Source organism: Liolophura sinensis, chromosome 1, assembly GCF_032854445.1.
Source record: "Liolophura sinensis isolate JHLJ2023 chromosome 1, CUHK_Ljap_v2, whole genome shotgun sequence".
NCBI classification, from domain to species: domain Eukaryota; kingdom Metazoa; phylum Mollusca; class Polyplacophora; order Chitonida; family Chitonidae; genus Liolophura; species Liolophura sinensis.
The window spans coordinates 76,563,073-76,624,020 of record NC_088295.1 but is presented as its reverse complement, the minus strand read 5'-3'; the positions used below and the strand labels follow the sequence as shown (position 1 = coordinate 76,624,020).

The following is a 60,948-nucleotide window of genomic DNA, read 5'->3' as shown; positions in this document are numbered from 1 at the left end:
GGAACTGTCTGTTTTGACGCATAGGTTCAGATCGTATAACAGTGAGTGAGTGCTTGGGATTTAACGTCGTACTCAGTCATATGACGACGAAGGAATCCTTAGGGTGCATGTACGTGTAATGTGCCTCCTTGTTGCAGGACGGATTTCCACCGCGCTTTTGTTTAGTGCTGCTTCACTGAGACGACTTACCGAAGGCAAGTAAGCCGCCCCGCCCGAGCCATTATACTGATACGGGTCAACCAGTTGTTGCACTATCCCCTTCATGCTGAACGCCACGCGAGGATGTTACAACACCCTCTTATAAAGTCTTAGGTGTGACTCGATCAAGGATTGACCCTGGATCTACCGGCCCCGAAGCGGACGCTCTACCAAATTTCTCCGTTGCGCTTTGATTACAACTGTTCATATACCCAAAGGGTTGATCTAATTCAACATGATGACGGGCCGAGATTTGTATATTCATCGTGTTGAATTAGATCACCACTTTGGGTATATCAACAGCGCAACGGAAAAAATTTGGCCCGTCATCATGTCACCCATAGTCCCTAGACATTTGGTGAGTTAGGTGAACATTAGTCTTTGGTTTGTCTTAAGTCACGTGGGTCATTCCTGAAATAAAAAAACTATTGTTGTACACACTTTATCTAAACTTTACATCTTATATCAGTTACCGCGTCTGTTAGGCCATGTATAAATAGATAGTGATAACACAGTGAATTGGAAACACACGATGTCAATATGACCAAACGAGAATGAAACTACATATGTGAGTGATATGGTATGTCTTACGTGTACTGACCTCACATTCATGATAGAGACACCCAAAACTTTCTGACTTGCAGGAACAGCTATCAATATTCCAAATATGTTGCCTAAAGTAAGCATGGTTACCCAGTAATAGAACATAAACGTTACGAAGGCTGATCTAGTCCAGCTCAGTGGTGTCGCTCCCCAATTTACACATTAACAGCCGATGTTGTGTAGACATTTGACTGGCAATTCCGAACGTAATCGCTCAGTCGGCATTTTGAACAAAACTTTAATCAGCAAAACTTGAATGTGGGTAACTAAAATACACTGCCTTATGTCTGATTAACGGAAATCACACAAGTTTACACTTTCATACTGCATTTTCAGATCGTTCATTTCCTCAAAATTATTTTGTTTTTTTTTTGCATTTTACTTACTAATGTCACTAATTTCAGGGTTTGTCTCTTTGGTGAGTGAGTCACGTGGTAAAATATTCACCAGTCTCACCTTGACGTATGTTATCGAGAGAAATAACGCAGACGAAATAATGGCTGCCAGCTTTATATACCTGTATACAGCAGTGAAGCTAATGCGATGATGGGGTGTATTAACTTTGGGACACTGTTCACGGATAAACTCGGTTGTGCGCTTGTATTGGCGTATAAGCTATTTTGAATAATATTTCGCAGAGGAAAGAAATGTATGTAGGCCAGCTACAAAACGGTTGAGACAGCCAGCTAGGAGTGTAGAGTATCCGGCCGTCGAGTTTTCCAGGCCAATGGCAGTGATGTATGCGGCTAGGTGCCCCTATACGTGATCGTCAACAATTGTACAAGTGTATACACCACACGTGATGTTAACAACAGGCGCGGTGTTCTTGTATGTCGAAATACCTGTAAAGATCTAAAGCGTGAGCAAGAGATGCTTCGGAGTAGTACATGGACAGCTCAAGATCTATATCATCTTAAAGTTTAAACCTGCCAGGAGATGACTCTATCTCTTTCGTGTGAGGATATAGCAAGTGATTGTAATATTATTTAATTAAGAAAAAAAATTAAGAAATTTGTCATATTCAAATCATCAAGATAATGCACAGCAGGCGGGTGTTGTCTACTGTTTAAGAACGAGGGGTCGCAAGCCTCCCCAGTTATCAAACAGTGGACTACTCCCGTCTACTGTGCATTATCTAGGTGATTCAAACATGGCATTTCTATTCTAACATACCATTATGAAATAATGGGGCCATTATGAGGAAAAAATAACACCGAAAACAACCGCTCTCCCCTTTTTGTTAATATGTAACGGTCTAGGTTGCGTTTTTATGATTTTTGGCAAATCCGTGCCAATGGCATGGGTGGGAAATAAAACATCCAATCAGAGCAAGTCATGTGACATTGACCAATAAATGCACATTTTCCGCCAGCATCACTCCATGTCAGTTCGCGTTGTAAATTCGAACATATCAGTTTGGTGACGACAGAGGAATAATGCTTTTAAGTAACTGAAGTAAAACTAATAAAAAATCTGTCCGAAGACACTCTGTGTCTGGGTGACGGTAGCTATGGAGTCATACGCGCTGACACAAGCCACAGAGACATCCGACGACTGGGAGAAAACAACGGTAGAGTGTAAAACACTGCTCAAAGATCGGGTTGTTATCAGGTTGGCCAGTTACGAACATTATCGCATGTTTTCCGACACAAGCGTGGCTCAGAACTGTGGCTGCAGTGGCGCGGAGAGTGTTGTGGCGCGGAGAGTGTTGTGTACCGCCCGCTGAGCCCTGCATCACGGGAGATGTCTGCCATAGTCGAACACAAGCTGTCCACTCCCATCGTGTGTTTGCAATACCAGCAATTCGCCGATTTGGATCGGTTACTGGTTAAATGACGTTGAAAGAAGAAAAAAACGCATCGTTGCCCATGTTGCGTTTATCCAGACATATATTTAGTACATAGGTGATGCTTGTTATTTGACGCCACCTCTTTATATCTCAAGTGCCTATTGGCCTATGTCCGTAATGGTAAATAAACTGACGGCCATAAGAAACTTTACGACTCTGTGAGTTAAATTAACCAGTCTTTTCAGCAAATTAATATCAAATTATTGTAGGAAAACATGGTACCAAGCGTATTCCCATGTGCGACAAGTGTCATATACGCCCACACGAATTTGTTTTGGGACAACGAGGAAAGTTGAAAAATCGCTTGACCCATGGATGGCCGCACCTGCACATGTAATAAGTGTATAAAAACTTTACACACAGTGTGCTGGACTTGCACACTGACTAAAAACCGCTAAAGCAATGCCTCGATTGACTCCAGGACAACGCGGGGGAGGGGGGGGGGGCCCTAGGTATGGTATCCATGGGAGCCACCCATGCCCACATTGCAAGGACTTTCGGGTGCTCTCGTGTAACTGTGTCAAACTTGATGCAACGTTACAGGCAGACAGGGCAGACATCGGACAGGCCAAGAACATGGGTCGTCGAGTAAGACAATGGCTACACCTCGCAGCCAACCGACAAGAACTGCGATTCGCTCTCCAAGATGAATGACAACGAATCCTATGTCATCTCATCAGACTATTTCTATGCGTTGGAGAGTTTTTTTATGCATTGAAGCAAGGGGTGGCCACACGCGATATTGATTGTTGTTGATATTGACTGATTTTAAAAATAATCAACTTTTTGTATACTCTGCCCATTGCTAACCAAGATGGAATGGCTATTTTCCTACCCCTGCTCTATTTGTTCACTTGTAAAATGATTTGAGGGTTACTTTGTCCGTTCTTACTCAAGACTTTCAGTATCTGAAGTCATTGGTTTTTTTCAATATATTAAACTTCAGTCATCCTGTTTTTCCTTTGGCAAAATAAATTGATTTGAGCTCTTTGTAATGTTTCTTTTGGCCGTCAGTTTATTTCGGAAGATAACGTCACAGAACACCAGTCGATTTGACTCTAATATGTTTTCATCCCCGTATAACATTTGCCAACCAAATTATAAAATGTGAACAATAGGCTCGAATTTAATGATGTGCTGTAGGTAACGCTGCTTCAACTATAGGGTAATTAGTTTTCTGTCCGCTATACCTATGCCATTTGCATGACTGCGTAAAACGCCACACCCACATTGCGGGCCTTCTTTCGTCTTATACTAAGTCATCTATTGCTTGTTTTTGTATGAAAACGCCCGAATGTGCGAAGTATGGGTGTGTGCCCGAAAATTGAAGTCGTTAAAACAGGCAGTGTGGGGGGTATGAACATGTGGTCAAAAATTGCAGTTATTGAATCCCGCATAAAAAACAAAAGAAGACCGAAAACAAATATAAATCTGATACAGAGTGGGCGGGAATAGTGTCCACATCCACTGAAATGTGACCGCGGGTGGTAAAAATCCACAGATTTTCACATGTGTTATGTTCAGGCAATACTTTGTCATGATCATTGGGAATGACTATAGATGTAGCTGTTCATTTTGTATCAATGTTCTCCCCTTTCCAACCACGTCCCGAAACCTAGCCGCCCCACCCCCAGTTACCCACATCCTTAATTTGTTCAGTTGCTTTCGTTAGGTTTACGATCAGCGTTTTTCTCTGTACAGATCAGATTTCACCTTACAACGTTCGCCTTCCCTTGAATACAACTGTGCTCGGGTCATTGCAGATTTCACTGTAAAGATTGCACACGCTCCAACTTGTTTGTATATTTATTTATTTATTTATTTGATTGGTGTTTTAGGGCGTACTGAAGAACAGTTCACTTATGCGACGGCGGCCCGCATTATGATGGGAAAAACAGGGCAGAGAGCGGGGAGAAACCCACGACCATCAGCAGGTTGCTGGCAGATCTTCCCACGTACAGCCAGAAAGAAGGCCAGCATGAGCTTGGACTTGAACTAAGAGCGACCGCATTGGCGAGAGGCTCCTCTGTCACTGTGCCACGATGGTACGCTAACCATGGGGGAAGTAGAACCTGTTTTCCGCAACACCCCAAGAGAGCCATATTTCAGCTTTCATGCAGGGAAGGGATTTTGAGGAGAAATGACATTGTATAACGCCACCAAGATGTTGGGGGTCCATGTTATTAGTGACGGTCACTTAAGTGTTAGGGTCTGTAGTCCTATACGTGAGTATCTCGGTGAGTATTAGAAATGAGTATTAGAAATTGTGCAGAGATGTGCAAGTAAAATGGCTGAAGGAAACTGCTCTTAATCTATGTATTTTATCAGCAAGACAAAGCCGATGTTACTCAAATGACAAATTCATCCATCAAGTTCCTTTATGATACTGAGTAATAAACAAAAGTGCGATAAAAGAGGTGATCTTCCACAGTATGTTTTCCTTCTGTGCAGTATTCCATTTTGCATAACCAATGTTCCGCACACATGTGATATCTACAGTTGCATCGTCTTGAGTATGTTGCTACAGCGTTCGCCGCAGTCAGTCGAAACATTAAAAACTTGATTTTTTAAGCCAGCATGAAGCTCTTTGTCTTAAAAAAGTAGACAATTCCCGTCTGCTTCATATATATGATTTGAACAGAGAAAGCTATGTTTTATTTCTACGCGAACATGCCATTAGCAAAGGATGGGATCTTTTGATTTCGAAATTTAAAGCAAATGCTGGACTGAAACCATGTGCTCTCCCTTTATTGCTGATACGCAGCTGTCTGGGAGTAGTGTTGTCATACTATTGGGTAGGTCCATGCAATTTGAGTGGCAGTGAAATAAATCTCTTGATGAGAAGATACTTTAACTAAAGTATCTCATCTGTAATTCAAAAACGTCAACATTTAAACTTCAGACCGTTCAGACCGTTCAATTCATATATACACTCTATCTGTCACTGCGGAAAATGTCAGATCTGTCCGATTCAGAAACAAGGAGAGGTTTAAATAGAACGATCGATACTCCGTATTTTATGACAGAAATAACACCACTCAATCAGTAATAACGCAGAAGAAACCAGGTGTGCATGTGTTTCCACTCTGAATATACTATCCGCACAGTCGGTTTGCAAGTGTCTTAGAATTTGACTTTGATAATTGGAGTTTACTTATTTCCACTGTTTGAATCATTTGTAATTATAGCTATAGTACGTTGGATACAATGATGGTTTATCTCCACTTAATTTCTAAATCAAAGACCTTGAATTAACCCATACGACTGATGAGCCCAAGTTTGTATGTTGTATGTCCCTCCAGTAACATGATAAAATAGGTAGTCGCAAAGCAGTGCTAATTATACTTGCGTATTAAGGTTATTAAGGGGCAGTTCTACCAGTGTGATATAAACGTTTCTTGATCTGAACTACCTGGTCTGACACGGTGGGAAACAGACAAAGTGAGATCTTGACAAACTGAAGACATTGTATAAACATCTTACCTTGCTGGGCGGCAACCATACGTGCCGTGAGTAAGACCAACACAGCCCAAGCAGACCCCATGAAGTAGGAGACGCCAGCCATGTCTGTCCTGTTCATTTACTCGTCGTCTAAGAGAGAGATCCGCTAAAGCACAGGCTATTTATTACAGTACATAACCTATATTCCGTCATTTCTCATAAGTCAAATTTTGCAGAACCTGGGCTTCAGTTTAACACACCCCAAGGTTTGTATTGAAGTGCAGAGCTCAATACAAAGAAAAGCTTCTCCAGGTAAAGTCTTTTGTAAACACTATACCAAGTTTATGACTCAGTGCGCTCCAGCAGGGGTTTGAGGCGTCAGCCCCGCCCTTCCCCACATGCCCCTGGTCTTACTTGACGTTCCCACAAAGAGAATAGGGTCAAAGCACGCAGATATTTGTTTGCTTGCAGTCTTCCTCGATAGAGCGGAGCACAATAGTACTTTTCCCATATATGGTGTTAGTGGTGGTCTGGTAGCCTTTTACATATTAAACCTATAGATAAACAATATAATATCACTATACTCGTAAAGTATGGATAATACCCATTTAACTCATATATCAGCGAGAACTTAAAGCTTTTAGATTGTACATGTCGGGTCGATATGACTTGCGGGTATATCCAAAGTGAGAATTTCATGAGACTGTATAAACTAAATAAACTCACTACGAAAATGTGACTTGTTCAAAAACCTGTCAGTTTATTGCAGGGCACAGACCGTTGCTATCCCACCGCTGTGTCTTCTTGTGTGCATATTACCGTTCCACAAGTGATGAGAACCAAGCATTTAATACGTAAACAAAAGCCCTCTTTTACCGCTAGTAGATATACAGATAGTCGTACAGCAAATAAGCAAAGAGTCAGTGTGGGGGACGCAAGTTTGAGTTCCGAGTAGAACTCTCTAATCTGCAGTCTTTGATGTTGTATTTCTGCATAAATCAGGATATCCTGATTCTAGACTAAGCCTCCATGTGACCAAGTCCCGTGGCATTGTTTGCAGGTTATTCTTCATTAAGTGTGATGTCAACTCACCATTTTGAGTATGTCCAGACAAGTAACATCACTGCCTGTTTTACCTAATTCTTCTTAACCCATGTTGCAAACGGGCTGTAGGTAGCTGCTATTGTTCATTTACTTGAACAGTTGGAACAAAACCATATAAGCTCAGTTAAATTGATAATAGACCGGACTTCATCGGTTACGTGTGACCATTTGCCAAATATCACTCCATATCACACTGTCGTCTCTGCTCTGGTTTTACTCTCCATTCTGTAGCTCAAGTTGTCATACAGTAGAGTCAATTATTTTTAAATAGACACTAGAAAACACCAGTATACCAAATCATGTTTGCTATCACCAAACACTAGTCCATAACGATGTCTCAAATAAAGAAACGCCGGATTATGTTACTTAGATCCTAATCAGTACCGCATCTGCTTTTAATTTAAATGGTTTTTGGGATATACGAATCTACCGATTACAAATTGACTGTTGGTTAAGATGTGCTTACGACAGCTGAGCACAAAAAATATATTACCCTATTTACAGTAGGATGAAATATTTTGTTGTCATGCCATAATGGAGGACTAGGACAGTTTGTATGGACACAGACCCCCATTACAACTTCCGTTTTTCGGTCGGGACGAATGTAATTCTCTGAATTTTAGGGTATCAAGTGTTTTCTTGCTCCCAGGCGGCCATTTTTGGTGTGTAGGTGCATGCTTGGTATTAAAATGCTGGAAACTGTCTAAACCTTGAGGAGGTATGAGCTTTATTGATGAAAGTTTGAAATTCTAGGCGAGAGTACACAAGGTGTGAGGTAGTGATGAGGCTGCGAGTGACGTCCGCTTGGCGTTGCTAGGCACGCCTCCCAGCTGCCGGCATGGAAAGGTCCAGATTTTGACGGTTAACCTATGTCAAGAATTTTATGGATAGTTTCTCACAGACAGGGCCAGGTATGCACCAAAGCTTATTGACCACAGAATGTTTGGGACTGAACTACAGCGCTAGAAGTTAACATTGTCGCTTATGGAAAAGTAATGGGGGGGTCTGAGGCCGTAGCGGCTTGCAAAATTGTGTTGAACTGGGCCATTGTTAAATAGAACTTTAAAGGCGATGCAGTGTATGTTTTTTCAACCACACAATATGGTGTATTTGATTACTCCAACTTCACAAAAGATCTCCAAGCCGGGAGATCAAAGACTTTAAAACTGTTACTTCTTGCTGCCTCGCTTGGCGCTCAGCATTGAGAGCAAAGAAACAGGACTGGTTTTTATGAAAATTGCATTCGAGTAGATGCATGGGATGGAAACAATGGCGAAATTGAATTTAACCTGAAACACAGCTCAGTCAGCAATCATAATACGTCCATTGATAGGACCAGGGGGAGCACTACTCGGCTCCACGGTGATAAACATCGGCGTCGTTAATAACGCACATAACGTATGGAACATTGTAAATAACACATTCACGGGAAACTATTGGAACAGCTACCTTTCAGCGTGAACAACAAATACCTGCCAGGAAAAGCGTTCAACTTGACGATGACGTCCAACAGATTTGTGGAAAACTTCTCCCCCTATCTTGCAGGCGATATTAGGATCAGGTTTCAAAAACACCATCAAGTTCGAAGATAACCATGTGTCCATGTCAAGAGCTGCCGTGTCTACTGTCTATTTTTGATGGACCCAGTCCTAAAGACCTTAAAGTGAGAGTGAGCAGTAACATATTTTGACGATATTGCGGGGTATTGTGTAGTAGAGTACAGAGGAAGCAATGCTGTGTTCGATGTTGAGCTTTCCGGCAATTCCTTTACTAACAGCCAGGTTTCCAACACTATTTGTGTTCAGGCGTATGGCATTGTCATGGACGACAACACGTTTGTGAACCCAATTGCCCAGTGCGAGATCTCTGGACCTGCATTTACAGAAGACAATGTTTTCAGTGCGAAACGGTGCTACTGGGGTTCTTCCAATCTGAATAACATAACGGAAAGAATGTGTGCATTTGAAAAGGACATGAGATTGGCAAGAGTAGAATACTTCCCATACCGTTTGTCAGACACGTCAAAAGACCTGCTGTCCCCTTCTACTGCCCAGTTCGACACTGACGGTGCCTACGGAGGAAAGATAGATGGAGTAGTCGCTGTCTCACAGTCTGTTGTCATTCGAAGATCCATATACATTGAGTGAGTGTTTTAAGGGTTTATGGATATTTTTTGCAAGTGTATGTCGTTTGACTAGGTTGGGATAATGGAATACGTTTTTATACGAACCGGGGATGGGCATTATTTGCCGCTGTCGGTAAAGGTCATATTGACAATTCCATTGAAGTAATTTTAATACTTGATTTCAAAGTGGTACAAATATATAGATATGAAGCCACTTAACACCTCATGTCACGATTTCTTTTTAAGTGAATAAAATATGTACACATGTCTATCGATGATTCGGAAGCTGCCATGAGGTTTGCTGTATATTTTTGAGACAAAGTCATTTTTACGTCCATTCAGGGAAGGCGGGTCTTTAACAATTCAACCTGGTGTGACCCTTCAGTTTCCACTCAACACAGGAATCTACGCCAAAGGTAAATAACTCACCATTACCACAACAGTAATATTGGCGACTTGCACTATTTCGCACTTTTTTGCGCAAAACAAACTTTATGAAGTTGTTGTTTGGTAGTAATAATACGTGTGAGATGCACGTGTATCTCGTATCGGATGTAATGCTACTTTACATGTTGGTTCAATCTCTTACATGTTGACTGACATTCCCAGAGAGAGTTCCTTCCCAGTAAAGTCAATGACTGCTTAGAAATGGCACATAAATTTAGTGAGTCAACGATTGTTGTCAGTGTCCATTAAATAATAGAAATTTACACAAGACCTAGTATTACTAACTTAGCAACATCTCTGTTTCTCCATCGTTTACAGGAATTCTCAGCGTCGGCAGCCTTGATGGAGAAAAGGCAAGACTTGTTCCCGAATCTACGACTTGGCGCGGAGTTTACATCAAACGCTGTAAGTATGGGAATCTTATTCTGTGGTCAGTGAAGAATTATGAATGTGGAGTGTTTACAAATTGTTGTTTAAAAATGCTAAAAGGATGTAAAAATGCGTCCGTTGGGGAAACGGACGCGTAGAGATTCTCCGTCAAGGACAATATGGGACTATATGCTCCAAGGACTTTGATGCACTTGATGCGATAGTCGCGTGTAGATCGTTTGGATACAGGTGAGTTTTTAATACACGTCAGTATGATATAGGCCTACTCTTCTCACGAAAGGCCTGTTCCTCGCAGGGAATGCGCGGTATCCTTGGTAAAACTAAAGTGACACTGTGAGGTTTAATTAATGTTTTTTCTAATAAGTTATAAGAGTTCCTTTTTGAGGTCAAAGTAAAACTAGCAAATGATGTTTAAGAAAAAATCGAATAAATAAACAAACGGGCATTGCAAAAATATATGATTGGACAAACATGAATTTGATTTTGAGATCCACTGGGTTTCACCATATGAGTTTTTAAGCTATTAATTTGTGTGGACAATCCTTTTTTTCTGCAGTCAACTGGATGATGTGGAATTTGTTTCTTCGAACAAGCCGGGCTCTGGACCGATCTGGCTCTCCGGCCTGCAGTGCCTAGGAACCGAGAACTCTTTACTTGAATGTCCGCACGACGATGTTGTTAACACGACGTTGTGTACCCACGCTGAAGATGTGATTGTTTCGTGTTATGGGGGTGTTGACAGAGCATCCAGTGAACTTAACGATTGTAAGTCATATGACTTCATAATATTGATGTTTTTCTTCCACGTAAGATTAGTAGTACGTTAATCGCCGGGCATGAGAAGATATAAGACGTGACCTGTGCTGAGAAAATTAAAAATACATGTTTTCGGTGAGAAATTATTAGACATTTACCCCAGTACAACTTTCCATTTACATGTACAAGTAGTCGCAAGAGTGTGTTACAGAATGTGTAACACATTTTCTCTAAAATCTCTCTAGTGTTGTTTAATCACAGTGAAAAAAAGAAATCTTTCACTAACTAAAACTCATACTCTACTATTTCCAGTTTCTCGGCTGCAGAATGTGATGATAAACGACACTGAACAAGGACTAAGAATAGATTCCCTGAAAGTCCACATGTCCGAAGTTGAACTTTTCAATACCAAAAGTACAGGAGTCGTAATCACCGCTCCCTACGCCCAGTTTGACTTTGGAGGGTCAGTCATCAGGGACTCGTTATACGATGGAGTTCAAATCCAATCTTTGGGAAGCAGAGGTGTTGCGAACGTATCTGTGCTTAATAGTGGAAACAACGGAATTCATATTCAGTCAAAGTTCGGACTTGTGAAGGTAGTTCATGTCAATATCTCCAGCAGTTCGTCTGCGGGAATAAATATTAAGTATAGTTATGATCACCTGGTTTCTCAAAGTGTCATTGTTGAAAATTCGATTGTGGAAAATCATCACAACGACGATGGACTAAAAATTAAAACCCAGAGTAACCTGGGTCCATCATTCGTAAACGTACGGGGAAATACCATGAAGAATAACACCGTTGGCTCATTGTCGGTTGAGGTAATCGCTCCTCAACGTTTACAAAGGCCTTTAAACGAAAACAGATCTGTGTCGATTGTCGACAACGTTTTTGAGCACGGTGGACCTGTAGCCGTTTGGGCTGTGAACAACGTGAGTGTGGAGGTAGAAAACAATGAGTTCAAGGCTGGCGGAGACCAGTCAGATTGCCTGCTGCTCGTCAGAGCGGAACTATCAGAGACACAGGCGTCAACTGACAAATGGAGAAAAGTTCATGTAGATGGTAACATATTTAACTCTGTGTCTGGGGAATGTGTGGTGGAACTTCGATCATCGCCGTCTGAAATCTTCTCTGGCGAATTTACCCACAACAACATAACACAAAGTTACTCTAGTTTGGCCACCGTTCGAATTAAATCTGGTAAATACAGGCTGAATGATAACAATTTCGATAACCCCAGATCCAGGTTGGAGGCGTATGTGGAAGTGGAGCACCCCGGTGGCTCTTTAGTTGGATCAATAAATGCTGAGAATAATTGGTGGGGTACAACGGTTTTATCGGAAATTTACGCGCGCGTGTACGACCGAGAAGAAGACCCGGATGTTTACAGCCTCGATGTGCAACCTTTCCAAGGTCACATGATCTTCGACTGCTCAAAGGTTAACAGCTGCAGTGGGAGAGGGGACTGCATTGGACAGAACACATGCGGGTGTCACTCAGGTTGGGCAGGACCGAAGTGTGGAGAGTATGATTGTGCCGATGTCAGCATGTGCCAAGGGCACGGTGATTGCTCCGGTCCTAACAAATGTGACTGTTTTTCTGGATGGTTTGGTACGACGTGTGAGACTCCAATTTGTTCATCGGTAAATAACTGCTCGTCTCAAGGAACGTGTATAAGCCCTAACTCCTGTAGATGTGACAGTGGGTTTCAAGGAGCAAACTGTACCGATGTGGTACCTCCCACTACAATAAGTGATCAATCTGTACCATCTCAAAATCCAACCACAGGAGACTCGATTTCAAAGTGCGAGAGGGCAGTTTTTAACCCTGTGCTGATCTTGGCATCATGTTTGCTTTTAATATTCCTGAAATGATTTGATTAAAACGACAGGTCTCTTCAGACAGACAATTATTTCTGAAAATCATCTGTCTTATGATTCTGGTGCTGTTGTTTTTTTGTAATATTTTGTATCAGATATGTTTCAACTAAGGGTACACGTTGTCACACAAAAATATTTGCAATGTACTTGCCACTGACTACAATTTACCGGAACCATATTTTTTTAACGCTTATTGTTTCCTTTTGTTACCGCCTATTGACTTGGCGGCAATCATGTAGATAGTTCACTGTCAAGCTAATTTTGATGTCCGTGATGTTGATGTAGTCAAAGTTATCTAAAAAGTTTATGCCTCATGTGGTCTGAACGTAGGAACCATTACATATTTCCGTCTTGGGAGAATAGACCCATTTGTGGATTTCTGTAATGTGCTTTTCATGAAGCTGTGATGGATTTCAACTTTATATCTTTAAGCTAAAATTATCATATATGTTGAATTTACGTATTTTTTCAGCAACTGTGATGGATTTGGATTTTTTTTTGTTTAAATTCGTACAGGTATGTTCGACATCTCTGACCACCCAAACCATTCTATTATAATCACGGTGCTTGGTGAAATCTACCATTTTAACACATTACATGTATGTTTGTTGTATTTAGTCGGTATTACGTTCCTGTAAATGATCGGATTCTAGCTATGATTCCTCGAGGCCTGACCTCCGCCTGACGTGGATAGTTTATCAGTTTTCGGCTGTTCATTTACAATTTATCACAAAGTTGTCAGTGCTTTAGTTTCGGTTTTTATTCCCTTTTTTTGATCTTGTACAATGAACATTTGCTGGAGTGTGTGTTCTGCTGATGTAACAGTCAGGTAAGTCACTGAGACCTGTTTTCTATAATAGGAAGGCAGGATGTGGATCAGTTGTAAGATGTACAATTCCATATTCTCACGCTAAGTGAAGGTTCCTTCCCATGTCATTATAGGACCCTTTGTGGAGTATTAAGCTCGGTTAAGGCCATTTGATACTGTGTGCCAATTTGTACGTCAATCGGGGGAAAGTTTGTCCGTGCCTTGCCAATGCCGGTGGTTATCCGGGAACTCAGGTTCATCCCACATTACCTGAACACCATTATATAAGTAAAATTATTGTACATATATTAAGTCATCGACAGCAAGTAAATATATAAATACATAAATAAATAAACTAATAAATAAATAAACAAATGTTGCTTTGAGCATCAGCTAATTTGATATGACCCTGCTCAGATGATTTCTCACTGACATTACACTTACTAACCTTATAACATGGTCCAATAGGCTTTATTCATTTTTATATTACTTAGAATAAGAATGAGCTACATGTTTCGTATGGGCACAATCATAATCCGATTTGATTGACTACTATATATTCACATTTTACATTTTCGTGTAACATGATTGACAACACATGAACAGTTACAAAGACTGCTGATAATACTCTTTATTATTTCAGCTCTACTCTGTTATTAATATAATTCATTTATTTATATCTGACTGATATTGTTTGATAGTTATATGGACAGATCATGAACTGATACAAAACATGGTAAGCGAATGAGCATTTTGTTTACCTTTGGTGTGTGAAATGGCCAGCTTCAGGTGTTTTGCACAAATGTTTCTTTCGGAATGGTTGGTTTTATAAATAAAAATAATATAGTCCTTATGTAAATACAAATATTGTCCAGGTAGAACTCGGCTAGATACATATGATTGTTAGCTGATAATATTTTCTAAAGTTATATGTTTTATGTATTTGAATATTTTGGCATTATCTTTCACCGATTTATTGTCATTTAAATAAACGTCATGAAAATAGAATTTCTGACTCCGGCATTGAAGACTTATCAGCTAAGCACTCAGGTTAGTTTTAGTTTGGTTAGTTTTAGTTTGGTTAATAGCGGCTGATTACCGTATGTGGCTTGGGCCAAAATAAAAATGCGGTCCGACATTCGTATACCATACGTATACCACGATCGCACCTCCCAAATCGATGATTGCAAGACCCATTTTAATAATCAACCTAAAAAACTACAACCAGACTATGTAAGAAGCTATTATATAAATTGTAAATACAATCAGAAAGATGTAAGGGAGAATCAGGCAGAAGTTTTCGGTGATGAAGGGAAGACAGTCGGTATTTTATGCATGATATTCAATGTAAGTTTTAAAGTTGAAATAATGTTCAAATTGAATACAAATATAAGTATTTCAGGTACGATATAATCATAAAGGCACCAGGCTGATGTGCAGTCATAAACATGGATGCTTACACATCTCTCACTTAGAGAGGTCACTGTGAGTTCAAGTCCAGCTCATGTTGGCTTCCTCTCCGGCCGTACGTGGGAAAGTCTGGCGACAACTTGCGGATGGTCGTGGGTTTCCTCCGGGCTCTGCCCGGTTTCCTCCCACCATAATGTTGGCCGCCGTCGTATAAGTGAAATACTCATGAGTAAAACACCAATCAAATAAATAAATAAATAAATAAATAAATAAATAAATAAATAGAATGAAGGCGTTCGATGGAGAATGTTTGATCCATTAGTGTGGGTTTAAAAATAACCTATTTGCATACATTGAAACAACTGGATTTTCCACGTGATTCAACACATGCCTCATTTTGTAACACCATTTATATGTATACACAATGTGTAGGACCCTTTCCCATGTAACGGGAAAATTTCAAAATTGAACATGTCATAAGTGGGTCATAAAGACGGCTTTGGAAGAGACCTTCGCTACCCTTGTACAGACATAAGTGTTACATTTAATAGGCGTGCTCTTGTACAGACATAAGTGATACATGTAATAGGCGTGTCCTTGCACAGACATAAGTGATACATGTAATAGGCGTGTCCTTGCACAGACATAAGTGGTACATGTAATAGGCGTGTCCTTGCACAGACATAAGTGATACATGTAATAGGCGTGTCCTTGCACAGACATAAGTGGTACATGTAATAGGCGTGTCCTTGCACAGACATAAGTGATACATGTAATAGGCGTGTCCTTGCACAGACATAAGTGATACATGTAATAGGCGTGTCCTTGTACAGACATAAGTGGTACATGTAATAGGCGTGTCCTTGCACAGACATAAGTGATACATGTAATAGGCGTGTCCTTGCACAGACATAAGTGGTACATGTAATAGGCGTGTCCTTGCACAGACATAAGTGATACATGTAATAGGCGTGTCCTTGCACAGACATAAGTGATACATGTAATAGGCGTGTCCTTGTACAGACATAAGTGGTACATGTAATAGGCGTGTCCTTGCACAGACATAAGTGATACATGTAATAGGCGTGTCCTTGTACAGACATAAGTGATACATGTAATAGGCGTGTCCTGGAAGTACTGTGAGTTTTTTTTCTGGAGATTATGTCGTAGTTAGCCCATTTATATAATGGCAGGCATCCATCCTTCTATGTAGAGAAGAGTTATTTATACATAATAAATATATGTTGTGTGTATTATAGAAAATTCTCGAGAGCGGGGGCGGTGACGTTATGAATGGAGTGAGGGCGGGGGCGATGACGTTATGAAGGGCATTGTGAGGCCGGGTGGGGTCTATTAGGCATAGAAACCACACAACCCGTTTAAATCATTGTACGTAGCAGGCAAGAAAATTCCGAAATGGAATAAATAGAATCTCCAATTCGTGACCAAAAGTCCAAAATTTCGTTTAATAAATTTTATATTACAGGGTCACGAGCTGGTGATCTTTAATTAAGACAGTGCCTATGCTCCAGACGGTACATCTTACCTGTATTTGCACTGAATCGTGTGTGTTCTGTTACCAATTTAATCAACGTTGCAATTATATACCACAAAGTGTAATGTGCAAAGATTCCATTCAATGCCTTTTGTAAGCATCTTAAAATTTACAATGAATGCGGTTCTCTTCTAACTAAATATGTCCTCGGTATCCAGGATATCTGGCTTTCAATTTCAATGAAGCTGTGCCTAGGGGTGGTATATTCATCGTGTTGTATAAGGTCGTCACAACCATTATGTGAATGGTTGCTATCAAAGTGCAACTGAGGTATGTATTTTGATGAATATCGACAATTTATAAACTTGCATGGTCCACGATTTGGAAATTGATTTGATTTCTTAACTGAAAACACACAGAATGTTTAGAAAAATGATCTTACAAGTACTGACTCTCTGTTTTGGCGCCCAGATTCACTTTGATCTGGGATCTGGTTCATCCTTAACTGAAAATACAGAGAAAATTTGAAGTTCCTGTAACTCCTGCGAGCAGACTGATATTATGCCGATGGGATAAAGAAAATTTGAAGTTCCTGTAACTCCTGCGAGCAGACTGATATGCCGATGGGATTAAAACAAATTTCTATAACTAACTATTGCCTGTTATTATAATATGTTTTTTTCAACTATTTGAACTGATATTTTAATGACTGTTTCAGAAAAAAAAGATATTCCATTTGGTAGCGCGTACATTTATACAATGTCTTGAAAATACTTCATAATTGACCATTAGTGTAATAATGCGTATGGCTCATAAAGCCTATGTTAGAATGGAAACATTTAATGGAGATTTCTTGCTAGAAATTCATATTTGCCAATCAAAATGGCTATTTTGACTAAGAATGACTTAAATTGTTGCCTATGAGTAAATATCACTCTCGTACATGTACTATTTACGGTATTTACGGTTACGTTAGGTATGTTTGCTTTCCATTAGCCTTGACAATACTCCAGTCGGTATATCAGCTATGGTATGTATGTTGATTAAATTTGCCCGATTTCAGCGTCTACCTGCCAGGCGATTATGCTAAGCTTTTGTAATATTCTGCTATTCAGGTGTTTTACAGCCTTGTAACATCAATCGACTCCATGTAACATGTTAAGGATTTGTCCAATTAACGAAATCTAAGCTCCGTTTGATATTTGTACACCACTAGTAAACCATAAAAGGTCAATAATCGGAACGCATATTTCTATAACAATGTAAAACGCCCAATTCCCAAAGGAAAATGTACGAAATAATAAATGAGTAGTACATAATGCTGGTAAGTTTGTAAGAAAGAAGCAGTTAACGATTTTCAGATGAAATAGTCCATATTTTAAGCATGACATTCAATTCAAACTTGTTGTCCCTGACTAATTTCCTAGCTCGAATACAAATATAGGTATTTCAATCGCGCTTTCTTCACAACTGATCTGTAATAAAATACAGGTATTGTCAAGATGACCTCTTCTTTTCTCGGTATTTTGCAGAAAACAGACTCCACAGACAAAACTTATACTACTCATTCGTGGCACATATCTTGAATTTAACATCGTCACTACGTCTCTAATCTTATATAATAATGTGCACTGTCTTACTGATTCGGTAAAATTCAGATATACGAGTTATTTCTAGTGTGTCCTGAAATGAAGACCGTGTCATACCAGTTATTTTTTGTGTATAATTTTGCAGAAATGTTAACAATTATACAGGCTTGTGACATTTAATTCTTTGAAAAAGCTGAAAGATCATATGGCTATCAATGTGTTTTATTTAAAGTATAGAAATATATATTATTAATTGTCATTTTAAACGCACTGTGGAAGCGTTGTACCTGTCTTCACTTGAAGTCAGTGGAATTATCCAGGAAAGTCACTTCCCGGATATAGACAACATATATTGTGTACTCAACCTGTTTAGGCCTCGCCCAGGACAACACCATGTGATCCTGAATCTCTGATGGAATAATACTCAACAAAAATATAAACGCACGAAGCAATTTTATATTGTTTTCTCTCAGGATTAAATAATTTGTTACCTCAACAATTAGGGTCAGTATTAATTATCAATTGTGGTTTCAATTTCCATCACATTTTCACATTTTAGGGTAATAACTGTGCCAGCTATGCCAGCGTGAAAACAGGGTGGTCAATAGTCACAGTTCACAGCATTCAGTACCGAGTGTGTCCACCGTTAGTGTCACGAAGAGACTGTGTTTCCGTTTTCTGAGCGCCAGTATTAAAACCCCGTCCCACCATTTCATTTCTTCTCATCTATCAAGTAAGTGTTTAACGCTGTGCTCAAGAATTTTGGACGTAAACCACAGCTGTCAGTATAGGAAATCGTCAGCAGTTCTCCATCAAAGCTTCTGAATGAAACTGCAGTCAAATCAACAAGAGTAGGATTAGAGCTCACAGCCCAATTGTTCAAAGCCCATCGGCTACAGAGAAAGCAGCTGGCTTACTTGCCTTCCGTAAGGCGTCTCAATGAAGAAACACCAGATAAAAGAACGGTGAAAATCCGTCCTGCAACAAGGAGGTCCATTACATGCACTCTAAAGATTCCTTCATTTTCATATGACTGAAAAATTGTTAAGTACGACGTTAAACCGCAAACACTCACTCACTCACTCATTTCTCAACCATTTGCTTCCATTATGGGTTTTAGCCTTAATCAGATTTATGATGATTCCTTTGATGATAAACGTGAAATCATATGTACTGGTCAAACGTGTAAATACTCCCAGTGCATATTCCACTGAGAGAGGCTAGTTTTCAGATTAGTGAGAATTAGTTAAAATATACAGTTAAAATAAAAGCCGAAAGTAAGAGGCCGGATAGCAATGGTTACGTGTGACATTTTAATACCACAATTACACTGTCATCGCTGCTCTGATTTTACTGTCCATGAGATATTCTTTTATATTCTAGTATGACATGATTCTCTTGTGAGCGAATAATTTTCCGTCTTAGTTGAAGGCTGTGTAGTAGCAAGGAACAATTCCTGTGCCAATTAACTGTGTCTGTGAGTTATGGTTTGGACTGACTAGGCTGTGGTAGTACAGATGATAAATCGGTTAGAATTTTTTTATATCTTCTGTCGCTTATCACAAAGGTAAAGTTCACGCCCAGCACTATACCATTTGCATAAACAGATTTTGAATTGAGCCAAAAAAAGCCTGATAGGGCTAATCCTTTTGGGATGTACGTCCGTCGGTTTGAATAGTGTATTTAGTAATTGGTCTAACTGTCTTAACGGCCCTAGAATGAATGATTATGGCTTTATTATACCTATACTGTAGTCTTATATGCTATAGTGTTTTGTTCAACTGGCCATCAGTCCTGTGGCTTGCAATAGAAAGGTTGTGGCACTGTACAAGGCAATCCTTCATGCATGGTGTTTTACATATCCGGACTTGGCTGTAACATCATTCATATTGTTCGTGGTGTTACGGACTAGTCCTGAGACAAAGAGGTGCATAAGATGACGTTTTTTTAAAAAGAGATGAAATTTATTATTATTTAAAGCAAATAAACAAATGCTGTCAGTTCAAAAAACCGAAGAAAGTGCACATGAAACGCTAAAATCTATTGGCATAAGAAAACAATTTTCATGTGTCCCCTGTCTTGCACTGATCGCCTTATACAAAGGGTGGACTGCGTCTACACACCGCCAATATAATAATCAACAATTTATAAAACAGAACAAGAATGAAAGCCAACTTTGTACATGAATGTATTAGCGTTTGTGGTGACGAAATAATGGATAACATGCGATTTAACACCCAGCGTATACAAAATAAGCGTGCTGCATGTGCTTCACATTAAACACATTGTGCTTCATAAAACCCTCACACTTAAAGGTAAATAAAACAAAATGCGAACACCAATTAAGGTACCCATCAAACACAACTCCACAACTTTTTTCAGTAGTAATGTGTCCTATGTCTTAAACTGATCGCCTTATACAAAGGGTGGACTGCGTCTACATACCGCCAATATAATAATCAACAATTCTTAAAATAGAACAAGAATGAAAACTAGCTTTGTACATGAATGTACTGGCGTTTGTGGTGGCGTAATCATGGATAACATGCGATTAAAGACACAGTGTATACAAAATAAGCGTGCTACATGTACTTCACATCAAACACATTGTGCTTCATCAAACCCTCATACTTAGAAGCAAATAAAACACAATGTGAACACCAATTAATGTACCCATCAAACACAACTCCACAACTGGAGACTGTAGTTCCTGCGACTTTCTGGACTTACCAACGCAATGAATATCACATTTATACCCTTTATATGAGCGTCACATAAGTTGCGGATTTTAGTAATCGATTAAGTAGCGATATCATGATTCATGTCGGAAGCCAACAAAATCTACCACTTCTCTTCAAAAATATAACTGTGTCTTCCCGTAAAGAATTAAAAATTTTCTTAACCCTCTAGCAAGTAAATAAGTAATTATAATACATGAATATGACACCCTGTTTGATACAGCACAGAAGTCTGAATTTCATACTACGAGATTAACAAAATGAATTGAACGTAGACGTATTAATCGGTAGTTCCATGTTTTAGCTCGCATTAACATATGCGGCTATAATAATGATACTGGCTGGTACAAAGAAAAATACCAGTGTTGCTTCTTTCCGGATAGCCGTGGACACAGTTTGGTTTACACCGGTGGCGTTGCCGAACAAGTCCATTGTTGTATTCGCCAATGTCGCGGGTGAAGTGTGGGTTGGTTTGATGGAAGACTTGGTTGTCTCTGTGGTGCTTTTGGTGCTTGATATCTTCGTGGTTTGTTTGATGGTTTTGGTGGATGATATCGTCGTCATCAGCGTTGTGGTTTTGGCAGATGATATACTCGTCGTTTTTGTAGAACGTGTGGTTGATGAAGTGGTAGGCTGACTGCCGTCATCAGGCGTGATCGTCACTTTGACTGACGCGATTCTGCTCGGCACACCGCTGTCGGTGGCAATGACAATCAGCATCAGGCTTTGCGGTTCCGAGATCGCTACTAATGATAGAATATCTCCGGTCTGGTTGTTAATGGAAAACTGTCCTGTTGGCATTTGCAGTGAATAAGTAACAGGATGGCCGTCCGCGTCACTCGCATGTACTCTGGTTACAATATCGTTTGCAGAAATCGGAAACTTAACTTTGACATTGTAATTGTCTTTGTCAAAATCTGGCTCAAAATTGTTCTCCGGGCCAAATATGACAGTGTAATGGAAAGTAGTGAAATTATCGTCACTGTAATCAAAAAGATGGAAAAAGGAAGCGTCCTTGTAGTGATCAGTTGTCCACGCATTTTTCCCCAGTGAAATCTCTCTACCGTCCTCTCGGGTGACCGCTAATAGTTCCCCTCGATTGTCATCCGAAGAAGCCAGGTCGGTTTCGACTCTGAGATAAAACCAGCCAACATCAAACACGTTGCATATCAGGCTCACAGAGATGTATTGTCCATCTGATCCAACGCGTTCTTGGAACTGCGTCACCTCGGAGTCAACGATGCGATCTTTAAGGCCGGTTGAGCTGTCAAAAACATGATCAGCCATATCATCAGCATCCAGCTCATCATTAACAAGGAAATCATCTAATTTGTCATCAGCTGGGACATCCTTACGCACAGTGTGTATGAGTTCGTGACTCCTCAACACGTCGAGTACAGACAGCTGAGGGTCACCAAGAGGATTTATGTTTTCAAATGTGGCTGAGTAATTATAAAAGAATCCCTTTAGAGAAGAGGTTAGGTACCATCTTGCCACCTTTGTCTGGAAAGGATCGATGTCTCCAAAGTCAACTGACAAAGAAAACGGTACAGGTTTTCCGTTTAGAGCTGTTCCAACGATTTGGAAATTCACCAACAATCCCTTCTCATTTTCTATAATCTCCGGCTGAGCTGATGTTATTTTTAAACTCTTGGCCACCCCGTAGCCCGTGTTAGTAATCATGACTGCCAGGACAAACGGCACGCTAGGTTCTACGGCATCGGTGAAGGGATCGTCACCCTGAACGTATTTATCGTGGAAATAGTGAACCTCCAGGTTGGGGTTGGGTTTTACGGTGATAGTATCTGGTACGAGAGACACTGTCAGAGAAGACGCACCTACACTGTAGGAGAAGCTCCCTCCGACATCGTACTCGGTGTCTTCGCGAATAGCGGCTGTGGAGTAAGGGATAATCAGCCAGTCTGCTGTGCCCGATTTGGCTTGCGCCAGGGATCCTGTCCCATCTACAGCTGTAATGCCTACCAATTCGGCGTAGCCTGTAAAGATAAACATCATAGAAAATAACGTTTTTACGTGCCCCTTGAATACCGTTTTATTCCAGATGTTTTGCCACATGTGGTATTAGATAGTAAATTTAAAAACTAACAGAAACAAAAGTACTAAAGTCAAGGCTTCAAGCAATGTCTTATGTGGAAATGAAATAACTGACAGAACAATCCTAATCAAGGACAGCGTAGATTTATTCTCCAAAAAAAGAGAAATTCTTCACAAGTTTTCTTAATGCCAAAAAGCTAAGTTAACGGTAAGCATCAAAAGACAAACCATCTACCTATGGCAAACTTGTCTGTTGCATTTTTGGTTGGATCAATGGCCGGGGTAATCTTTAGGACGACTTTTATGTTAGACAAAGCCGACTGTTCTCCATTTTCGATCTCCAGTCGAGCATTAAATGCATCGCGTGTCAGCACGAGATCCTGGACTATCTGCACTCTAACCTTGGCGCACACACCGTTATCCTGTCCAGACTGGGGAAAATAACAGAAACTTAACTATAACAGTGTATAGCATATCTCCAATGTTTTTGGGACACACAAGTGAGACTGGGAGACCTCCGTGGCCTGGTTGTTAGTGTGCTAGCGCAGACAATGACCCGGAAGCCTCTCACTAATGCAATCCCTTTCAGTTCAAGTCCAGCTCATGTTAGTTTCTTCCCCACCATATGTGGGAAAGTCTGCCAGCTAAGTCTGCAACCGCCAGATGGTCGTGGTTTTCCCACGAGCTCTGTCCAGTTTTCTCCCACCATTATTATGGCAAAGACAACAAATTTTAGCAATAAATTTTAACGATTTATTTGGCATAAAGAGTGTTCCACAAATACCCGTCACCCAGCCAATAGTTATAGCTGGAATGTATGTACAGCACATTTAATGTATAGTAAATACAATAGTGTGCTCAGGTACGTTACAGGACAGACAAGTGTTCCGGTGGAAAACGGGACTCTGCTAAGCTGACATAAAGAGTTTAGAAGAACACGGGGCTCTGGTAGAGCAGACATAAAGCAGGCAAACTGACAAACAAGAGGCCTAAACATATAAATGCTAAGATTTGAAGTTATAGAATAGAACAATTATTTTCACAACTGGAATTTAAGTTAATAAAGAGAAGTTGTATACTAACTTCATAATAAGTATAGCACTGAGGTAGTGTTAGGGAGCTAGTGATGGGAAAGTGGAATACATTTTCAGCACGGTTAGCTAGTCACAGGTTAAGTTCCAACTCAATCAATCTCGTGGCCAACAAATCCAGTTATATTTAGCTTCCTGTTGATTGGTAGAATTTGGCGGGAAACCGTTAACACGCACTATGACGTGTACAGTGCGCGTGAAGATGCCGTGTACTTTGAATTGTAGCCTACAAACTGCACTCAATCAACCGATTGGGTTTCTAACATTCAACAAATTAATAAGAACTTCACATACCTCCTTGTTCTTCGCATCAATATAAACCCCAATCGCACTGTCAAATTCATCAAAAATTGTGTCAAATCCAGACTGAAAAATAAAAAAGCAATGCTTAAAAAGATTCTGCTGAAAGGAATGGTGTTCAAAGTCTGATGTTGTATTGCATTATATGGTAAAGTTGCTAATAAAAGCTCTATAACAAGCGGTACAAGCGTCGAAGAAACGAGACACAAGCTCCGTTAAAGTTTTACATTAATTTCTGTACGACGGCTAACATGGAAAATCATGTGGAGAGCATCCAAATAAAATCACAAATAGTTGTACCTCTTTAGCATTGACAGTATCTTTGAGGTATTGCTTATACTTCTCCTGTGAGCTGCGGAAAGGTATGATATTCTCTGTGTCAGGTCGTGATGCCAGAGTGCCGTCGTTGAAGGCCGACACGGTGTTGTTCCATCTCCTTAGGAAGGTACGAACAGCTTCCTGCGACTTTGTATCGTTCAGCCCTGTCCACACTGTGTTGTATTCAGCAGTTGTGAGATAGTTTCCACTGGGACTGTCGTCACCAATGGCCGATTTGAACTTGGAATACCAACCATTATCAGGCAGTTCCAACCTACAACAATAAAAGAGAGCGGGATTTTACACAGAGCAACACAGGACGGTAATGAGGGAGTGTAAACAGAAAACCTCGGATGCACAGGTATAAAGGCTTATGTGGTACTTGTTGTAGAACTTACATGTCTCTGCTTCCAAGGATTCCCACGCTGAGGTCTAGGAAGTTATCCATGGGCGGAGATTTCATCACTAAATTTTCCACGATAGCTGAACTGACATCTCGTCTCCTTCGACCGAGCCCACCGAAAGAACATGTAGCTATTACCTTCACAAGACATCTAAAAATTAACCGTAAAAGCCATGACACTTTCACCCATATTAAGATTCAGTGAACTGAAATTTAAAATCGTACTACAAAGTCTTAAAGAATAATGTGAGTTGACATAACACGAAATTTGGCCATGACAATCCGTCAGTGAATAATGGTTAAAGCAAGCTTGTCAAAGAGTAACATTCCGTGAGTATTATGTATTTCGGGTATACTTTATATGATACAAAAGGAAGGCAAAGTTTTTGTTAATGCTAGAAGGCATTATAGCTTATATCATTCTCAGTACAATACAAAACGTACTTGATGAGGGTCCAGATGGGTCCACAGATAGGACATATAGCCGACACTACACAGGACATGGCGATATCAATGACGCTGATGATAAGGTCGAGGAAACTGCTCTGAGGAAAGGCTGCCCCAATTGTGGCTTTCGCACACCCAGAGATCGGTAGAATCGGTAATACACAATCCTTCAAAATTCCAGCCAAGGATCCTTCCAACGTGCTCACTGCACAGCTCCCAAATGGAATACAGTTCTGGACATAAGACTTCAAACAATCGCAGGAGATTGGCGTGACAGGCCTGTATACAACAAGTCCTCCGCTTCCATATACACTGCCTAAAATAAAGGAGGCACAAACTATACATAATCCTTGGTGGACTTTATCATACTGTAAGCTGGGCTCCGGGCGGCGGCCATTTCATCGGTACATCGGTCATCTACGTTGTTTAAATCGCTATCACAGTAAGCAATTCATAGGGACGAATCTTAAAGCTACGCCAGGCTTTGGAAGTAATCTCAGAAAATTAATATTACTGAAGTCTCGGCCTAATGGTTTTCACCTGAAACGATGTTTTTCATTTAAAAAAACAATACATATCATGCTTACAAAGTAAACCTAAACCTTCTTACATATTGATGCATTTGATTGATCTTTACCTCCTTACTTGAATATTTTAACTATACAATGGCAAGCATACAAGCATCGCCGACCGGTTATTATCACTTGTTACTGATGTATATCATCACTTGTTACTGATGTTTATTATCACTTGTTACTGACGTTAATTATAACTTGTTACTGATGTTTATTATCACTTGTTACTGACGTTAATTATAACTTGTTACTAATGTTTATTATCACTTGTTACTGATGTCTATCATCACTTGTTACTGATGTTTATTATCACTTGTTACTGACGTTAATTATAACTTGTTACTGATGTTTATTATCACTTGTTACTGATGTCTATCATCACTTGTTACTGATGTTTATTATCACTTGTTACTGACGTTAATTATAACTTGTTACTGGTGTTTATTATCACTTGTTACTGATGTTTATCATCACTTGTTATTGATGTTTATTATCACTTGTTACTGGTGTTTATTATCATTTGTTACTGATGTTTATTCATAATAGATCCACCAAAGCATTTGTTGATATGCAGCCGTTGTGTAACTCTAAATCATATAGTTTGCTTCGTATTCAGTCGATTTTTTCTCAATTTGACGACTGTGATGAGGAAAGCACAATCCCCAAAATAAACCTGATTTAAGGACCCAGTCGAACCAGAGACAGTTGGATTCAAGCCTCCTGGCGGATTCGAAACCAATCGGATGCTGCGTGTGCGGGTATTATCCTTCACAGGTTAGTTCACTTTGAGAATGGCTTGAAACAATCTGCATCAAAAACACTCAGGCAGTATGAACTTTTCTCACTCACCTCCTCCTCCTCCTCCTACACCGACTGTTCCTGTTCTGATGGACGGCAGAGTGGCTACAGCTGTGGAAGTCACACACGGTATAGGTGGTCTGCCTGGATACACCCTAGGAAGAGATACCGTAATCTGCCGGCTGATACGGACCCCGCACACATAATCGTACACTATGATTATCCCACAATAACCTGACGATCCACTGCTGCTTGACGACCCTCCATCGGAACCACCGGAAGATGGTGGGTTGGGCCGGTCCGTAGGAGTCCGAGTGGATGGTGCTCTCGTTGCCGGCGCATTGGTTGGTGATGGCCGGCCTGTTGTAGCACCGGGATTTAGAGTCCGTGGTGAAATGGTTTTCACAGAGACTGTAGTGGGAGATGGCGTAGTTTCCGTTACCTTTCTCTCCACTCGAACAGGAACGATGATGCTGCTATTCGCTTCTAAATGACCAATCTCATCAATAGTCTGTGTACAGATAATGACGTAATGACGGTTAAGAGAGTACTAATGATTAATACATACAGGAAAATCAAAATATGATTGGACAAACCATTTGCAATATTATACATATTAAAAATTTCTCCTTAATGTTAAATGGAGAAATATATTATTTATATGAGTTAGGAGCACCTCGTCCCACCACGGGTAGTAAATGCAAATTTAACGAAAAGAAAATGAAAAAGCATAATTCTTACCATAAAAAATAGGAGTCGAGGATGGCTGGGGAGAGCGAAACGCACATTATCAGCACGGATTAGCCCATGATTTGTAAGGCGGAATTCCATGATGTTTTTGCGACCTTCTTCATACGGAATGGTATTAACCTGCGCGGGTTCCACAGTAACGACTGGCATTGGTACCTTTTGATAAGACAAAATGATCCAAAATGGAGATGAAGCACATGGAAAAGTAAAATCAGCTAAAGAAGCGACAAGATTACACTTGGTATGTGGAAGGACATACATAAAACTGGTGAAGCAAAGCGGTCAACTTTTGATTTTGATTCCTCATATAAACGATAAAACTTTAACTGTAGCACTCAACATCCTTGTTAAAGCATGGTAAGCAAAAGGGCTGAATAAATGCATCTGAAGTTAGGCAAATAGCGAAAAGATCCGTTTACGCGTAGAATAGCGTACATTGAATACACAATATCTCTTCTGTGTCTTCAGTGCAAACAGATTCATTTGTCTGAATGAATCTACAGTCTGCGTTTGTAAGTCGGTTTTAGTAGAATCCATAAACGAGCAAGACTAATTAAAATGTGTTTAGTTGTGTAGTTTACACAAACTGTACCCAGGCTCCAGGAAAATCATCTTCTCTATATAAACAAAAATATACATTTACAACATTTAATATATTAACTGTCGTCATAAGTAAACAGGACATCAGCGTGGCGTAAATTGCATTTATCATGTAAACAGGTTTAATTACGACTAAAGCATATGCATGGATTACCTGAGTCTCAAACGTAGTCTCAAGGGTAATTACGTATTTGTCTTCAAACGTGGTTGGCGTTACACTAAATGTGTAAGTGACAGCGGTTCGCTGCAGAAAAACGCTCATATTTGGAGATGTGCTGTCAGCAACAATGACGGCAACGTACGAGCCATGACCAGGTGCCTGAACACGTAAGTCGTACTTATCCTCCTGTAAATTTTCGAAGGTCACCCAACCTACCAAAAGGAAATAATATAAAATAATATGCCATTCGAGAAATCGTCATCTTCATGAAAATGTTGTTCAACCCAGTCTACCCTTAGTTTAATGAAGCGTACGTAGTGTTGCGTGGCCCTTACTTAAGCCAACTTCACATCTCCACAGCATACGTTGTCATGGCAGTGAAAGGCTTTCTTAGCTAACTGTGCTTCATGAAACAGATCCCTGGGCAAGATATTCATAGCTTCCATTACTACCAGTGTATCAGTCTCGAGTGCAATCCTAGCCTGGCTGAAGTCGGAATGTTTCTCAGGAACTGACAAAATGGCGATGGATTACCATAGGCGCTCCGGTTTCCTCCATTTGTGGAACTATTCTCAAAGTGAATAATTCTTGTTTAGGAAATTCAATAATAATCTATGAAATAAAATCAAAAATACGAGGACAATTTACTAAGCTAACACATTTCATTATTTTATATTTGTCAGTCTGTTGTTTAAAGCCATACTCAAGCTAGGCTAACGTAATAAGGGATAATGTTACACGCTGAACTGAAGGGTCATGGACTATCATGGAGAAGATGGAGACTGTTTAACCCAAAGAGGATGTTAGTACTACAGTGTACATCAGAATGACTTGCCTTTCTCTCTTGTTGTCATTAAAGAGGTCCGAAATTTTCGGCGTCCGTTGACGAGAGTAACTGTGGCATTGCTAACAAGAGGATGACTTTCATCAAAGTAAGTAAACTCATCCTCAACACGAATCGTAAGGTTCAGGCGGGTGTCCGACACGAGAATGATGTGGTATGGAATGGCAACAGAGATCTGATCCGATTTTACAGCAATCTGGCCTCGGACTTCTCCCAAAGTGTCCGATCTTGCAGACAGTAAACCAATACTTAAAATAGCAGATTCATCTTTACTCAGGGACAAAACATCTTGGGGAACGTCATTCGGTGTTGATGCGGACAAACGTTTGTTAAAAGATACTAGTGAGAACCTATCGTCACTGGGTAGGTCGACTCGTACATTAGCGGCCTCTGCCTCTCCGTCATTTGTGACTTCAATCTCATACGTTGCTCGGCTGCCAATTAGAAGGTTAGCACGTAGTGACCCAGGCGAAATAGTAAAATGAGGTTTCCGAATGCTTAGGTTAATGCTCATCCTACACGTTGTTGTTGTACCCACGTCAGCGGTGAAAACCACAGCAATAGTCCCTCGCAGCGGTCCGGAAGCGTTCAAGATTACGTCAAAGGCTATACCGGCATTTGATTCCAGAGACGTCGTGAAGTATGTTGCACCAGAGTCAGTTGTGCCTGTAGGTATCACGGTAACAGCCTGAAGAGGCGATCCAACGCCCAAAACCTGAAATGGACAAAATGTACATTTACAAACATAAAACACGCTTTGCAATTTAGAGTGCGAGTCCTTCCAAGCATTACCGATAGTGTGAGCCAAAAGCCCTTTGGTTCAATGGAAGAAAAGTAAAGCTGGCGGAAAGTACATTAAACGGGTCTAAAGTTAAAGACAATGACTAGGAAAATCTGCAGGTAAAAACCCATTAAAATCTGTGTGTTAAAACTTTTTTCTTCAATTTTACATTAAGTTGCTTAGGCTGCAAGGTCTCACTTTATCGACCTTGTTGATACAATACAACCAAAGCTATACAACTTTTTCTAAACCTTAAATGTCAAATCAGAATAAAAATATTGTCAATTTTACTCAGGCAATATATGCCTCTGCACGAAGAAGCGAAAGTCAAGTTAAAAACCTACTGGGTTTAACATTAATGGAGTACGAGTTTGATATCTGAATTATATGTAGATGACATAACCAGCATATCGGCTGTCTTCACCTTTATTTTCTGTGTACAGATGCTTAGACATGACTGCAGCATAGCGATTAAAAAAAGGAGCGATGGTATAGTATTTTGTAAAAACCAGGCCTCTTATGTCAGTTCATGTCAGTTCATTTTTGCAAACTTTTACCCTCCCTAGCCGTAGAAACAGAATTACGCTTACAAATGCAACTCTATGAATAGCAATGTTTTTCGCGTCACGGGATTAGAATTACTAAATACGTTGTGTTGTCATATGTAAAAACAATACAATGAAATCAAGGCTAAGAAGTCAACAGTTAACTCAGGTTCTGTGCAGGTAAAGAGCCCAGAAAACAAGAGTTCAGCGAATAATACCAGAGCAGCGACGACAATGTCATAGTTTACAAATAATCACGCGCTGGTGAAACTCGGACTCCTATGAGTTCTTTTCTGTTAGGTTTCTAATCTAGTTGTTAAAGCGAATCCTTGAATACGCATACATCTCCTGAAACCATGACCGAAATACAACACCCAACTTATACTATAAGAATACGCGTATCTTACGTGACGAGGAACCATGTGTCATTAATGCGAGATTTATGAATTATCTCCTTAGAGGATCCGTTAATCAGATGAAACAATGTAAGATACCAATTCTGTTTGATGGGCTTATTAAAAACGAATAACTATTCTGAACAGACGAAATCCGGTATATTTACCTCTGACCGAATGTTACGAACATTCTCCAGTCCAGTATTAATAAGCTCGGCGACACTAGGAAACGTAACTTGCTCCTCATCCAGGTAGCTAACTAGTCTCAAAGATGAGTCAGAACACCTAAGACCTTGTACCTTCCAACTTGCTTGTGGCCTAAAAACTGGATCCGATGGATGGTTTCCGGACTGTCAGAAATAAAGTGAATAATATATTTGAAAACGTACAGTACAGAGAGTAAAATAAGAATAGCGACGACAGTGTGATACATGTCAAATGGGCACACGTAACCGGTGAAATACTTCCTGTCAATTTACCTCAGTCAGGGTTTTATTCTAACTGTTCATGTAAATGCATAAATACCACCAATTTACAAGCCTCCTAGCACAACGGCGTTAGCAGAAGTAGGTAAAAAAAAATAATGTTAATTGTAGTTTGTTATACACTGCTGATCTAGAATTACTCAAAATGCTGTGTTGTCATCACACTGAACATACAATTACATTAAAACAAGTTCTTTCATTCTTCCGCACACTCCTAGTCATGACAATCACGTCAACTTTCTGTTTTAAGATTATGCTGAGAGAAGCTAAAGAAAACGGTGTAATTACTAACTGAGCGGTGCATGTAAGCCAATCAGTCTACATCAGAAGTTCAAAATAAAGTGATTCTTTTTATTGGTGAAGATATACCGTGTGCTCGATGAAAAAAAGATTGTTTACTGACATTTAAAATTACCTATTAGATAGTATGAAGTAAGTGGTTATCCACTATAAAACAATTTAGCCACATTGTTGCATTTAAAATATCTTATATGTGGTAGAAAGGCTACCAAACATGAGGCCCATCAATGTAAAACTCAGCTCAATAAATGAAGAACTGAAATCTTTACTATGGATTGTAATACACAAAATTTGGCAACATCTGGTTATAAACACACATGCAGAGCACCTACGATTAAAAATCTCCCTCGTGGTAGTGTTCTTCACATGTGTGCATAGTATGAGCTCAATACCTGCAGTACGTCTTGAGGTACCGTCACCATTATTTACCCAACTATGATTTTTACACGCAACATACCCACTCTTATTATTGTGCTTTACATGTAGGTAAAACCTGAGCCCAGTGGACCCAGTTTTTCTTGAGATACGACCGACCCTTAAATACGGATAATAGGCCCATTCCTATATTTTGCACGACATCCATGATGAAACTTCACTTTGTGTTACCTGAGCCCAATACATATAACACTTTTAAAGATACCACACAAGCAACATTTACTGTATATGTACATTGCTTCCACTGTGATTAGATGACGAAGCACGACATTAACTACGCCGCTACTAAATGTTTGATAGTTATAACATTTATTCCAATTAAGATGGCTTTCGATTCTTGGTGGTTCATTGGTAGAAATACACAGATGTTGGCGAGAGAAGTTGGTGTTACCTTCAAACTAACCACTGGAATGTTGGAGTACATGAAGGGGTAAACATGATATATCTTACCACAAAAAATTCTCCACTGTCCTGGGACTGGTGATAAAATATAGCTTCAAAATATCCGTTTCTCCCGGGATCAGAAAAGGTGGTAAGTGGTCTAGTTTTGTCATTTTGACGAATCCTAAAAAAAATAAGGACATTATTTGTTTGCCTAACTTGGAATATCAGTGTACGTAGACATGCACACAGCAGCTGGGTGAAATTGGTATCGGTGTTCTTAAATCAAATCCAGATCAAATTTCGGAACATCCATTAATCACGAATGAATTACTTGATAGCCTTCGTATTTGATAATGCCTTATATTCTGAGGTAAAACCAGAGCTCTTTATACGCCTGATTTGTGCAACTTTTATTTTAATTTTACCGACAAAAATTACAGGATATGTTCGGCTATAACGTATAAATCATAACCGGAGACTACAAATCAGATTTCAGAGGCGTAAAAAAAGTAGTGAATGAGCATTATAATAGAAAATAAAAAGAAACAGGTGCATACAGCAAATCCACCAGAGCAACCCGTGAACCGTCGGTATTCCAGAAGTTCACATGACCACGGATTGTAACAGGTTCCGGGGTGGACAGGGTTCCAGACGGTGTCGTGGTCTCTATAGTGACGTTATATGACAAGGGAACTCGAATTTCTAAGGTTTTTGTGTCCGTCCCCACGATGTTTGTGGCACCAATCACCACACGATAAGGTGTCCCGGATCCTATCGTTCTGTCCCACGTGACCGTAGCTGAGCGCACATCCAGAACCATACCCTGAGGCTGACGTTGGATAAACCACGCTACTGGCGATGTTCCCTTAGAATGAGAGGAAAGTTAAATACCATTAAAAAATAATAATTGCAAAGAAGAATATAAGCTTGCCCACTAAGCACACACTCACACACATTTGAAAATTTTACCAAGAAACCCTATGACACTGAAATCCTTGCATTTACCGAGCTAATTAAACCAGAAGCCGTGTTAGGTAATCCGCATACATTATCACTGCTCTGCGTTGTTCTGGCAGTGCGAGTGCTCGTCGTCTGATCGCTATCGATGGAAACAGAGAACTTATGTAAACTGGCGAAACAAAACAACATGGTACTAATGTATACAACCCGATTCATCTTCTATATCAATAGATAAGCAAAATGCGCTAAAATCTACTTGGTACTGTTTGTACTATATATGCATCAATTGCTTGTGTTGTGACAGAACATTTATGAATGACCACAAAAAAGTCCTTCGCGTAATTTACAAATGTGCTCCATAAAACCTGGTTTATGGAGGAGTATGGAGGAGTACTCCATAAACCAGAAGATCATCAGTATTCTCACCCCTGCACATGTCATCTGTCGCTGTTGTCGTTGGTAGAACACATTACCAAACAAATTCTTTCGATTTTTCTTTTAATTTAATTCTAGTTATTGTCAGGACCTTTTTATAGTCTTTGAGGTATTTTCGGGAGGCCAGGGTCACACTTAAAAGTAGACCGGTAAGCGATTACGTTCATGGTATCTGTTTATACAACAAACACAGTTACAGCGGTGCTAAACCCTTAAGCATTCCTACCTGTGTTAGGTTTAGTTTCAGGGAAAAGCTGTCCCCCTCGCTGATGGCGATAGGAGAGTCGACATCAGCTATTCGCGGAACTCTAATCTCAGTGAGACAATCTTGTCCAGACCAAGGTAACTCACACACACATCCCCCGAAGGCACAGTAACCGTGCGCTGGACTAAAGTTCTTCCCACATGCATTTGGAGGACATTGCGCATAGACATTGAAAGGTACCTGAAAAATTGTTAAAATCGTGTGGTGTCAATTACATACTTACCCATGACCCTATTAAACATCAGACACAAAAGCTGTCTTTCAAAGTACTATATAGCCTTTACAGAAATTGTTACTATAATATATTCAAATTGATGCTGTTGTGAGTTTTTTGTGTTAAAACTATCTATATACTGTCTGAGTTTTGTGGAGATACTTTTAGTATTTAATTATTCATTTTGTTAGTCAGCAAGGATCTCAAATATGGGGAGTTATGTTTATTTTTGTATTGTTCTATTATACCGTATTATGACATTTCCATATATAGATAAAAAAAACTGATCAGTGGTTGTAAAAAAATGACATCCAACACTGAACTGAGATTACAAAATTCTTTTCTTCTGCATAGCTGAATTTGATGAATTTGTTTGATTGTATGTTTTCCACCGTACTGAGCACTTCTTCTGTTTCGAGACGTTGGTTAAGTTTATGGGTAGTTGCGAAATGTAAAAGGAAATGTTGAAATTCTTCATCGAGCAACACGAAATGTTGAACGAGAAACGCGGAATAACTTCTTCTAATGTGTCGGATCGTTTTTGAGAGAGACCCAGAACAGGTTTATTGATTACGGGGACCACTTGGTTGCCATCAGTTTAAGCTAGCGAAGATTTAATGCGCGTGTGAAGGTGCTGTAAATGTGGCTTGCCATCGATCCGACACATCAGAAACAGTTATTCCCTATAACTCTCCCAACACTTCGTGTTGCTCGATACAGAGTTACATTCCGCAATGAGCCGGTTTATGAGTAGAAGGAGAGGGGCATAGTTCGGTTTGCACTAGACTACACTCCTGCCTTAAAGTCGTAGCAGAACTGGCAACAGAAAGAACTTCAAGGGAAATCTGGCGCATTAGATGAATTGTACTCCAAAGGTACTGTGGAAATGTTTACCTTATTGTCTGTGAAATCCATGACGCCATCCACAGAGATTTCCACAAAGTACGTCGCCTCGGGCAACTGCGGTGACACACAAACCACATGCTCTCTGGAGAGGCGAATGCCTTCCACGACTTTGGAACCGAAGCGGCAATAAAACGTGTTGTTGGTTGTCTCTGGAAAGTTGTGTCCTCTCACATGCACCTCCGTACCACCAGTGTCCGGTCCACCGTCAGGAAACACGTTCAGAACAGTCACTAAAGGCTCACAGTCAGATCCGTAGAATGTTTTGGCACATCGATCGCAAATATCTCCGGCCCAGTTGGAGGCACACAGACACGTTCCTTACGGGTATGATAAAATTGAAATAAAATCACAAGAATTTTTTCACAAGAATTTCGTTGTAAACAATACAAGTAGAGGTAGGAGTATGCACTTTTTTTGCTTTGTTACCAGTATTTGAAGCAGAACAGAATCATGCAATGTATCTGACAATCCTTCATATATAAACGCTCAGCCCAGCAAACTAGACCTAAGTTCAAATACACAGCATCCTTCGTCGTGCCTTGCCAGTTACAGTGCCTTAATTAATCTGCTAGTGAGGACCAAAATAAATTAAAGGGGAAAAAGCAAAAAATGTTAATCGATTAATATTATTTCAAGATTGGATGCCTTGTTTGTTTCAAAGCTTTTTTTCTGAGAATAACACATGAGTATTTTACCGTTCTGCGTGTTGCACGTTCCCTGAGGCCTAACGCAGAATGGACATGGCAGACAGTCTTCTCCCCATCTTTCCGGTCCACACTCCGAACATGTTGAGCCTGAATATTTCGTGAAACACTGACAGGTATCAGGAGCGATGCAAAACCCTTTGCCCGAGCAGTCATTTACGTTGGAACACGTGGCTAGCTCACAGCGTGAACCAGTATAACCTAGGTTACATTCACAGACGTTAGGTCCGATACACGCCCCGCGACCAGAACACTGGCTAACTCCAGAACAGTCATACTCGGTGCATCTTGTTCCCGCCCATCCCCGGTAACAACGACATCCGTTCGGCCTAACGCACTCTCCCTGACCACTGCAGTTGTTAACCAGGCTACAGTCAAATGTCAGTTCCTGGCGGATTGGTTGAATTTCCAGTGCCAAAAGAGATGGGTCCCGAGTTTGATCGAAGACACGAGCTTTAGCCGACAGTAGGTTGGTACTTCCCCACCAATTCCGCTCTGCGTGCACTACACCAGTGCCTGCTTTGGTCACCTTGATCTCATACACAGATTCAGGGTTGTCTAAAATGTTATCGGTCACATTAAAATGGAGAGAGTCAACAATAATAGTTGCTTCCGTCGCGTCAAAAGAAGTCAGTTGATTGTAAACGAACAAGCCTTCCAGGTTTCCTTCGTCTTGGGATGACAGATCGACGGCACACTCTCCACTTCCCATCTCAAACCGGTTAGTGGTTAAGCTGATAACCTTCGAGGGTTGTTCGTTTCTCCATGCAGAGGACTCGATTGATAATATGCATGCATCTAAGCTATGACTGTTAAGGAATTGATTATTGTTTATATCTATCACTGCGTAAGACTGAACGCGAACAGAACTTGTTCCACTGTTGGTAAAAACGTTGTCCGTAATATTACACGTGCACAGTCTTGGATTCCAGCTTCTCCAGCCATAAGATTCGGACAATGTAACAAGCAAACCCCCTCTGGTGTTATTTGTAAAGTTATTATTGTTAATGTTTATTCCGATATCCCGGTAAAACATGAAAAATTCACCTTGGACCGCTACGCCTTGATTGTTCAAAACCTGTGAATGAGACATAGTGAAGAAATTCTCCAGATCGTTATTCGAGTATGTAACCTCCACTCCAGCACCGCTATTCCCATCAAGTGTGACATACTCTAGCTCCACATGACCACCTGCAGACCTTAAGGCCACTCCATCGTAGTTGCTTCCTATAATAGTAACGTTTCTTATCCGGATATCTGTTATAGGGTCACCGTAAAGTCCATAACTACCACTATCTATCACTGCTGTTCCATTAAAGTCAAAGACAGTATTTTGCACATCAAGAGTTATTCCAGCATTTCCAGACCCCGAAATCACGTTATTAAACAGGCTGACTTGAGAAGTAAGGAACCTAACTCCAGTTCTAGGATTTAGTATGTGCGTGTTCCTCATCTCTGATACAGACGTCACAGACCGGGATTTTGACAAACTGCCAGAACCAAACACAATGCCTTCCCAAAAATCGGAGTTATGAGGCTGAAGGGTTGTACGACTTGCCTTGTCAGATCCAATGACAACCTTCCCTGAAAAAAAGTAAATTGGAAATTATACAGGTAACAAATACCAGAAAACATTTATGGTAAAAATTACATATCGTATGATAAGGCCTTAACATAAAACTCAGTATATGGCACGTTTGCTGGCCAAACAGCATCCATCTTGAACGGGTGAATCTTATACGATAACAGAAAGTAGCTTTCAAGTAGATCTATGAATGTCTAGAGAGTGGTCGCACAAATGCCCGTCTGTGAAATTAAATTTGTTTCTACTTAAAGGTTCGTGGTCAAAGGGAATAAAATGATTCCTTGATGTATTTAGAGACGGAATCAGCCTAATATTTCAATGGATCAACCCGGAGATTTGTGGTTTTAGCTTTTAGCCTAGTTTCTGTTTCAGGTTGTTTCAGGTTATAAAAAGTATAAAACTGCTATCAAAATTGTAAATCTGACTAACCACGTAATTGTTATTAACCAATACAATGTCATGCCATTGGATTGTTTCCCAGATGAGCCAGTTTAATTTGTAGCTTAGGATAAGTGCTAGACATTTACGTGAGTTGAAGTGATATGGAACTGTTTAATTTTGGTATGAGCGTTTATGCAAAAAGTGTTGAAATCTAAATCTGTAAGACATAGTGTCTCCTATTCGCCATATATAGTAGACTTAATGCTATATTGGTGACGATTAATTCTTCAGTCGATTCGAACAACCCTGAAAACATATATATGTTATATATATATGAAAACATATATATATATATATATATATATATATATATAAGATGCATACCTTTGACAAAGATACCGCAGTCTTCCTCGAATTCCACAGTTGATCCTGCTTCAATGACCAGCACCGCATTTTCCCTGTTTGAGACACAAGCAAAAATTATACACAACTTTTTAGCATAAAAACCGTGAACCTTGCTTTTAATAACTGTGTATATATTTGCGTTTTTGGGCGACCCATCTGGCCTGCATATACGTATAAAATAAAGTCAGGCGCTCCTTATAATTTGATATTTCAAGCAACAGGAAAGTTTTAGATGTTAATTTCTTTTCAAATTTCAAAGGTTAATATTACAAAAAAAGCGTTTACACTAAAACTGATTGCTAGATATAAGCGGGGGTATATATTACCAATTAACGCTTTGTGTACGTATGCTTGAAATACTTTTAGAGGCAAGGGAAAGAAAATTAAGATGTGAACTCACTCAACATAAACAGATCTAGATATGACGACTGGTTCAGGTCCTTTAGCAAGGGTAATAGTGCCCGTTACCACTCCGCCAATCAGAGTGTCCAAATGGAAGGTCCCGTCCGTAATATCCACCTTGTTCCCCAAATCAGCTGACAGCAGGTAGGGAATGAAGTTTACCCGGGATAAACGCATGTCCTTCTCAAACGAGCACACCCGCTGTACTATTTTGTCTAAGTCACCAAACCCCCAGTAGCAATTTAAGGCATCAATCGGAGCAAAGTCATTAAAGTCTGGTGCTTTAATTTCACATGATGCTCTTGGATTCGTGAATATGTTGTTCCGGGCTTGAAAGCCTGAAATAGCACTGAGAATTGTGTTACTAACGGAGTTGTTGAGGAACGTGTTTGATATTATGTATGTATAGGGAAAGGTCCCCGATTCCCCTGAAAGATAGACCATGCTAGAAACTCCATTGGCCTGAAACGTGTTGTTTTCAACACGTACTGTTGCGTTAATTACGTGTTGATAAATTTCGACCAAAGCATTGGCGCGAGGATCTGTGATGTTCTCAAACAGATTATTGGCAATGTTAATGGATGACCTAATACTTGTTCTCACTTCAACAGCTCTTCCGCGAGCGATGTCCATGAATTGGTTCCCAGTGATATAAACGTTGAGTTCAGAGCGAACATATCGAGCATCTATGTCTAAAATTGTACCAGAAATGGACATATTGAAAAACTTATTATTTTTAAATGTCCACGTAGCCTGCTCAAGTCGGTCATTGGGATAAATATCAATCAAAGGTCTGTAGTTCCACGACCAATAAATGTAATAACTGTGATCATGAATTGAACTGTCAGCCAGAACAAAGGAAAAGTTTCCCCCAGAAGATGTGTGTCGTTGGGATGATATCACTCGCTCGGAATTATCGTGGAAATCACAAGCACGGAAAATCAAGGAACCTGCTAAGTTCGACTCAAGACTGATTGCGGTTTTTGAACCGTACACTTCACAACTGTTTACCTCAAGCTTGCCATTATTCTCCACTCGTATGCCAGTGTTAGTGTTATTCCGAAGGAAGACCGAATTAACATTAAGGTATGGAGCAAACTCCTGGCGACCAAAGTATACGTGTATCCCTGCTTTGGAATTAAATGCAGCTAACAGCATATTTATTGATGTATCCTGTCGTACAATGGGGTATTCAAACAAAAAACCATCAGCCGATGAAAACGTTACAGACACAGCATTCATCTGGGAAGTGTTCCATGAATTTTGATTCCATCCGTTGTTTCATTCACCAATAAGAAGTGTAGCTGGGATATCAACGCGCCTGCAACCAAGAAAAGAGACAAGTACATGTACTAAGTCGTGCCAGATTTCTTGTCTCATAATATGGTTATAATCTCCCCTTGTTTTAAAGCTAGCTGACATTCCATACTTGTCTTAGTGTCATGAAGAAAAAAACAGATCCCATCTAAACCAGGAATCAAGACAGGGGTTCGCTGGGCATTTCATTTTATCATAATTTTAAAATGATGCATGGATTAATGCACGGAAATAGACACTTGCATCCCTGCTAACACGCACAGCCAGAGATCATATTTATCTATTTATCTGATCGGTGGTTTACGTCATACTCAACAATATTTCACCAATACGAGGGTGGTCAGCACTTCAGAAATCATGGTTTATAAAACTATACCTGAAATGGTACAGTTGTACGTGATGTGAAATAAAATAGTTAGCAACTTTGGCTCAACTATGCGTGAATTCTTAGAAGGCAACACAAAAAGTTGAGGTTCTCTACGCTTATAGTGCAGACATTAGATCATCTTAATTACGTCGTTGTAGTTAAATATATCAAAAAGCTCCTCTACGAGACAAAAAGCAGTAACAATGATATACGAGCGAGCAAACTGTTGAACGCTACAGCTTTGACTGAAGAAAATCATTTCAGCTTGCAAATCTTACGTCGTGAACCTAATCGAAGACAAGCTAATGACGACAGTGGAAGCGACCAGGTGACTAGCAATAGTGAAGATGAGTCACAGCATGAAAATCCAGAGATGTATGTGACGATGTCATCGCTATTTATGTTTATGAGTTTCTGCAGTTCCAGGATGAATGCGTTTGCTGTCACAACCACTCCCAAGCCAAGATCGTTTAGGGCAAAGAGTCAGTGGTAGGTTTACCGCCGACGTATGACCTCATCGTGAATGGAAAAAGGTGTCCGTGGCAAATGATCTGTTCATTTGATGTTGATGGAGTACAATGTAGATTGCCATGGACATTTCATGGAAATGGTGTTAATTTTAGTCATTGTTCTGTAACAAGTTTTCGGTATTTTTTGTGGACCCATTATCCATAAGGAGGATTGGTGGTTTCTCAATCTGATTTTATCTCAATAAGCCTTAAATAGATATACCGGTGAATCTTAGCAAACGATCTGACAAAACGTTTCCTATTACATGTGTTTTGTACTAGCCCAAATAATTTAATCTCACAAATTTTTGACCTTGTTTGTTCACGTATTATATTTCAAAATCGATCAAGTTTGTAAAATGTGTGATATCTTTTACTTCATAACTTTCAAAATTTAGAATAACTTTAATACTGTAAATAGGTGTTCTACAGTTATTTTAAATCAGAAAATATCTGAAGGGCAATCATTTAACTTATTCGTAATAAATAGAGAAACACTGATTTTATCAGCGAATATAGTGTTTTTGCCACAAATATGTGGTATAGCCTCTTTAAGCATGGTAGAACTTTGGACAGAGTAAATCTGGCTTATAGGTGGTTTCAAACGTTTTATCTGTTTTAGAAAAGGTTTTAAAAATGTATAAAAAAATTATTTAATCACAGTTTTTTATTAGTTGTGCCAGTTTTCTTTGAATCGATGAAGACTAACTCGGAAGCTGCTGGTCTTGCTTGGTTTAGTGCTATTATCGACATTCTTTAAAAAAATCGCTTGGCTTTCTTTTATTTGCTGCCATCACCATTAAGTATGAGGAGCTCGTCTGGATTGGTTCCTTGAATGTATCAAACTAATTGAGGAGTATGTCTAGCTTGGCCTCCTTGACCAAGGTAACTCCGATAATGTAAGTCGTATAGGTTAATTTATAGTTCGATCACTGTGTTTGTGCAATCCTCAGTACTACCAGGATTCCACTGGATCATACATATAGCTTTGGTGGTAAAATGCATGCAGGTATTTAAGACATCATAAAGCACGTTAAGGTGAGAAAAATTTAAGAGTAATAAGTTGGTAGGAAAGGCATTGTGTGAAAACAATAGGAAAATCAGAGCAAAATGGAAAGAATAATGTACATGTACATAAATTATTTCATTACCGTAGCAACATTTTTCCCTAATTACTGAAAGAGCCGTTTGCTGTTATATTTATCCACTAAAACAAAGCTATTCTGTTACAAAGACTAGCAGAGCATGACCACAATTTTTGCCACTGCACAATTTTATTGAGCAACGCTTCAGTTTCTAGCATCCTTTTTTTTATTTACTGTCCCAACCCTTTCCACAGCACTAGCCAAATTACATTAACTCTATATGTTTAAATAACATCTGCATTTATTATTTACTCAGTAGTAAACAGCTTTTGTTGTTTACTTGTTGTTTTGACTTGCACCAGTCTTTGGATTAGGTCATTTTTGTATGCTATGCTTTTGGAAGAGAAATCCACCTGGCTTGGTTTCCTGAAATCAGTCATTGGGTCTAAATAAAGATTGACAACTGTGATACATACAGTTGGCCGGTGGCCCAGCACTCTGTGCTGTGATTTTTATTATTTTTCTTCCGTTTTCTTGAAAGCTTTTTGCAAACTTTAAGAGCTGTTAAAGGACAACGCAAATTTTGGCTGTTTTTGGTTAACTTTGCTAACGTGACATGGTGTCCATCTTGGGTTTTGATTAAAACCGTTAAAAATCTTCTTCTCAAGAACCAACGATCGAATGCCTTTGACATTTGATGTAATGGTAGTGTGATCCCAGACAGAGAAAGTTTGAAAAAAAAAACTTGGACATTCATCGAAAGCTTTGGAAGCTAGCCTTTGGTTGAAGTTATGACGTCTAAGTTTGATAATGTTTTCATGTATTCTGGTGTATCTGGCAACGATGATTCCGAATCTGCTTTTGTATTGTGCCTATCTATGTAACTTTTTGAGATATGGTTAAAAAACTTTTGTCAGTTTCGTAATTACAATGACGTGTAACTCGAATCCTATGGTAACTCACCAAAATTGTGACGCGTTTCTAGTGAAAACAGTTAGTTTAGTCTAGGTTAGATTGTGAAATTTTAATGTGTTTGTCTGTATCACTTGAAGTTGTGTATCGTAACTTTTGGGCAGATATGATCACGTGACTTGGCGGCCTCCTTGGGTTTTGATGAGAAGCTAAAAAATATTCTTTTCCAGACCGGCTAATGTGAATGAGCTGAAATGTAAACTGCAGTTGTACACAGACTATGCATGTTAAGTTTGAAGATGAGAATTTGGTTGGTTGAAAATTGTACAAGCTGTCTACTGGGTGAAAATGTCATGTGACCAAAAAATTCGTGACTTGCTCATAATTTCCACACTTCTTCAGAGGGTGTCCTGCCAAAATTCCTATCTGATGCAGTTTAATACGCTGATTCCGAAAATGCGATTTATGCAAAAAACCGGAAGTGACGTCGGTAAACCAGAAGAGGTACATTCTAAAAAGATACTATTTTTACATTTTTTAATATTGAACAACTTCTACAGGTAAAAAGGCTCAACAGAAATGCGTGAAACTTAGGTGCGTGGTAGACCCGGAGATGTGCTCTTACGAGTTGGGTGTCCTCAGTAACGTGACCTGTCAACTATTTTGGGTTGAATTTAAAACATTTAACAGTCATCTTCTCCAAAACTCAATGTAAGATTGATTAAAATTTAGGACACATAACAAGCGTTTCCTGGAGACTACTTGTTTTGAAAAAGGTGCAATATGTTTGCAAATTAGGTTTTAACTATACATATGATGTGACGTCATGTGCAAACGAAAAATTTGAATTTAAGGTCTACGCTTTAGGATGCCGCACAGAAAAGTAACTACGAAACCGTAAGCCATGGCTTTGGACTGGGGATGTTTTTTGATGTAACATCGCTTATTCCTTTTAAAACTATTTAGACCACAATGTCATATCTGTACATTCTCCTAACATTTCCTGTCACCTACATGCACTTTGTCCTTGCCCGCTCTCAAATCTGAACTGAGCTCAGGCAAACCAGATGGGACACTAGAGTGAGGTGATTGCAGGCCATGTGTCGAGCAACGTTGAAATGTACATACTTAATGGCCTAACATGGCCTAACGCGGACAAGACGCAGTGGTGCTTTTCAGCACTAGACGCATTGTATATGATATCTGGTAGTGTTGGATTCAAACACAGTTGGTTATTTTCATTTCTGTCATGCTTTTTCTCCATGTTGTCTGTTTTGTAAACACTGTTACAATTTGTACATGCGGGTTGGATTTATTGAATTTTCCATTGTCTATGTGTTTGGGCAGTTAAATCCAGTTATTCGTCGTTATGTGTGTTAGTGTCAGTTGGTAAAAAGATGCTTGACAAAGCATAATTTTTCCGATGGTGACAAATTATTTTAGTGCATTAGTTTTATAGTGTTTTCTTATTTGACATTCAGTTGGATCTTGGTGTCTGGTCACTGGTATCGCTGTAAGGAAGGTAGCATCTTTAATTTATGTTTTGATTTCTGTCAACACTCTGGGAAGCTCGCATAGCCTCCTTGAATCTAGCAACATGACAGATTACCTTGAGTCTATCAACATTAGCTGAGAAACTCCCCTAGCTAGCTTTCTTGAGTCTATCAACATTAACTGAAAATCCCACGTGGTTTGTCTTCCTTCACTTAATCATTAGCATCTGAGAAGCTTACCTGGGTAGATTTTCTTGAGTCAAAGGAAAATGGAGACTTTGTGAGACTCGACCGGTTTTGTTTCTCTGCGTCTATCAGTATTACCTGTAAATTTTACTTGGTTTGGTTTTGCCGAGGTATAACTGAAAACCTCACCTGGCTTGGTTTCCTTGAGTCTATTTCCATGACAGATTACCCCAACATCTTGCCAATGACCACAGTTATGATTGCCCCAGCCATTAAAAATACAGGACGTTACGTTGAGCTCGTCACCGATACAGTTGATATCGTCCATCCAGATGGTCCCACTTCCGCGTCCATACGCTGCTCTTGCCTTGACGGTGACCCCTCCCCGTGGACTAACAAGATACAAGGCCATATACCAAGCTGACAGATTATTGTAATCCCTTTTCTTAAATGCCTGCTTTTTTGTCAAAGTAAAAGTTAATGATTGTATTTCTACTGACTAACTTCGATGCAATTCGTGGCATTTTGAAAGACAGTTTGGCTTTTGAATTTAAACACTAATTCATAGTTACCTTGACTACGTTGTTGCAGCGTTAAGCAAACGACGTTGAGAAACTTACAACAAGGTAACGGCATGTATTACTTACTCATAGCCAAGCATTCGACAAACCACCATGGCGTCTTCCTGGCCAAAATTGTCGTCGCAAATTGTCCCAAATTCGCCATTATAACGTACTTCGACACGACCTTCGTTCGGCAGTTTGCCGGCAACGAGACGGATGTCCGGATTCGGAAAGTACTCTGCAATGCGTAACAAAAGTACCGGTGTCATTTATTCTAATGTTTATCTGCATTTCTGTGATAGTATTATCTGTGTTAAAGGCACAATCCACATTTTAAACATTGTAGGACATTATTTCCCCACAAAACGTTTGGAAGCCACGTGGATGATATTAAACTCAGTTTCAACTATGTTTAAAACTAACCATAAATTATCCATTTTATAATGCCTTGATCAGTACTGAGAGCAAAAAGGTGTGATATCCACAAACCTAATGTCTTACTGAAGAACTTCTTGTAAGATATCTCCATATCCAGATCTTAAAAGCTAAATAAATTGTGTTTCCTAGTTGTCTTTCCGTGTTTAGTTTAATTACAAAACAGCCTGACATTTGATTAATTAACTTGATGTTCAGCTTTTATTAATTTATCGCCTTTTCAGGCGTTCTTGTAGTTATTGTCTTGGCTGTATCTTTGTCCTGCAAAATGATACTGGAGCGTTCATACTCTCCCAAAAAAAAAACAAGGGGTTAAATTTAACAGAAAGTCTGTTGTAAGAGTGACGCTAGAATGCATTCTGTTATTGCAGCCGATTATTCTGTTAAATATAACACTTAATTCAACATAAAGAATTTACAAAACCAACAGCATATTATCTGGAATATGGCAGAATATTATGTTGTAATTACAGAATACATTCTAGCATCACTAAGAAAACAGACTTTCCGTTCAAATTAACAGATTAATTCTTCGAGTGAAGAAAAACATCCAAAACTACCTTTGTTTCTTACATTTTAGACATTTGGACCATACTAATAATGTTTACCTATGGATAAAATTATTGGATCGTTTACTGGTGTAATGTGCACTAGTTGGCAAATACCTTGATATGTTCACACCCAACAGAACTCAGCACTTACCAGTGTGCAGAAATTCAATCCCACGCCACTTTTTCTCCGTCGATTGAGGTAAGAAATTCACCGGATTATCGATGTTGCCCTCCACGATTAATGCACCTGTGGTAAGACAGTGTGGGATAATTAATTCGCATAAGGGTGTGCGTGGTATTCGCTCAGTGTGTAAGCAAATATCATCATTTAGATCAGATATAACGTCATTATGGGTCAGCTGGAAACTGGGTCCGCACAACTCTGCGAAACATTAACTGCCTGATGCAATGCGATTTCACCTAGTCCGCCATAAGTTGAAATTACATATATCTCTTACATGGAAACACTGCACATTTTTGATCCGGTAAAGAAACTAAGGCATCGAAAAAGGACAAAATAATTAATTTTTGATATTTGAAGTCGTAGATTTTATAGACTGGTTTATATAGGCAGCCATATTTAGCTTGAATGTGATGTACCGTTACCGAGCTGCTCGTCTGACGATACTTTGGAGAACATATAAATTCACTCGGTTTCTATTGATATTAAAACCATAGGACATTGTCTGGCATTATTTCAAACTCTAAGACATGCATAACATGACAAGTATTGATTTCGATGAAAATTTTTGGGTGAGAAATTAGGTACAAACATACTATTATACCATAAGCACTCGTAATTATCAAGCTACTTAAGATTTCTCAAATTATGCTTTTCATATTGTTCTGAAGTAAATAATTAATATACAGATTTAAAGGGTTTTCAGAGCCAAGTATTTTAATTTTAGCTGTGTTTGAATTTTTTACCAAAATCTTAAGACGTTTGATAAATGTGGGTCATGGACGTTGTTTAGAGTACTGCTACCAAAGCGTCAGGAATGGATAAATTTAACCGTAAAGTTGTCTTCGGCTAGAATTATCTTTCAACAAAGTAATGATCTGTTTGGCAGAAAATTAGTCAAACAATCATAGAAACCATGGAAAACTTTTTTATTTTAAATTTGACTCAACTACTTCAAATTTCTAACTCTAGAAGAACTTGGTTAGTTTCACTGAATATGGTTTTACAGGTTAACGGCCATAGCTCTGCTTTCGATACTTGGCTCACAACATCCATACGTTTGAAATAAATATTTGCGCTTAAAATCGATTGTGAATTATTCCTTTTTGATCTCCAGTATCTTCTGACAGGACAATGTTAGGTTTTCCTCATGAAAATGCAAATAGTTTTACGAATAGAATAGTTGGATTGCCGGGCCTTCATTAAACAGTTGTCGTTCCTTGAAAGTTACAAAAATGTGTTTATTTCTGCAGATAAAAGACTACTCAAAGTCAAGTGTGTTATGAAAACCTAGACGAATATTCTGCTAACTCACTCCAGATCTATAAAAAACCTTTACAGTAAGTTTATGAAGTAAACCGTTGTTAAGAGTTGATAAGACACTTGGAACTATAATTACTTGTAACTCATACAAATTAATGAGATAAAGCATCTCCATCAAGACAGTTCGTATGTACATGAAAAACATGGCATAATGTTTTCTACAGTCTTCTTATAAATAGGATTCTGATACCTTCGACGGTGACGCCAATGTTCGGCAAAAAGTTGATCTCGACACCTGCTTCAACCTGAAGAACGTCACCGGGGAGTACGTTAATGGAACTAACGGCGGTGTACGGGCTTCCCTCTACAGTCAATGTGACGTTGCCATTGACGTCACCACCAAGAATACCGTCTGGAGTCACAAACCTCCGCGTCTCCTCGTAAACCGAAGATAGGGAGCTGTTCTCAAAGTAGGGTTGATATATGACGAGAGGTAGTGCAGGGTTTGATCTCTGGTCGTACAACTTTCCCGCAATCTGCCTTGAATCAACACTGCCCCAGTAATTCAGAGTGGCGTTCACATCCCCGTAACCTCCTTGTGATGTGGACACTTTAATATTGGACGTTGCATCCGGGTTGTTGAATACGTTGTAGTGTAGTAAAGCATTTGACGCCTCAACAGTAACAACTGTGTTGGAGTTATTTCGCATCGAATTTCTTTCAAACTCCAGTGGACGTTTTAAATAATCAGCTGTTATGAGTTTGATAATATCCGTTCCAAAATTTCTTAGAACCGTATTTTGATGTATGCTGACAGTTGCCGACCCACCATATGCTTCAACGTGCATGGCTTTTTCGCAGTCAGCGATAACGTTTTCGGAAACAGAAACAAGAGCGGAAGTGTGATAGAGATAGAGATAAAGTGCCAGATAGTTGATACCTGACAGGCTGTTTCTGTCTAAGTTGATTCTCATAATATCGTAGCGTGCCCAAACCCTTACCCCGCCGGTTTGAGAAGTGTCGCCACTATCCTGGCTAACTATGTTATCCACAATGTTCAAGGTACAGTTTTCGCTTTTTCCAGAACCAGATTTATACAAATCAATATGTCTCTGAGATAAGGTATTTTCAACGCGGTTGCGCTCAATGTTAATGTTTTGGCACTGATCATGGAATCGTAAATCTATTGGCCTCGCAAGTGATTTGAATGTACTGTTTATAACTGAAACATTACCATATCTCAAATCAACGTACATTCCATGAGTATATCGGGAGCTGCCTTCCATCAAACACTGTGAAATAAGCACTGATGTTGGGTGGTTGTTTGTGGTCATATATACGGCGTAATGTGTGTTTTGTCGAAACACAGACTTGGTCATGACTAGTCGAAGAAATCTTTCCTGTCCACTGTTTTGTCGATCAAGCCGAAATCCGTTTTGGCATCCTACAACTGTAGCTTCCTCGATGTTCATTTCCACAGAGGCTCCATCCTCTATAGTAAGGTATATTCCCGTAGCCATCTGAGAGATATGGACATCCCGGAAATGAAGCTTACTAGCAACACCTAGAACCGCATTCACGCCCTGGCCACCATCGGTCATCCTGACGGCGGACATCACCACCTGAGTCGTGTTGGTCAAGGTGAAACAAGCTGTACCGACCTTGTCCACGATAGTGTGTAAAACGAAACAATCTGAAAAGGTAAGCAGAGATAAATGGTGGCTCTTCATTATTTATTTATTTATTTTTAATTTATTTATGTTTGTTTGTTTCTTTGATTGGTGTGTAACACCGTACTCAAAAGCACCTGTAATGACGTTGTGGTACACAACTGGAGTTTATTTATATCAACAATAAATCGTGCAACACCAAATACATATTGGCTAGAATTTTTCTCTGATGACAAGCAAACTGTTACACACACAACTACATGTAGACGTAAATGTGATCTAGGTTAAAACATTTGGTTTTGAGCAGCAAACCCTGTCATTTATTGATGACGGCGCTTGAATATATATAACCCCATTATGAATGTCAACAGATTTTTCATAACCTATATACAGGTCAGTGTAAAAACAAGCACATCGCTGAAATAGGTGAGCGAATGTCTGTACTTCGGTATGAAGTGTAAGCAACCGAAAGAAAATTGTATGTCCAAACAGGAAAACCTCCTCGCCAACATGACTAAGATATGTATCTACTACATTAGCTCTGATTGCCAACGGCGAATTCTGGACATCAACTAGAATGGGATTCCACAATGCATGTATTCTATGACATTTGTTGAGGTGAAAATATACTGAAAAAAGGTTTTTAAGGCATCGATTTTTTACTGATCTGTCTTATTATGGCCACTTGATTTAGAACTGTCTTTATTATCGATAGTAAAAACTATTTTCTAGTACGCCCTGCAGAGAAAGCATGTCACCGTTTATATGCAGAAGTTGGGGAATACAACACAGAACATTAAATCGTCCAATTGGGCGGGTACACGCCATTACCCCCCACCCCCCCACCCCCCACCCCCCACCCCCACCCCCCCCAACCACCACCACCACCACCACACACACACACAACACAGAACATAAAGGCCATAGAGCACAGCAAAAGCAGAGCAGCGACGACAGTGTGATTATGATCATGCATAGCTGGCAAAATACAGCCCCCTGTCAATTTATCTCAGTCAGGGTTTTATTCTAACTGTTTATCTAAATGCTTCAACAGTAGTAAATTACATGCACCCTAATGCCATGGTTTCAGCAGAATTAGGTAAAAGAAAATAACATTAGGTCTAAATTTGGTCAGAATCTGTGTTGTCATCACAATGAATATGCAATCACATATCCAATAAAGACAAAGAAAAAAAAAACAAAGTACCTGTGCGATCGAGCCTAATTCCGGACCATTTCTTCTCACCAGCGCTTGTGAATTTGATCATAGCATCGTCTTCGCCAGCGATAGACAGGTGTCCTATGACAGGTGAGGTGAAAACATGCTTGCATTTACAAAACCAGTACTACCACAGTCCAAGTGGTTAGGTAAAGGGAAATGGAAAAATAATAAAATCGTATGAGGAACAGAGGAACAAAATGGTACGAAAATGTTTCATCAACTCAGTACTTAGTACTACAGCTCACATGATGGTAAATAGAACAGTACTTTCCAATGTAAATCTCCAAGACCAAAGGTCGACCTGATAAAACAGACTTCAATTGTCTGTTGTATTCGTGAATCACGGTAAATATGGCGGTCGAATTTTCTATATTTATGTTAGCTGACATGTTGAAAGCACTATGGGGCAAACAGTAAAACACCAAACTGTTGTTTTTTTACCACCTGGTAGTTGGGGGATATATATTTTCTTCAGGTTGAAGTTGACAGATTTACTACATAAATAGAAAAGAAATTGGGGTCTCCGTGGCTCGGTTGGCGCGCGAGCGAGGCGTAATGAACCAGGAGCCTCTTATGAATGCCGTCACTGCGAGTTCAAGTCCAGCTCATGCTGACTTCCTCTCCGGCCGTGCGTGGGAAGGCCTGCCAGCAACCTGCAAATGGTCGTGGGTTTCCCCTGGGCTGTGTCCGTTTTCCTCCCACCATAATGCCGACCGCCGTCGTATAAGCGAAATATTCTTGACTACGGCATAAAACACATTAATCAAATAAATAAATAAATAGTAAAAAAGCTCAATGCGCTCATGTAACCTTTAAGGTCGAGGTATCCTACCATTTACGCACATATCAGCTTTCAGCTTGAAAACCAAACAATTCATTAAATTCACAATTCCATTAAATGTTTTATTAGATGTTTTATAAAATGTTTGATAAAATATCAACTTACCCCGGACCAAAATTCCACGAGTCTCTAGAAATCGAAGTTCAACTCCAGGCTCGATCATTAATGAAATTCCTTCTGGGACGTAAATACTGCGTGTAACGGAGAAGGAAGTATTCCTGCGTAGAGTCACGTTTTGGACGAGCCGTCCGCCGATGGTAAAGTCGTCCTGGGTGAACTCGTCTGGGTCTTGCCCTGTATAGAGCTCAGCCAAGTCACTTGTTACGAAAAACGGGGATACAAAGATCAGAACGAGATCTATATTGATAAAGGCATCCCTTACTCGAGACCGGACGAAGGAGCCGTTTGAAGATCCCCAATAATTGTAAGCGGCATTAATGAAATAGCTCTCACTAAAAGGAAGGTTTGTATCAATTTCATATTCAGATTCAGGGTTAATAAACGTGTTCATTGAGAGAGAGTACTGTGGAAATTTTTTGATGAAAACTGCCGCTGAGTTGTTGACAATTTCGTTGTAAGTGAACAAGACCCATTCCGCGTCGACATAAACAGCGTGCTTTGATTGAGTACCAGTTATAAAGTTGTAAGAAAATGTAACATTTGACGAGGTTCTGATGTACACGCCCGCATAGTTGTCATGTAAGATGTTTCCCGAGATTACACAGCTGTCCTTGTCTGTCCCGCGATAATCAGTTACTTCTACAGCGTAGCGATCTCCATTCCTGGTCAATGTATTTCCTGTGAAAGTCACGTTACTTAGCCGCAAATACACAGCAGATCGACCGTTGTGTTCAAAAGAATTGTTCTGAAATACTGCAAATAATGCTTGTGTGTGACCTTGTACGTGCACCCCATAATACTTGTTTGTCCTAAAACTACAAAAGCGAATATCCACCACCTGATTCACATAAATGAGAGCTCCGTAATTGGCATTTCCTGTGACGTCCACCTTATTCATCCGCATATATTCCAACGGTGAGTAACCCGACACGCTAATCCCTGATCCTCTATTGTCAGATATCTGAGAGTTTTCAACCTCAAGACCACAGTTTTTAGTTTTGGTGATAATGCCTTCATTTAAATTGTTAACAATTTCGTACGACCTGAACAAGAAATGGCTTAACTGCTGCCCCGAGGAGAGTTCTATTCCTTGCCCACATCCATACACAATTCCGCCAGTAAATGCTTGACCTGTCCTGTTCTTTTTGCCGGATGTAAGGACAATTCCTGATGAACTCACGTAGACACCGCAACTGCTGAGATCCATGTCATCAGCATCGCCACGAAGACCACGTTGTGCTTGCCAGATGTCTGTATTCGTTAGCATAACATCTGTGAAATTGGAGACCAATTTTAAACTTTCATTACAAAGTATAACTTAAATGTGAGTTTGTTGGAAAATTACCTGTTCAAAAATATATTATCCAACCGAAAATAGCCACATGCAGTACGACGTATTTTTTTGACTGAGGAGATTGTATTAGCTTACCGGAGCCTTTCTTGACTTCAACTTCATCCCATCGAAAGGCTGAGTCACCAAGAGGAAGGGAATTATGAGAAAATACAACTCTCAGGCCCTCTAATCCATCGGATCTCAAACGTCCTAAAACAACCCAAAGATTTGACAATAACGATCAAACGCCTCGTGATTTAGTTGTTATAAACTCGCAACATTACTGGCTTTTTCACAGTTTGTTGTCGGAACGCATTATTGTAACAGGTAGATGTTTACAGACAATTACCGTAGACAACCAACTTAGCCTCGGTGTTGGTGAAGAGCACCCGAACGCCTGCCTGGATCGTGAGACTGGCTTCAGGTCTTATGTGGATCGCCCGGTCGATGATATAGGGACTCAGACTTGTCACGAAAACCTGGTTATCCTACAAATGGTATTATAGCACATTCTGTGAGCAGCGTTTCTACACCAGTGTTTTTGCAGTACTGTAATGGGAAGTAACTATGACCGGTAATTCAGGCTCATTTCTCTTTTTATTATACTTTTTATTAATTATTTTAATACATCACGAATAATATGACTGGATTCAATGTAAACATGAAAACAGTTTTTGTGCTTGATGTCTCGCAGAAGGCAGCTGACAAACCTTATGATATAAGGAAGGGCATAATGAATGGCGACATTTAGCCATCAGTGATATCAAGTTTAATGAAAGCTTTCAAATGGGCGTTTATTCATTGTAGTTCCGCATGTTGACACTATTTTAATGGTTGTACTCTGAAAGCGGATACTGAAATTCTCTTGTTCAATATCACTGCATGGAGTTAGCAAGGCTTTGTATTAAACAATGAACCTGCGGATGGCCGTTGGTTTCTCCCGGGCTCTGCCTGGTTTCCCCCACATTATGCTGGCCGCCGTCGTATAAGTGAATTAGTCTTCAGTGTGGGATAAAAAAATCAAATAAATAAATAAATATCAAACAATACAACGTGTGGCCCTCACCTCGATATCCTGTGTGACATTTTGACCGGTTGATTGAGCAGGGGAGACAGCCTCACATCCGTACAGTTCATACTTCAAATAAGCGTACACATTCCATTCGACAGGGTTCAGCGCGATGTAACGGGCCTGCGAACATCGACGATAAAGGGAAGTTAAAAGACACACATACAATATGACAATAGTCACACTTCCAAACATCTTCATCTTGGCAAACTTTTTTTTTAGGTCGAAATGCTTTGTCACTTGAGGTACGAAAATGTCATACTGGATCATGTGACTAGTCAGATATGTTAGACAACTTTTGCTGACATTAGTTTACCAATAGCCTGTCTCGCCGTGTCCCGAGGCACAAATGATACTGCTTCCATTCAGGAATTTCTTAAGTTCACAAAGAGTCAGTCAATTTTGCTCATGGCCTGTCTGCTCTAACGTCATGTAAAACTTTTCTCAGACCTCTTACATGCAGTTAAAAATTGTATGTCATTTCTGACAGGTTACATCGTAAAGTAGAACTTGTTTTACCTTCAGCGAGTTCGAACTCCGAACTCCCCTACAACATGTGTTATGTTAGGACCATTCTGACAAATATGCATTGACAAAAAAAAATAACCGAATATACGCAAACTACAATGCATTAATTCTTTCTTCCACTGAGTAGCAGTTGTTTTCAGTCTTTGCTGTTATTGATTTATTTAATTATTTATTTGATTGGTGTTTTACGCCGTACTCATGAACATTTCACTTATACCACAGCGGCCAGCATTATGGTGGTTGGAAACCGAGCAGAGCCCGGGAGAAACCCACCATCATCCGCAGGCTGCTGCAGACCTACCCACGTATAGCCGGAGAGTAAGCCAGAATGAGTTGAACTCACAGTGATTAATAAGTAATCTCTTGTCAGTCTAGTGAGTTCAAGTCCAGAATATGCTGGCTTCTTCTCCGGCCATACGTGGGAAGGTCTTCCAGCAACCTGCGGATTGTCCTCCAACCATAATGCTGGCCGCCGTCGTATAAGTGAAATGTTATTGAGAACGGCGTAAAACACCAATCAAATAAATAAATAAATAAATCTTGTCAATCCATGCATCATTAATAATAATATGGCTTTTGATAGTTAATAGAGTATTTTGGTACAACGGAAATTTTAGTAATTTCTATATAAATAAGTAGATATAGATTTAGGATTACAATTGGTTGATGAATAATAACAGAGTGTAGTAAAATGACACTTCATCTCCGGTTCCTTTGATACAAGATTTCACAACCCAAACTGGAGCAACCAACGAAATGTATTTAAATGTTATGTTTTCCATGAGAGTTTTGTTCCTTACACTTTACACGACAAAGTAATGTCCCACCCACCGGTAGTTTTTTTACACCATTCTTTTATACACTCAAAACATTTTGTTATTTACAAATACCCTTAAAAGATTTAGATTTTAGAAAGGAGAGATTTATATAAGCATCAATGTGAAAATTAAATCAACTTCATGGGGCTACCTATTGATGTCTTTCATACCAGTTGAAGTTATCTGTCAACAGAGCGATGTCAACGTAAAGTAGATTAACACAATATAGACCCTAACAGTACGATGTCTGATTCCACGGCACGGCGTCGGATGGCTATATTCTGGTTCGATGAGATAAAACGCTATTGCAGAATGAAATATCAGTGTGTGGTATCAGTTTGCCCGGCTGACGACGGGCAACGTAATACCATAACCCAACTCCTCTGTCACTCACTCACCAGTATGGGCGGGTTCAGGTAGCGATCGACGGTGGAGGTAACCTCATTATTTCCTGGCAAAATCTGCCCTAAGAAACTTGAGTTTGACCGAGGCTGGTACGTCTGCCATACTCTGCCATCAACACTGTAGTAGATGCGGAAACTCTTAGTGTAGTACGGAACAGAAGAACTCAGCGACACCCGAGTGACTTGTTTCACCCGCAACAAGTCAACTTGACTATAGGCCAGTGGAGAGGACTGGTAGTTAGTCCACCCATACTCTGAAAATCACAGAGGTCCACACAGGTGAAATCTATAAAGAGCTTCGTTATTAAAGTTTAGAACATTCATGTGATACTTTTACACAGAATTGTACATAAGTTTAAATAGCAGTGTGCAACGTTGCTGGCCTGTGTGTTTAAGCATTTTACCCTTAATGTGCCATAAAACATGTAGCGATGTTTGACTCACCATTTGGTCTCGCATAATGACAGTTTCTAGAAGGCCAGCAGGTAATTTGAGACCTTGTAATATTACCACTTTCCATACCCAAAGCCGAGCTGCAGTTCCCTGCAAATTGCAAATAAATTTCTTGACAAGAATAGCTTAGTTGTATCATCATTTCTTATAATCGCACTTATATCTGCCAATGTCATCAGTAACGATGAGGTCTGCCACCAACCTGTGGATGGTCGTGGGTTTTCCCCAGGCTCTGTCCGATTTCCTCCCACCATCATGCTGGGCGCCGTCGTATAAGTGAAATATTCTTGAGTACGGCGTAAAACACCAATCAAATAAAAAAAAAATAAATCATTAACGCCGCCGTGGCAAGCTCAAGCCAACATCATTTCGCTTACCATAATTTGTCATGACTATCATCATGTCATACTTACCATTTCTGAAAATAAGTACCATCATGCCATGCCTATCATTCCGTTGATAGGGTACTTGCAACTTGAACTGCTTTTACAGGAGTGTAGACACAAATCGAAACACCATGCCATTAACACAAAATTGACAATTTTAGAAGTAGAAGTATAGGTGACGTTTATTGAATATTTATCTACAGATAACTATTACGTATTCAGATATATAACTGAAATCCCTCAATGTTCAGAAAAGGGCTGTTGAGAGAAACATATGGTGATGACTGTTCAAGGCGAATGAGTATTTGAATACTGATTTCTCCCACTCGCCTAGAACATACCTTGCGTCTTTCTAGCCCCATTGAAAACGGCTTCTCTTTGTATGATTGTGTCCTAATTTCGTACTTTATATACTTTTTTAGTTCTTTGGTAGTTTGTGTTAAAAGTTGCTTTGGGAATTGGCCATGCGAATATTTACCCGGAACTGTCTGTTTTGACGCATAGGTTCAGATCGTATAACAGTGAGTGAGTGCTTGGGATTTAACGTCGTACTCAGTCATATGACGACGAAGGAATCCTTAGGGTGCATGTACGTGTAATGTGCCTCCTTGTTGCAGGACGGATTTCCACCGCGCTTTTGTTTAGTGCTGCTTCACTGAGACGACTTACCGAAGGCAAGTAAGCCGCCCCGCCCGAGCCATTATACTGATACGGGTCAACCAGTTGTTGCACTATCCCCTTCATGCTGAACGCCACGCGAGGATGTTACAACACCCTCTTATAAAGTCTTAGGTGTGACTCGATCAAGGATTGACCCTGGATCTACCGGCCCCGAAGCGGACGCTCTACCAAATTTCTCCGTTGCGCTTTGATTACAACTGTTCATATACCCAAAGGGTTGATCTAATTCAACATGATGACGGGCCGAGATTTGTATATTCATCGTGTTGAATTAGATCACCACTTTGGGTATATCAACAGCGCAACGGAAAAACTTGGCCCGTCATCATGTCACCCATAGTCCCTAGACATTTGGTGAGTTAGGTGAACATTAGTCTTTGGTTTGTCTTAAGTCACGTGGGTCATTCCTGAAATAAAAAAACTATTGTTGTACACACTTTATCTAAACTTTACATCTTATATCAGTTACCGCGTCTGTTAGGCCATGTATAAATAGATAGTGATAACACAGTGAATTGGAAACACACGATGTCAATATGACCAAACGAGAATGAAACTACATATGTGAGTGATATGGTATGTCTTACGTGTACTGACCTCACATTCATGATAGAGACACCCAAAACTTTCTGACTTGCAGGAACAGCTATCAATATTCCAAATATGTTGCCTAAAGTAAGCATGGTTACCCAGTAATAGAACATAAACGTTACGAAGGCTGATCTAGTCCAGCTCAGTGGTGTCGCTCCCCAATTTACACATTAACAGCCGATGTTGTGTAGACATTTGACTGGCAATTCCGAACGTAATCGCTCAGTCGGCATTTTGAACAAAACTTTAATCAGCAAAACTTGAATGTGGGTAACTAAAATACACTGCCTTATGTCTGATTAACGGAAATCACACAAGTTTACACTTTCATACTGCATTTTCAGATCGTTCATTTCCTCAAAATTATTTTGTTTTTGTTTTCATTTTACTTACTAATGTCACTAATTTCAGGGTTTGTCTCTTTGGTGAGTGAGTCACGTGGTAAAATATTCACCAGTCTCACCTTGACGTATGTTATCGAGAGAAATAACGCAGACGAAATAATGGCTGCCAGCTTTATATACCTGTATACAGCAGTGAAGCTAATGCGATGATGGGGTGTATTAACTTTGGGACACTATTCACGGATAAACTCGGTTGTGCGCTTGTATTGGCGTATAAGCTATTTTGAATAATATTTCGCAGAGGAAAGAAATGTATGTAGGCCGGAACATTGTACCAGTTTGGTGGTGCTCGGTTGAGACAGCCAGCTAGGAGTGTAGAGTATCCGGCCGTCGAGTTTTCCAGGCCAATGACAGTGATGTATGCGGCTAGGTGCCCCTATACGTGATCGTCAACAATTGTACAAGTGTATACACCACACGTGATGTTAACAACAGGCGCGGTGTTCTTGTATGTCGAAATACCTGTAAAGATCTAGAGCGTGAGCAAGAGATGCTTCGGAGTAGTACATGGACAGCCCAAGATCTATATCATCTTAAAGTTTAAACCTGCCAGGAGATGACTCTATCTCTTTCGTGTGAGGATATAGCAAGTGGTTGTAATATTATTTAATTAAGAAATAAAACGTAGTTTGCCATGTTCAAATCATCAAGATAATGCACAGCAGGCGGGTGTTGTCTACTGTTTAAGAACGAGGGGTCGCAAGCCTCCCCAGTTATCAAACAGTGGACTACTCCCGTCTACTGTGCATTATCTAGTTGATTCAAACATGGCAAACTACGTTTTATTTCTATTCTAACATATCATTATGAAATAATGGGGCCATTATGAGGAAAAAATAACAACGAAAACAACCGCTCTCCCCTTTTTGTTAATATGTAACGGTCTAGGTTGCGTTTTTATGATTTTTGGCAAATCCGTGCCAATGGCATGGGTGGGAAATAAAACATCCAATCAGAGCAAGTCATTTGACATTGACCAATAAATGCACATTTTCCGCCAGCATCACTCCATGTCAGTTCGCGCTGTAAATTCCAACATATCAGTTTGGTGACGACAGAGGAATAATGCTTTTAAGTAACTGAAGTAAAACTAATACAAAATCTGTCCGAAGACACTCTGTGTCTGGGTGACGGTAGGTATGGAGTCATACGCGCTGACACAAGCCACAGAGACATCCGACGACTGGGAGAAAACAACGGTAGAGTGTAAAACACTGCTCAAAGATCGGGTTGTTATCAGGTTGGACTCGTTGGCCAGTTACGAACATTATCGCATGTTTTCCGACACAAGCGTGGCTCAGAACTGTGGCTGCAGTGGCGCGGAGAGTGTTGTGGCGCGGAGAGTGTTGTGTACCGCCCGCTGAGCCCTGCATCACGGGAGATGTCTGCCATAGTCGAACACAAGCTGTCCACTCCCATCGTGTGTTTGCAATACCAGCAATTCGCCGATTTGGATCGGTTACTGGTTAAATGACGTTGAAAGAAGAAAAAAACGCATCGTTGCCCATGTTGCGTTTATCCAGACATATATTTAGTACATTGGTGATGCTTGTTATTTGACGCCACCTCTTTATATCTCAAGTGCCTATTGGCCTATGTCCGTAATGGTAAATAAACTGACGGCCATAAGAAACTTTACGACTCTGTGAGTTAAATTAACCAGTCTTTTCAGCAAATTAATATCAAATTATTGTAGGAAAACATGGTACCAAGCGTATTCCCATGTGCGACAAGTGTCATATACGCCCACACGAATTTGTTTTGGGACAACGAGGAAAGTTGAAAAATCGCTTGACCCATGGATGGCCGCACCTGCACATGTAATAAGTGTATAAAAACTTTACACACAGTGTGCTGGACTTACACACTGACTAAAACCGCTAAAGCAATGCCTCGATTAACTCCAGAACAACGCGAGGGGGCCCTAGGTATGGTATCCATGGGAGCCACCCATGCCCACATTGCAAGGACTTTCGGGTGCTCTCTTGTAACTGTGTCAAACTTGATGCAACGTTACAGACAGACAGGGCAGACATCGGACAGGCCAAGAACATGGGTCGTCGAGTAAGACAATGGCTACACCTCGCAGCCAACCGACAAGAACTGCGATTCGCTCTCCAAGATGAATGACAACGAATCCTATGTCATCTCATCAGACTATTTCTATGCGTTGGAGAGTTTTTTTATGCATTGAAGCAAGGGGTGGCCACACGCGATATTGATTGTTGTTGATATTGACTGATTTTAAAAATAATCAACTTTTTGTATACTCTGCCCATTGCTAACCAAGATGGAATGGCTATTTTCCTATCCCTGCTCTATTTGTTCACTTGTAAAATGATTTGAGGGTTACTTTGTCCGTTCTTACTCAAGACTTTCAGTATCTGAAGTCATTGGTTTTTTCAATATATTAAACTTTAGTCATCCTGTTTTTCCTTTGGCAAAATAAATTGATTTGAGCTCTTTGTAAAGTTTCTTTTGGCCGTCAGTTTATTTCGGAAGATAACGTCACAGAACACCAGTCGATTTGACTCTAATATGTTTTCATCTCTGTATAACATTTGCCACCCAAATTATAAAATGTGAACAATAGGCTCGAATTTAATGATGTGCTGTAGGTAACGCTGCTTCAACTATAGGGTAATTAGTTTTCTGTCCGCTATACCTATGCCATTTGCATGACTGCGTAAAACGCCACACCCACATTGCGGGCCTTCTTTCGTCTTATACTAAGTCATCTATTGCTTGTTTTTGTATGAAAACGCCCGAATGTGCGAAGTATGGGTGTGTGCCCGAAAATTGAAGTCGTT

The 60,948-nt window shown here is 39.9% G+C and overlaps 3 protein-coding genes across 3 annotated transcripts; 2 read left to right on the top strand and 1 right to left on the bottom strand.

Moving 5' to 3' along the window:
• The first annotated feature begins 9,015 nt into the window (after nt 1-9,015).
• LOC135464095 (uncharacterized) lies at nt 9,016-10,263 on the top strand. The gene is made up of 4 exons (XM_064741589.1): nt 9,016-9,338; nt 9,663-9,736; nt 10,086-10,197; nt 10,257-10,263. Exons 1-4 carry the CDS (start codon nt 9,016-9,018, stop codon nt 10,261-10,263), a joined length of 516 nt encoding a protein of 171 aa, XP_064597659.1.
• A 17-nt stretch (nt 10,264-10,280) lies between these two features.
• On the top strand, nt 10,281-13,531 carry LOC135461545 (uncharacterized). Its single transcript, XM_064738690.1, has 3 exons — nt 10,281-10,385; nt 10,714-10,922; nt 11,226-13,531. Exon 3 carries the CDS (start codon nt 11,246-11,248, stop codon nt 12,785-12,787), a length of 1,542 nt encoding a protein of 513 aa, XP_064594760.1. The 5' UTR covers nt 10,281-10,385; nt 10,714-10,922; nt 11,226-11,245; the 3' UTR covers nt 12,788-13,531.
• A 6,506-nt stretch (nt 13,532-20,037) lies between these two features.
• LOC135461544 (uncharacterized) lies at nt 20,038-42,461 on the bottom strand. Its single transcript, XM_064738688.1, has 19 exons — nt 42,448-42,461; nt 38,755-40,077; nt 38,334-38,407; nt 35,975-37,567; nt 35,268-35,596; nt 34,121-34,339; nt 33,057-33,364; nt 32,566-32,680; nt 31,063-31,245; nt 29,166-29,889; nt 28,325-28,542; nt 27,562-27,726; nt 26,872-27,331; nt 25,445-25,763; nt 24,996-25,151; nt 24,580-24,871; nt 24,274-24,345; nt 23,124-23,319; nt 20,038-22,830 (listed from the first exon to the last, which is right to left on the bottom strand). Exons 2-19 carry the CDS (start codon nt 39,996-39,998, stop codon nt 21,134-21,136), a joined length of 8,364 nt encoding a protein of 2,787 aa, XP_064594758.1. The 5' UTR covers nt 39,999-40,077; nt 42,448-42,461; the 3' UTR covers nt 20,038-21,133.
• Between the last annotated feature and the right edge of the window lie 18,487 nt (nt 42,462-60,948).

Excerpts from the sequence above, each read along its gene's own strand:
- LOC135461545 (XM_064738690.1), top strand. The coding sequence starts at position 11,246 with ATGATAAACGACACTGAACAAGGACTAAGAATAGATTCCCTGAAAGTC.
- LOC135464095 (XM_064741589.1), top strand. The coding sequence starts at position 9,016 with ATGGACGACAACACGTTTGTGAACCCAATTGCCCAGTGCGAGATCTCT. Across the intron at positions 9,339-9,662 it reads CGAAGATCCATATACATTGA|GGAAGGCGGGTCTTTAACAA; the intron begins GTGAGTGTTTTA and ends ACGTCCATTCAG. Across the intron at positions 9,737-10,085 it reads CACAGGAATCTACGCCAAAG|GAATTCTCAGCGTCGGCAGC; the intron begins GTAAATAACTCA and ends CATCGTTTACAG.
- LOC135461544 (XM_064738688.1), bottom strand. The coding sequence starts at position 39,998 with ATGAATGCTGTGTCTGTAACGTTTTCATCGGCTGATGGTTTTTTGTTT. Across the intron at positions 25,764-26,871 it reads TGTAGGAGGAGGAGGAGGAG|GCAGTGTATATGGAAGCGGA; the intron begins GTGAGTGAGAAA and ends CCTTTATTTTAG. Across the intron at positions 24,872-24,995 it reads ATCCTTGGAAGCAGAGACAT|GTTGGAACTGCCTGATAATG; the intron begins GTAAGTTCTACA and ends TTATTGTTGTAG.